The sequence below is a fragment of the Gobio gobio genome (genome assembly GCF_949357685.1).
Source record: "Gobio gobio genome assembly, chromosome: 5".
In the NCBI taxonomy this organism is placed as follows: domain Eukaryota; kingdom Metazoa; phylum Chordata; class Actinopteri; order Cypriniformes; family Gobionidae; genus Gobio; species Gobio gobio.
The window spans coordinates 61,333,418-61,405,506 of record NC_137101.1 but is presented as its reverse complement, the minus strand read 5'-3'; the positions used below and the strand labels follow the sequence as shown (position 1 = coordinate 61,405,506).

Genomic DNA, 72,089 nt, shown 5'->3' with positions numbered 1-72,089 from the left:
TATAATGTCCGGACCTGTCAATCACATATCGCGAGTGTATCCACACACTTGCCCAAACTGCCGTTATAATGAATGACTCTGTTATGCAGCACAAAGCTCTTACTGTATTCATATCGACATCGTTTTTGCTGTTAGTTGTGGTGAAAGCATTTTGTAAGAGAAAACGCGTTGCAATGACAAGATCACTGCATTCACTGATCAACAGACTGTGTCTACTCATTGCTCATCACTGTAGCTTTTCATGTGATAGGAATAGATCATAAAATAATGCTATAATCCACACTATGACGATTTGTTCATCTTGACAGCTGTAATGATACATTACATTTGTTACAAAGTTCGTAGAATAAGGTGGAAGAAGACTGAGTCGACGTGACTGTGACTGTTTATTCAGAACTCTCAGATACAAATAAGCTTTTTGCTAACAGCACAGCGCTCTCAACAACTCAGTACAATAAATGTAGCGGACCCCGTCCGAATGATGGCTAGACTTTACTGATGTTTCAAGAGTTTATTGAAACCGTATATCTCCAAAACTGAGATGATCCGCTGGGACCCGCCCTTCCCAAGATATAGACCGCTTTGTCCAAAAGTCACATATGTATAACCGGGTGTATCTAGGGAGTCAAGCCGACTTTGAGCTCCAAACTCTGGGTTTCAAGAGAGATAAACAGAGCTGAATAAAAAACAAAGAAGTGCGCATAAACACCTTGTGCACAAACTCTCTTTCCATAGCATTATCAATAACAATACAGCGAAATACACAAACATACTCATTACAAATGACAGTAAACAAGCACATACACACCTTTTGTGCTAAACAAACTGTAAACTTTAAATCTGTTTAAACCCACTGAATGATGAACCGCGAGCTCTCACGAGCGCTCCCTCTTTTCTCATATTGCTCCGTAGACTGCAACACCCGTCAAAATAAAAGTCCCTACTTATTTACACAGATAATACAGACCTAAAACCTATTTAAACCTCAGAAATCTCAAAAATGTACACAAAACTAATTATAAGATGCATTACAATGAAGTCTGTTACAATAAAACTTCCTCCAGCTCTCTGTGGTTCACCAGGGCCTTGTCAGTCTCTCTCTCAGGCATGCAGTGCGTGCATTGCATCGCTAAACCACTCTCCGCAACATAGCTTTCCTATAGCTCAAACAGTAGAGCATGGCGCTAGCAACGCCAAGGTCATGGGTTCGATTCCCAGGGAAAGCAAGAATTGAGAAAAATGTAAAATGTGTTTCTTGAATGCAATGTAAGTCGCTTTGGATAAAAGCGTCTGCCAAATGCATAAATGCAAATGTAAATGTAAAATATAGCTGCAAGCAGCAATACCGGGGCCAAGCGCAAAGAAGAAGACAAGACATGCCAAAATGGCTGGCAGTGTCAGATCAACTAGAGCAATGAGCAATTAATCACGTTTTAAGATGATTTTAAGCAAAAGGCTGAAAATGCATTGTAGTCTGAGAGTGTCAGACCAACTGCAACAATTAACAATTATACAGTTTAAGAAGATTAGGCAAAATGGCTGAAATATCATATATTGAGTCACTGATAATGTAAGTTAATGGTTTATCACTTTTGACCAATAGGTGGCACAGATACGAAATTGATGTGGTGTGGTCAGAATAAGGGAACAATGACACATGCAAAGTTTGATGCCAATATGTCAAAGCATTGCAGAGATACAGCCTCAAGAGTCATTTTGGCATAATGGCTCAACTTCGTCGTTGCGGTTTACAAAAACGGTTTCATCTATTGATGCAAAATCCCTAACTTTTTGTTGACACAGTCTGAAGATGATACGATTCGATTTTGGTGGAAATTGGACAAACGGTCTAGGATGAGTTTGAAAAAGTAGGTTTTGATCAAATAAGAACATTGAGGACAGGATGTTTGACCAAATATGGAAAAATTAGTATCTCTGTTCTCGGCATGAGCCATTGACTGTATTATGACCAGTTTCATTAAACTAGGCTAATTTAATCAAAAGTTATTAGCATGTTTGTAAATTTTGTTATAACCTCTGACCACAAGGTGGCACTGCCCCAAAACGTTTTGAGTACCTTCAAAGCATGGTGCGGAAGACATGATTTTTGGACAAACAGTTCAAAAGTTATAAGCAAAAATAGCCATTTTTTGTATCTCCGGACCAGTAGGTGGCGCTGCGCCGAAACGCTGCATGTTGCCTCAGGTCATGCTTGTGATGACATATACCAAGATTGGTTTGAATATGATAAAGTGTTGTGGAGATATAGGCTTATGAGTGTTTTTGCAACCGCTACGCAAAATTTGTGTGCGCGTTTATCAAAAACGATTTGACAAATCAACTTGATTTGCAAGATTTTTTGTCAGCATGGTCTGAAGATGATATGGTTCAATTTTCGTGCAAATCGGACAAACCGTCTAGGACGAGTTCGCAAAAGTAGGTTTTTTGGAAAATTAAAAATAGCGGGGAAATTATCATAACCGAAAATGACATCATAGGGTGCAATTGAATCGGCATGAGCCAATGACTCTATTATGACCAGTTTCATTATACTAGGCTAATTTAATCAAAAGTTATTAGCATTTTTGTCAAGTTTGTTATATCTTTTGACCACTAGGTGGCACTGCCCTAAAACTTTTTGAGTACCTTCAGGGCATGGCATGGAAGTCACATACCGAGTTTAGTAACAATATACTAATGCATTTGTAAAATATAGCATTTTTTGACAAAATTCAAAATGGCCGACAGCCAAAATGGCCGATATGGTAAAATTGAATATCAGACGACTCGGCATGCCGTCCTGAATGTAACGAGACCACTTTTATGATTTTTGGACAAACAGTTCAGAAGTTATAAGCAAAAATAGCCATTTTTTGTATCTCCGGACCAGTAGGTGGTGCTGCGCCGAAACGCTGTATGTTGCCTCAAGTCATGCTTGTGATGACATATACCAAGATTGGTTTGAATACGATAAAGCGTTGTGGAGATATAGGCTTATGAGTGTTTTTGCAACCGCTACGCAAAATTTGTGTGCGCGTTTATCAAAAACGATTTGACAAATCAACTTGATTTGCAAGATTTTTTGTCAGCATGGTCTGAAGATGATCTGGTTCAATTTTCGTGCAAATCGGATGAACCGTCTAGGACGAGTTCGTAAAAGTAGGTTTTTTGGAAAATTAAAAATGGCGGGGAAATTATCATGACCGAAAATGACATCATAGGTTGCAATTGAATCGGCATGAGCCAATGACTCTATTATGACCAGTTTCAATATACTAGGCTAATTTAATCAAAAGTTATTAGCATTTTTGTCAAGTTTGTTATATCTTTTGACCACAAGGTGGCACTGCCCTAAAACTTTTTGAGTACCTTCAGGGCATAGCAAGGAAGTCACATACCGAGTTTAGTAACAATATACTAATGCATTTGTAAAATATAGCATTTTTTGACAAAATTCAAAATGGCCGACGGCCAAAATGGCCGATATGGTAAAATTGAATATCAGACGACTCGGCATGCCGTCCTGAATGTAACGAGACCACTTTTATGATTTTTGGACAAACAGTTCAGAAGTTATAAGCAAAAATAGCAATTTTTCGTATCTCCGGACCAGTAGGTGGTGCTGCGCCGAAACGCTGTATGTTGCCTCAAGTCATGCTTGTGATGACATGTACCAAGTTTGGTTTGAATACGATAAAGCGTTGCGGAGATATTGCCTTAAGTGTGTTTTTGCAACCGCTACGTAAAATTTGTTTGCGCGTTTATCAAAAATGATTTGACGAATCAACTTGATTTGCAAGATTTTTTGTCAGCATGGTCTGAAGATGATCTGGTTCAATTTTCGTGCAAATCGGATGAACCGTCTAGGACGAGTTCGTAAAAGTAGGTTTTTCGGAAAATTCAAAATGGCGGGGAAATTATCATGACCGAAAATGACATCATAGGTTGCAATTGAATCGGCATGAGCGAATGACTCTATTATGACCAGTTTCAATATACTAGGCTAATTTAATCAAAAGTTATTAGCATTTTTGTCAAGTTTGTTATATCTTTTGACCACAAGGTGGCACTGCCCTAAAACTTTTTGAGTACCTTCAGGGCATAGCATGGAAGTCACATACCGAGTTTAGTAACAATATACTAATGCATTTGTAAAATATAGCATTTTTTGACAAAATTCAAAATGGCCGACAGCCAAAATGGCCGATATGGTAAAATTGAATATCAGACGACTCGGCATGCCGTCCTGAATGTAACGAGACCACTTTTATGATTTTTGGACAAACAGTTCAGAAGTTATAAGCAAAAATAGCATTTTTTCGTATCTCCGGACCAGTAGGTGGTGCTGCGCCGAAACGCTGTATGTTGCCTCAAGTCATGCTTGTGATGACATGTACCAAGTTTGGTTTGAATACGATAAAGCGTTGCGGAGATATTGCCTTAAGTGTGTTTTTGCAACCGCTACGTAAAATTTGTTTGCGCGTTTATCGCAAATGATTTGACGAATCAACTTGATTTGCAAGATTTTTTGTCAGCATGGTCTGAAGATGATCTGGTTCAATTTTCGTGCAAATCGGATGAACCGTCTAGGACGAGTTCGTAAAAGTAGGTTTTTCGGAAAATTCAAAATGGCGGGAAAATTTTTATGACGGAAAATGACGTCATAGGGTGCAATCGATTCGTCTTGAGCCAAGGAATCAGAGGAAAAAATAATTTTGTTTCTAGCCCTTATGGTTCAAAAGTTATAAGCATAAACATGAGTCAAATTTTGGACTGATGGTGGCGCTAGAGGGATTGAGTTTGAGACTCCAAATTTGCTACGGTGACATTTCAGACTGTCCTCTATTAGTGTGCCAAATTTCACAACTTTTTACCATACGGTTCTATGGGCTGCCATAGACTTCGCGGCGGAAGAAGAAGAAGAAGAAGAAGATGAATAATAAATATAGCTGCAAGCAGCAATACCGGGGCCAAGCGCAAAGAAGAAGACAAGACATAGCAAAATGGCTGGCAGTGTCAGATCAACTGGAGCAATGAGCAATTAATCACGTTTTAAGATGATTTTAAGCAAAAGGCTGAAAATGCATTGTAGTCTGAGAGTGTCAGACCAACTGCAACAATTAACAATTATACAGTTAGGCAGATTAGGCAAAATGGCTGAAATATCATATATTGAGTCACTGATAATGTAAGTTAATGGTTTATCACTTTTGACCAATAGGTGGCACAGATACGAAATTGATGTGGTGTGGTCAGAATAAGGGAACAATGACACATGCAAAGTTTGATGCCAATATGTCAAAGCATTGCAGAGATACAGCCTCAAGAGTAATTTTGGCATAATGGCTCAACTTCGTCGCTGCGGTTTACAAAAACGGTTTCATCTATTGATGCAAAATCCCTAACTTTTTGTTGACACAGTCTGAAGATGATACGATTAGATTTTGGTGGAAATTGGACAAACGGTCTAGGATGAGTTTGAAAAAGTAGGTTTTGATCAAATAAGAACATTGAGGACAGGATGTTTGACCAAATATGGAAAAATTAGTATCTCTGTTCTCGGCATGAGCCAATGACTGGATTATGACCAGTTTCATTAAACTAGGCTAATTTAATCAAAAGTTATTAGCATGTTTGTAAATTTTGTTATAACCTCTGACCACAAGGTGGCACTGCCCCAAAACGTTTTGAGTACCTTCAAAGCATGGTGCGGAAGACATGATTTTTGGACAAACAGTTCAAAAGTTATAAGCAAAAATAGCAATTTTTTGTATCTCCGGACCAGTAGGTGGCGCTTGCCCGAAACGCTGCATGTTGCTTCAGGTCATGCTTGTGATGACATATACCAAGATTGGTTTGAATACGATAAAGCGTTGTGGAGATATAGCCTTATGAGTGTTTTTGCAACCGCTACGCAAAATTTGTGTGCGCGTTTATCGAAAACGATTTGACAAATCAACTTGATTTGCAAGATTTTTTGTCAGCATGGTCTGAAGATGATATGGTTCAATTTCTGTGCAAATCGGACAAACCGTCTAGGACGAGTTCGCAAAAGTAGGTTTTTTGGAAAATTAAAAATGGCGGGGAAATTATCATGACCGAAAATGACATCATAGGTTGCAATTGAATCGGCATGAGCCAATGACTCTATTATGACCAGTTTCAATATACTAGGCTAATTTAATCAAAAGTTATTAGCATTTTTGTCAAGTTTGTTATATCTTTTGACCACAAGGTGGCACTGCCCTAAAACTTTTTGAGTACCTTCAGGGCATAGCATGGAAGTCACATACCGAGTTTAGTAACAATATACTAATGCATTTGTAAAATATAGCATTTTTTGACAAAATTCAAAATGGCCGACAGCCAAAATGGCCGATATGGTAAAATTGAATATCAGACGACTCGGCATGCCGTCCTGAATGTAACGAGACCACTTTTATGATTTTTGGACAAACAGTTCAGAAGTTATAAGCAAAAATAGCAATTTTTCGTATCTCCGGACCAGTAGGTGGCGCTGCGCCGAAACGCTGTATGTTGCCTCAAGTCATGCTTGTGATGACATGTACCAAGTTTGGTTTGAATACGATAAAGCGTTGCGGAGATATTGCCTTAAGTGTGTTTTTGCAACCGCTACGTAAAATTTGTTTGCGCGTTTATCGCAAATAATTTGACGAATCAACTTGATTTGCAAGATTTTTTGTCAGCATGGTCTGAAGATGATCTGGTTCAATTTTCGTGCAAATCGGATGAACCGTCTAGGACGAGTTCGCAAAAGTAGGTTTTTCGGAAAATTCAAAATGGCGGGAAAATTTTTATGACGGAAAATGACGTCATAGGGTGCAATCGAATTGTCTTGAGCCAACAAATCAGAGGAAAAAAGAATTTTGTTTCTAGCCCTTATGGTTCAAAAGTTATTAGCATAAACATGAGTCAAATTTTGGACTGATGGTGGCGCTAGAGGGATTGAGTTTGAGACTCCAAATTTGCTACGGTGACATTTCAGACTGTCCTCTATTAGTGTGCCAAATTTCACAACTTTTTACCATACGGTTCTATGGGCTGCCATAGACTTCGTGGCGGAAGAAGAAGAAGATGAATAAATATAGCTGCAAGCAGCAATACCGGGGCCAAGCGCAAAGAAGAAGACAAGACATGCCAAAATGGCTGGCAGTGTCAGATCAACTGGAGCAATGAGCAATTAATCACGTTTTAAGATGATTTTAAGCAAAAGGCTGAAAATGCATTGTAGTCTGAGAGTGTCAGACCAACTGCAACAATTAACAATTATACAGTTTAAGAAGATTAGGCAAAATGGCTGAAATATCATATATTGAGTCACTGATAATGTAAGTTAATGGTTTATCACTTTTGAGCAATAGGTGGCACAGATACGAAATTGATGTGGTGTGGTGAGAATAAGCGAACAATGACACATGCAAAGTTTGATGCCAATATGTCAAAGCATTGCAGAGATACAGCCTCAAGAGTAATTTTGGCATAATGGCTCAACTTCGTCGCTGCGGTTTACAAAAACGGTTTCATCTATTGATGCAAAATCCCTAACTTTTTGTTGACACAGTCTGAAGATGATACGATTCGATTTTGGTGGAAATTGGACAAACGGTCTAGGATGAGTTTGAAAAAGTAGGTTTTGATCAAATAAAAACATTGAGGACAGGATGTTTGACCAAATATGGAAAAATTAGTATCTCTGTTCTCGGCATGAGCCAATGACTGTATTATGACCAGTTTCATTAAACTAGGCTAATTTAATCAAAAGTTATTAGCATGTTTGTAAATTTTGTTATAACCTCTGACCACAAGGTGGCACTGCCCCAAAACGTTTTGAGTACCTTCAAAGCATGGTGCGGAAGACATGATTTTTGGACAAACAGTTCAAAAGTTATAAGCAAAAATAGCCATTTTTTGTATCTCCGGACCAGTAGGTGGCGCTGCGCCGAAACGCTGCATGTTGCTTCAGGTCATGCTTGTGATGACATATACCAAGATTGGTTTGAATACGATAAAGCGTTGTGGAGATATAGGCTTATGAGTGTTTTGCAACCGCTACGCAAAATTTGTGTGCGCGTTTATCAAAAACGATTTGACAAATCAACTTGATTTGCAAGATCTTTTGTCAGCATGGTCTGAAGATGATCTGGTTCAATTTTCGTGCAAATCGGACAAACCGTCTAGGACGAGTTCGTAAAAGTAGGTTTTTTGGAAAATTAAAAATGGCGGGGAAATTATCATGACCGAAAATGACATCATAGGTTGCAATTGAATCGGCATGAGCCAATGACTCTATTATGACCAGTTTCAATATACTAGGCTAATTTAATCAAAAGTTATTAGCATTTTTGTCAAGTTTGTTATATCTTTTGACCACAAGGTGGCACTGCCCTAAAACTTTTTGTGTACCTTCAGGGCATAGCAAGGAAGTCACATACCGAATTTAGTAACAATATACTAATGCATTTGTAAAATATAGCATTTTTTGACAAAATTCAAAATGGCCGACAGCCAAAATGGCCGATATGGTAAAATTGAATATCAGACGACTCGGAATGCCGTCCTGAATGTAACGAGACCACTTTTATGATTTTTGGACAAACAGTTCAGAAGTTATAAGCAAAAATAGCAATTTTTCGTATCTCCGGACCAGTAGGTGGCGCTGCGCCGAAACGCTGTATGTTGCCTCAAGTCATGCTTGTGATGACATGTACCAAGTTTGGTTTTAATACGATAAAGCGTTGCGGAGATATTGCCTTAAGAGTGTTTTTGCAACCGCTACATAAAATTTGTTTGCGCGTGTATCGCAAATGATTTGACGAATCAACTTGATTTGCAAGATTTTTTGTTAGCATGGTCTGAAGATGATCTGGTTCAATTTTCGTGCAAATCGGATGAACCGTCTAGGACGAGTTCGTAAAAGTAGGTTTTTCGGAAAATTCAAAATGGCGGGAAATTTTTTATGACGGAAAATGACGTCATAGGGTGCAATGGAATCGTCTTGAGCCAAGGAATCAGAGGAAAAAAGAATTTTGTTTCTAGCCCTTATGGTTCAAAAGTTATTAGCATAAACATGAGTCAAATTTTGGACTGATGGTGGCGCTAGAGGGATTGAGTTTGAGACTCCAAATTTGCTACGGTGACATTTCAGACTGTCCTCTATTAGTGTGCCAAATTTCACAACTTTTTACCATACGGTTCTATGGGCTGCCATAGACTTCGTGGCGGAAGAAGAAGAAGAAGATGAATAATAATAATAAGAACGGGAACGGTTTCAATAGGTGCCTTCGCACCTTCGGTGCTTGGCCCCTAATAATAATAATAGGAACGGGAACGGTTTCAATAGGTGCCTTCGCACCTTCGGTGCTTGGCCCCTAAATATAGCTGCAAGCAGCAATACCGGGGCCAAGCGCAAAGAAGAAGACAAGACATGCCAAAATGGCTGGCAGTGTCAGATCAACTGGAGCAATGAGCAATTGATCACATTTTAAGATGATTTTAGGCAAAAGGCTGAAAAACGCATTGTAGTCTGAGAGTGTCAGACCAACTGCAACAATTAACAATTATACAGTTTAAGAAGATTAGGCAAAATGGCTGAAATATCATATATTGAGTCACTGATAATGTAAGTTAATGGTTTATCACTTTTGACCAATAGGTGGCACAGATACGAAATTGATGTGGTGTGGTCAGAATAACGGAACAATGACACATGCAAAGTTTGATGCCAATATGTCAAAGCATTGCAGAGATACAGCCTCAAGAGTAATTTTGGCATAATGGCTCAACTTCGTCGCTGCGGTTTACAAAAACGGTTTCATCTATTGATGCAAAATCCCTAACTTTTTGTTGACACAGTCTGAAGATGATACGATTCGATTTTGGTGGAAATTGGACAAACGGTCTAGGATGAGTTTGAAAAAGTAGGTTTTGATCAAATAAGAACATTGAGGACAGGATGTTTGACCAAATATGGAAAAATTTGTATCTCTGTTCTCGGCATGAGCCAATGACTGTATTATGACCAGTTTCATTAAACTAGGCTAATTTAATCAAAAGTTATTAGCATGTTTGTAAATTTTGTTATAACCTCTGACCACAAGGTGGCACTGCCCCAAAACTTTTTGAGTACCTTCAAAGCATGGTGCGGAAGACATGATTTTTGGGCAAACAGTTCAAAAGTTATAAGCAAAAATAGCCATTTTTTGTATCTCCGGACCAGTAGGTGGCGCTGCGCCGAAACGCTGCATGTTGCTTCAGGTCATGCTTGTGATGACATATACCAAGATTGGTTTGAATACGATAAAGCGTTGTGGAGATATAGGCTTATGAGTGTTTTTGCAACCGCTACGCAAAATTTGTGTGCGCGTTTATCGAAAACGATTTGACAAATCAACTTGATTTGCAAGATTTTTTGTCAGCATGGTCTGAAGATGATCTGGTTCAATTTTCGTGCAAATCGGACAAACCGTCTAGGACGAGTTTGTAAAAGTAGGTTTTTTGGAAAATTAAAAATGGCGGGGAAATTATCATGACCGAAAATGACATCATAGGTTGCAATTGAATCGGCATGAGCCAATGACTCTATTATGACCAGTTTCAATATACTAGGCTAATTTAATCAAAAGTTATTAGCATTTTTGTCAAGTTTGTTATATCTTTTGACCACAAGGTGGCACTGCCCTAAAACTTTTTGAGTACCTTCAGGGCATAGCAAGGAAGTCACATACCGAGTTTAGTAACAATATACTAATGCATTTGTAAAATATAGCATTTTTTGACAAAATTCAAAATGGCCGACAGCCAAAATGGCCGATATGGTAAAATTGAATATCAGACGACTCGGCATGCCGTCCTGAATGTAACGAGACCACTTTTATGATTTTTGGACAAACAGTTCAGAAGTTATAAGCAAAAATAGCAATTTTTCGTATCTCCGGACCAGTAGGTGGCGCTGCGTCGAAACGCTGTATGTTGCCTCAAGTCATGCTTGTGATGACATGTACCAAGTTTGGTTTGAATACGATAAAGCGTTGCGGAGATATTGCCTTAAGAGTGTTTTTGTAACCGCTACGTAAAATTTGTTTGCGCGTTTATCGCAAATGATTTGACGAATCAACTTGATTTGCAAGATTTTTGGTCAGCATGGTCTGAAGATGATCTGGTTCAATTTTCGTGCAAATCGGATGAACAGTCTAGGACGAGTTCGTAAAAGTAGGTTTTTCGGAAAATTCAAAATGGCGGGAAAATTTTTATGACGGAAAATGACGTCATAGGGTGCAATGGAATCGTCTTGAGCCATGGAATCAGAGGAAAAAATAATTTTGTTTCTAGCCCTTATGGTTCAAAAGTTATTAGCATAAACATGAGTCAAATTTTTGACTGATGGTGGCGCTAGAGGGATTGAGTTTGAGACTCCAAATTTGCTACGGTGACATTTCAGACTGTCCTCTATTAGTGTGCCGAATTTCACAACTTTTTACCATACGGTTCTATGGGCTGCCATAGACTTCGTGGCGGAAGAAGAAGAAGAAGATGAATAAATATAGCTGCAAGCAGCAATACCGGGGCCAAGCGCAAAGAAGAAGACAAGACATGCCAAAATGGCTGGCAGTGTTCGATCAACTGGAGCAATGAGCAATTAATCACGTTTTAAGATGATTTTAGGCAAAAGGCTGAAAAATGCATTGTAGTCTGACAGTGTCAGACCAACTGCATCAATGAACAATTATACAGTTTAAGAAGATTAGGCAAAATGGCTGAAATATCATATATAGAGTCACTGATAATATAAGTTAATGGTTTATCACTTTTGACCAATAGGTGGCACAGTTACGAAATTTATGTGGTGTGGTCAGAATAAGGGAACAATGACACATGCAAAGTTTGATGCCAATATGTCAAAGCATTGCAGAGATACAGCCTCAAGAGTCATTTTGGCATCATGCCTCAAATTTGTCGCTGCGGTTTACAAAAACAGTTTCATCTATTGATGCAAAATCCCTAACTTTTTGTTGACACAGTCTGAAGATGATACGATTCAATTTTGGTGGAAATTGGACAAACGGTCTAGGATGAGTTTGAAAAAGTAGATTTTGATCAAATAAGAACATTGAGGACAGGATGTTTGACCAAATATGGCAAAATTAGTATCTATGTTCTCGGCATGAGCCAATAAATGTATTATGACCAGTTTCATTAAACTAGGCTAATTTAATCAAATGTTATTAGCATGTTTGTAAATTTTGTTATAACCTCTGACCACAAGGTGGCACTGCCCCAAAACTTTTTGAGTACCTTCAAAGCATGGTGCGGAAGACATGATTTTTGGACAAACAGTTCAAAAGTTATAAGCAAAAATAGCCATTTTTTGTATCTCCGGACCAGTAGGTGGCGCTGCGCCGAAACGCTGCATGTTGCCTCAGGTCATGCTTGTGATGACATATACCAAGATTGGTTTGAATATGATAAAGTGTTGTGGAGATATAGGCTTATGAGTGTTTTTGCAACCGCTACGCAAAATTTGTGTGCGCGTTTATCAAAAACGATTTGACAAATCAACTTGATTTGCAAGATTTTTTGTCAGCATGGTCTGAAGATGATATGGTTCAATTTTCGTGCAAATCGGACAAACCGTCTAGGACGAGTTCGCAAAAGTAGGTTTTTTGGAAAATTAAAAATAGCGGGGAAATTATCATAACCGAAAATGACATCATAGGGTGCAATTGAATCGGCATGAGCCAATGACTCTATTATGACCAGTTTCATTATACTAGGCTAATTTAATCAAAAGTTATTAGCATTTTTGTCAAGTTTGTTATATCTTTTGACCACTAGGTGGCACTGCCCTAAAACTTTTTGAGTACCTTCAGGGCATGGCATGGAAGTCACATACCGAGTTTAGTAACAATACACTAAAGCATTTGTAAAATATAGCATTTTTTGACAAAATTCAAAATGGCCGACAGCCAAAATGGCCGATATGGTAAAATTGAATATCAGACGACTCGGCATGCCGTCCTGAATGTAACGAGACCACTTTTATGATTTTTGGACAAACAGTTCAGAAGTTATAAGCAAAAATTGCAATTTTTCGTATCTCCGGACCAGTAGGTGGCGCTGCGCCGAAACGCTGCATGTAGCCTCGAGTCATGCTTGTGATGACATGTACCAAGTTTGGTTTGAATACGATAAAGCGCTGCGGAGATATTGCCTTAAGAGTGTTTTTGCAACCGCTACGTAAAATTTGTTTGCGCGTTTATCGCAAATGATTTGACGAATCAACTTGATTTGCAAGATTTTTTGTCAGCATGGTCTGAAGATGATCTGGTTCAATTTTCGTGCAAATCGGATGAACCGTCTAGGACGAGTTCGTAAAAGTAGGTTTTTCGGAAAATTCAAAATGGCGGGAAAATTTTTATGACGGAAAATGACGTCATAGGGTGCAATGGAATCGTCTTGAGCCAAGGAATCAGAGGAAAAAAGAATTTTGTTTCTAGTCCTTATGGTTCAAAAGTTATTAGCATAAACATGAGTCAAATTTTGGACTGATGGTGGCGCTAGAGGGATTGAGTTTGAGACTCCAAATTTGCTACGGTGACATTTCAGACTGTCCTCTATTAGTGTGCCAAATTTCACAACTTTTTACCATACGGTTCTATGGGCTGCCATAGACTTCGTGGCGGAAGAAGAAGAAGAAGAAGATGAATAATAAATATAGCTGCAAGCAGCAATACCGGGGCCAAGCGCAAAGAAGAAGACAAGACATGCCAAAATGGCTGGCAGTGTCAGATCAACTGGAGCAATGAGCAATTAATCACGTTTTAAGATGATTTTAGGCAAAAGGCTGAAAAATGCATTGTAGTCTGAGAGTGTCAGACCAACTGCAACAATTAACAATTATACAGTTTAAGAAGATTAGGCAAAATGGCTGAAATATCATATATAGAGTCACTGATAATATAAGTTAATGGTTTATCACTTTTGACCAATAGGTGGCACAGATACGAAATTGATGTGCTGTGGTCAGAATAAGGGAACAATGACACATGCAAAGTTTGATGCCAATATGTCAAAGCATTGCAGAGATACAGCCTCAAGAGTCATTTTGGCATCATGGCTCAACTTCGTCACTGCGGTTTACAAAAACGGTTTCATCTATTGATGCAAAATCCCTAACTTTTTGTTGACACAGTCTGAAGATGATACGATTCGATTTTGGTGGAAATTGGATAAACGGTCTAGGATGAGTTTGAAAAAGTAGGTTTTGATCAAATAAGAACATTGAGGACAGGATGTTTGACCAAATATGGCAAAATTAGTATCTATGTTCTCGGCATGAGCCAATAAATGTATTATGACCAGTTTCATTAAACTAGGCTAATTTAATCAAAAGTTATTAGCATGTTTGTAAATTTTGTTATAACCTCTGACCACAAGGTGGCACTGCCCCAAAACTTTTTGAGTACCTTCAAAGCATGGTGCGGAAGACCCATACCAAGTTTCGTAACGATAGACTAATGCGTTTGTAAAATATAGTATTTTAGCACATAATTCAAAATGGCCGAGAGCCAAAATGGCCGATATGGTAAAATTGAATATCAGACAACTCTGAATACCGTCCTGAATCTAACGAGACAACTTTTATGATTTTTGGACAAACAGTTCAAAAGTTATAAGCAAAAATAGCCATTTTTTGTATCTCCGGGCCAGTAGGTGGCGCTGCGCCGAAACGCTGCAAGTTGCCTCAAGTCATGCTTGTGATGACATGTACCAAGTTTGGTTTGAATACGATAAAGCATTGTGGAGATATAGCCTTATGAGTGTTTTTGCAACCGCTACGTAAAATTTGTGTGCACGTTTATCAAAAACGATTTGACAAATCAACTTGATTTGCAAGATTTTTTGTCAGCAAGGTCTGAAGATGATCTGGTTCAATTTCTGTGCAAATCGGACAAACCGTCTAGGACGAGTTCGCAAAAGTAGGTTTTTTGGAAAATTAAATATGGCGGGGAAATTATCATGACCGAAAATGACGTCATAGGATGCAATTGAATCGGCATGAGCCAATGACTGTATTATGACCAGTTTCAATATACTAGGCTAATTTAATCAAAAGTTATTAGCATTTTTGTCAAGTTTGTTATAACTTTTGACCACAAGGTGGCACTGCCCCAAAACTTTTTGAGTACCTTCAGGGCATGGAGTGGAAGTCACATACCGAGTTTAGTAACAATACACTAATGCATTTGTAAAATATAGCATTTTAGCACATAATTCAAAATGGCCGACAGCCAAAATGGCCGATATGGTAAAATTGAATATCAGACGACTCGGCATGCCGTCCTGAATCTAACGAGACCACTTTTATGATTTTTGGACAAACGGTTCAAAAGTTATAAGCAAAAACAGCCATTTTTTGTATCTCCGGACCAGTAGGTGGCGCTGCGCCGAAACACTGCATGTTGCCTCAAGTCATGCTTGTGATGACATGTACCAAGTTTGGTTTGAATACGATAAAGCGTTGCGGAGATATTGCCTTAAGTGTGTTTTTGCAACCGCTACGTAAAATTTGTTTGCGCGTTTATCGCAAATGATTTGACGAATCAACTTGATTTGCAAGATTTTTTGTCAGCATGGTCTGAAGATGATCTGGTTCAATTTTCGTGCAAATCGGATGAACCGTCTAGGACGAGTTCGTAAAAGTAGGTTTTTCGAAAAATTCAAAATGGCGGGAAAATTTTTATGACGGAAAATGACGTCATAGGGTGCAATCGAATCGTCTTGAGCAAAGGAATCAGAGGAAAAAAGAATTTTGTTTCTAGCCCTTATGGTTCAAAAGTTATTAGCATAAACATGAGTCACATTTTGGACTGATGGTGGCGCTAGAGGGATTGAGTTTGAGACTCCAAATTTGCTACGGTGACATTTCAGACTGTCCTCTATTAGTGTGCCAAGTTTCACAACTTTTTACCATACGGTTCTATGGGCTGCCATAGACTTCGTGGCGGAAGAAGAAGAAGAAGATGAATAATAAATATAGCTGCAAGCAGCAATACCGGGGCCAAGCGCAAAGAAGAAGACAAGACATGCCAAAATGGCTGGCAGTGTCAGATCAACTGGAGCAATGAGCAATTAATCACGTTTTAAGATGATTTTAGGCAAAAGGCTGAAAAATGCATTGTAGTCTGAGAGTGTCAGACCAACTGCAACAATGAACAATTATACAGTTTAAGAAGATTAGGCAAAATGGCTGAAATATCATATATAGAGTCACTGATAATATAAGTTAATGGTTTATCACTTTTGACCAATAGGTGGCACAGTTACGAAATTGATATGGTGTGGTCAGAATAAGGGATCAATGACACATGCAAAGTTTGATGCCAATATGTCAAAGCATTGCAGAGATACAGCCTCAAGAGTCATTTTGGTATCATGGCTCAACTTCGTCGCTGCGGTTTACAAAAACAGTTTCATCTATTGATACAAAATCCCTAACTTTTTGTTGACACAGTCTGAAGATGATACGATTCGATTTTGGTGGAAATTGGACAAACGGTCTAGGATGAGTTTGAAAAAGTAGGTTTTGATCAAATAAGAACATTGAGGACAGGATGTTTCACCAAATATGGCAAAATTATTATCTATGTTCTCGGCATGAGCCAATATATGTATTATGACCAGTTTCATTAAACTAGGCTAATTTAATCAAAAGTTATTAGCATTTTTGTAAATTTTGTTATAACCTTTGACCACAAGGTGGCACTGCCCAAAACTTTTTGAGTACCTTCAAAGCATGGTGCGGAAGACACATACCACGTTTCGTAACGATAGACTAATGCGTTTGTAAAAAATAGTATTTTAGCACATAATTCAAAATGGCCGAGAGCCAAAATGGCCGATATGGTAAAATTGAATATCAGACAACTCTGAATACCGTCCTGAATCTAACGAGACAACTTTTATGATTTTTGGACAAACAGTTCAAAAGTTATAAGCAAAAATAGCCATTTTTTGTATCTCCGGACCAGTAGGTGGCGCTGCGCCGAAACGCTGCAAGTTGCCTCAAGTCATGCTTGTGATGACACGTACCAAGTTTGGATTGAACACGATAAAACATTGTGGAGATATAGCCTTATGAGTGTTTTTGCAACCGCTACGTAAAATTTGTGTGCACGTTTATCAAAAACGATTTGACAAATCAACTTGATTTGCAAGATTTTTTGTCAGCATGGTCTGAAGATGATCTGGTTCAATTTTCGTGCAAATCGGACAAACCGTCTAGGACGAGTTCGCAAAAGTAGGTTTTTTGGAAAATTAAATATGGCGGGGAAATTATCATGACCGAAAATGACGTCATAGGATGCAATTGAATCGGCATGAGCCAATGAATGTATTATGACCAGTTTCATTATACTAAGCTAATTAAATCAAAAGTTATTAGCATTTGTGTCAAGTTTGTTATAAATTTTGACCAATAGGTGGCACTGCCCCAAAACTTTTTGAGTACCTTCAGGGCATGGAGTGGAAGTCACATACCGAGTTTAGTAACAATACACTAATGCATTTGTAAAATATAGCATTTTAGCACATAATTCAAAATGGCCGACAGCCAAAATGGCCGATATGGTAAAATTGAATATCAGACGACTCGGCATGCCGTCCTGAATCTAACGAGACCACTTTTATGATTTTTGGACAAATGGTTCAAAAGTTATAAGCAAAAACAGCCATTTTTTGTATCTCCGGACCAGTAGGTGGCGCTGCGCCGAAACACTGCATGTTGCCTCAAGTCATGCTTGTGATGACATGTACCAAGTTTGGTTTGAATACGATAAAGCGTTGCGGAGATATTGCCTTAAGAGTGCTTGTGCAACCGCTACGTAAAATTTGTTTGCGCGTTTATCGCAAATGATTTGACGAATCAACTTGATTTGCAAGATTTTTTGTCAGCATGGTCTGAAGATGATCTGGTTCAATTTTCGTGCAAATCAGATGAACCGTCTAGGACGAGTTCGCAAAAGTAGGTTTTTTGGTTAATTAAAAATGGCGGGAAAATTATTATGACGGAAAATGACGTCATAGGGTGCAATTGAAATGGCTTGAGCCAAGGAATCAGAGGAAAAAAGAATTTCGTTTCTAGCCCTTATGGTTCAAAAGTTATTAGCATAAACATGAGTCTAATTTTGGACTGATGGTGGCGCTAGAGGGATTGAGTTAGAGACTCAAAATTTGCTTTGGTGACATTTCAGACTGTCCTCTATGAGTGTGCCAAATTTCATAACTTTTTACCATACGGTTCTATGGGCTGCCATAGACTTCGTGGCGGAAGAAGAAGAAGAAGATGAAATATAGCTGCAAGCAGCAATACCGGGGCCAAGCGCAAAGAAGAAGACAAGACATGCCAAAATGGCTGGCAGTGTCAGATCAACTGGAGCAATGAGCAATTAATCACGTTTTAAGATGATTTTAGGCAAAAGGCTGAAAAATGCATTGTAGTCTGACAGTGTCAGACCAACTGCAACAATGAACAATTATACAGTTTAAGAAGATTAGGCAAAATGGCTGAAATATCATATATAGAGTCACTGATAATATAAGTTGATGGTTTATCACTTTTGACCAATAGGTGGCGCATTACGAAATTGATATGGTGTGGTCAGAATAAGGGAACAATGACACATGCAAAGTTTGATACCAATATGTCAAAGCATTGCAGAGATACAGCCTCAAGAGTCATTTTGGCATCATGCCTCAAATTCGTCGCTGCGGTTTACAAAAACGGTTTCATCTATTGATGCAAAATCCCTAACTTTTTGTTGACACAGTCTGAAGATGATACGATTCGATTTTGGTGGAAATCGGACAAACGGTCTAGGATGAGTTTGAAAAAGTAGATTTTGATCAAATAAGAACATTGAGGACAGGATGTTTGACCAAATATGGCAAAATTAGTATCTATGTTCTCGGCATGAGCCAATACATGTATTATGACCAGTTTCATCAAACTAGGCTAATTTAATCAAAAGTTATTAGCATTTTTGTAAATTTTGTTATAACATTTGACCACAAGGTGGCACTACCCCAAAACTTTTTGAGTACCTTCAAAGCATGGTGCGGAAGACACATACCAAGTTTCGTAACGATAGACTAATGCGTTTGTTAAATATAGTATTTTAGCACATCATTCAAAATGGCCGACAGCCAAAATGGCCGATATGGTAAAATTGAATATCAGACAACTCGGCATGCCGTCCTGAATCTAACGAAACACCTTTTATGATTTTTTTTGACAAACGGTTCAAAAGTCAAAAGCAAAAATAGCCATTTTTTGTATCTCCGAACCAGTAGGTGGTGCTGTGCTGAAATACTGCATGTTGCCTCAGGTCATGCTTGTGATGACATGTACCAAGATTGGTTTGAATACGATAAAGCGTTGCGGATATATAGCCTTATGAGTGTTTTTGCAACCGCTACGTAAAATTTGTGTGCACGTTTATCAAAAACGATTTGACGAATCAACTTGATTTGCAAGATTTTTTGTCAGCATGGTCTGAAGATGATCTGGTTCAATTTTCGTGCAAATCGGACAAACCGTCTAGGACGAGTTCGCAAAAGTAGGTTTTTTGGAAAATTAAATATGGCGGGGAAATTATCATGACCGAAAATGACGTCATAGGATGCAATTGAATCGGCATGAGCCAATGAATGTATTATGACCAGTTTCATTATACTAAGCTAATTAAATCAAAAGTTATTAGCATTTTTGTCAAGTTTGTTATAACTTTTGACCACAAGGTGGCACTGCCCCAAAACTTTTTGAGTACCTTCAGGGCATGGAGTGGAAGTCACATACCGAGTTTAGTAACAATACACTAATGCATTTGTAAAATATAGCATTTTAGCACATAATTCAAAATGGCCGACAGCCAAAATGGCCGATATGGTAAAATTGAATATCAGACGACTCGGCATGCCGTCCTGAATCTAACGAGACCACTTTTATGATTTTTGGACAAACGGTTCAAAAGTTATAAGCAAAAACAGCCATTTTTTGTATCTCCGGACCAGTAGGTGGCGCTGCGCCGAGACACTGCATGTTGCCTCAAGTCATGCTTGTGATGACATGTACCAAGTTTGGTTTGAATACGATAAAGCGTTGCGGAGATATTGCCTTAAGAGTGCTTTTGCAACCGCTACGTAAAATTTGTTTGCGCGTTTATCGCAAATGATTTGACGAATCAACTTGATTTGCAAGATTTTTTGTCAGCATGGTCTGAAGATGATCTGGTTCAATTTTAGTGCAAATCGGATGAACCGTCTAGGACGAGTTCGCAAAAGTAGGTTTTTCGGTTAATTAAAAATGGCGGGAAAATTATTATGACGGAAAATGACGTCATAGGGTGCAATCGAATTGTCTTGAGCCAAGGAATCAGAGGAAAAAAGAATTTCGTTTCTAGCCCTTATGGTTCAAAAGTTATTAGCATAAACATGAGTCTAATTTTGGACTGATGGTGGCGCTAGAGGGATTGAGATAGAGACTCAAAATTTGCTACGGTGACATTTCAGACTGTCCTCTATTAGTGTGCCAAATTTCATAACTTTTTACCATACGGTTCTATGGGCTGCCATAGACTTCGTGGCGGAAGAAGAAGAAGATGAATAATAATAATAATAGGAACGGGAACGGTTTCAATAGGTGCCTTCGCACCTTCGGTGCTTGGCCCCTAATAATAATAATAATAGGAACGGGAACGGTTTCAATAGGTGCCTTCGCACCTTCGGTGCTTGGCCCCTAATAATAAGAACGGGAACGGTTTCAATAGGTGCCTTCGCACCTTCGGTGCTTGGCCCCTAATAATAAGAACGGGAACGGTTTCAATAGGTGCCTTCGCACCTTCGGTGCTTGGCCCCTAATAATCTAACACTCTTTTCAAATGCAAAGATGTCAGCCAATCACAACAGTGGGCGTTTTCACTTAAGTCTCACAGCAGACACGCCCTTGAAACAGGGCATTCAGCCAGAGGGGTAATAACAGGATAGAAAAAATGCCTTTTATTTCTAAATGATGACATTTTTTGATGTATACTAACAATATAAGTACACCTCAGGAAACATTAAAAAATAATAGAAAAATGCAATGCCATGGGACCTTTAATGTGCTTGGACACATAGCTCTGTGAACAGCCAGCCTCTTTTGCAATGACCTTTTGTGTCTTGACCTCCTTGTGCAAGGTGTCAATGGTAACTACTGATAAAACCCACAGGAAGTTTAAATATCATGTGTTATTACTGGTGACCCCACCTACACCACTGGTGCACACTGCCATCTAGTGTTTGAAACAGATTGTTACATTTGGCTCCTACAGCATCTTGTACTCCTTTAATTAGAGGGTGTGCAGCTGAAGCTTGACTTTAAAAAAATGTAATTGCAAATCGAATCACAATCGTAATATCTGTCAGAAAAATCGCAATTAGATATTTTCCCCAAATCGCAAAGCCCTACATTCCAAACCACTTCAATAACAAATGTGGCAGTGTCCTGAACACATAGAATCAAAACATGATGAAAAAAACAGTTTGTAAATTTTCCTTAAGCCTGGAAAGAGTTTAATTGAAAAAACAACACCTTAAAGTCCACAGGAAAATTCCCACTGGAGAGAAACCGTTCACCCGCCAAAAGTGTGGAAAGAGTTTCGCTTTAAAAATTAGTCTTACAGTTTCACAGTCGCTTTGGTACATTTCTCAAATCAGAATTGAAATTCTCAAAACTACCTGTTCAATTCTCACATTGTGTCACTTGTGCACATCAAAAAAGCAGTTTCTCATTTCTTTGAACAAGTTGCAAATGCTTTGGTACATCCATGCAAATGATTATGTACAATTCTCTGTTGTTTCCTACATTATCAGTTGCTTATGTCATGTTGATCAAAATGTATTATATTGGGTCTCTGTTGAATAGTCTCACCCCCCACAGCACTTAGGCACAAGCTCATAGCATAAAGGCTGCAACATACTCCGCAAGAACAGAGAAAAAAGTTCTCGCTCCCAGGGCTGCAAGAACAAAATGACGTAATTTTGTTCTCGGAGCCCTGGTTTGGGAGTTCTCGCAGCTCGTTCTCGACACATCGTCTGAGCAGAACTTTTTTCTTGTGGGTGTCCGAAAACTATTGTGAGATTGGTCAGAATTTTAAAGTGAGCGGGGTTAATGCGGAGAAACGGAGATGTTCGGCACCTGCTTTTCTCGTGAAGTATGGAATGTCCTGGCCAGAACGAACTTTGTTCTTGTTCTTGCCACCTCGAGAAAACGAACAAATTTCTTTGTTCTTGCAGACTATGTTCCAAGCTTAAGTCTTTACATGCAAAATGGTTGAACAAGTTATCATAATATGTCAAGCATATTTCTATACTTTCTATATTTCCATTAGACTTTTTTCTAAATCTGTCCTGAAGTGGTAAATTGCTCCCAGGTGAATCTTGACTTTCTCTAACAAAGGTGCTTCTCATGAAGCATCAACTAGCAGGTGTATATATATAGCCGGAGCAACAGAATGTTACAATGTTTGACAATGGAAGGACAAGGAATTGGACGGGGTCAACAGCCAGAGAGAAGACGAAGAAGAGGAGTGAGGCTGCGTGGTGGAGGAGTTGGAAGGCAAAACCGAGGAAGAGGCAGAAGAGGCCGAGGACATATGCGCGTTCCTGATGAGATAAGAGCCACACTCGTAGACCACGTTCACAATCATGGGCTTACAATGGCCGAGGCTGGTCGAAGGGTGCAGCCAAATGTTGGAAGAACAACTGTGTCCTCGATTATTCAGACTTTTCGGCGACAGAATAGGTATGTAATCTAACAATAGGCATTGTACACTGTACTTTCATTACTAATTTTTTTTCCCACATAGGACTGCAAGACAAATTCACAGGGGTGGCAGAGGGCCCCTTTTCACACGTGAACAGGAGGAGGCCATTTGCACCATGGTAATAGAAAACAATGCAATAAGACTAAGGGAGATAAAAAGTGCCATTATAGAGGACAACAACATCTTTCAAAACATCCAAACAGTCAGCATCTCAACCATTGATAGGGTGCTGAAAAGACACCAAATGAATATGAAGCAGCTCTACACTGTTCCGTTTGAAAGAAATGGTGAAAGAGTGAAGGAGCTGCGTTACCAATATGTACAGGTAAAACATGTATGAGCATGCAGCAACTGTACCTCAGAGTAAACAGTACAACATTGTATAGTGATATACAGTACAGTAAGTGTGAACTTGACACATTGCATCTTCTTTTCTACAGCCATGATGTCACGGAGTGTAATGTAGCGGAACATAAAATGGCGGAAATAGTTCCGCCTGGACCGTTGTCCATGAAACACGCAGCCAGTTCCGGTAACTCCAGGCAACCAAAATTTGGGCTTATTAAGAACAGGTGTGCGAACGAACATGGCGATTGGTTATTGGGCAATTCAGAGAAGGAGGTGTATAAATAAGGCATCCGGAGAACAGCAAGGGAGAGTTTTATTCCGGCAAACGCTGTGGGTGAGACGGGGCGATCAGTGTGTTGGAGGGACGTATTGATGCGGATATTACAGACTGGGCGAAGTCAAAACAGAGTACTGGGCTGAAGAAAACACGGAGTTAAGTCGGTTGAAACATTCCTTTTGAAGTGATTGTGTTGATGTGCATTATTACCTTGAAGAGATTGTTTACATTGAGAAGTCACCGGAACGTGTTGAGAAGAGGAAAGAGTGTGCTGAAACGTGGTTTCGACGTTTCCATATGGTCATCCTCCGCACCAACCCTTTCCACTATCCAGGACCTATTTCCCAGCCCAACGTGGTGATCCTGACCCTAATTCACCGTGAGTGTGTGGCGTGCAGTGGGTGAGTCTTTTTTGATGTGTGTACACCTGAAGAATTGTAGTGTTGTGCTGTGCCAATATTGTCAGCGATCACACCCCCGACTGAAGAGGAGGCCCTGCATTAGAGGAAGTGAATTGGTGACGGTGGGCGACTGTTATATATACACACACCCGACTGTGACTCATTAACCCCTTCCCCCACCTGGTGGTGGCGTGGCAACTGTATGAAGTAAGAGCTTGCTGTGAATATTGTGTGGAGTATCGAAGGAGGGGAAGTTGGAATTGGCTGCTGCGTAGAAGGAGCTTATGTGCTGTCTCTGTGTATGCTTATACGTCTGTTGAGTGCTTTCAGGTGTCCGCCCTTGTCTAGATCTCTTGTCCCGCTGTTGGAAGAGGGGAGAAGGAAGCGATTGGCCCACTCGAGCTCATCACATGGTGTGGTACTCTACCTCGATCTACCCACCTTGGTAATACCATCTGTGGGCGTGCTAGGCCCAGCGTGCAGCAGCCTCGACCTGTACTTACATCTGCCCTGCTTGTCAGAAGCGAAGAGGTGTTGTATCTCTCCCTAAATGTTCATTGAAGTAATATACTGAAAAAGGAACTCTGTGTGTTTATCTGCCGCCAGTCCGCAGGATTGAGCCAAGGGCTCTGTGTCGTCGTGGGACTGTTCTACTACGTGTGGGAAGTCAACGTCAACGTGTTCCTTAGAAGTCTGTCCTAGTGAGGAAGGCTAGAAGTCCGCTGTGTGCAAATACGCCCTCCCCAGCCACCTAAGCTTTGACGCGCTAAGGCCTGACGTCCGCCTATCCACGGGTCTGTGAGTTGCCTCCATTCCAGCTACAAGCGTAGCATACTCACCTGTATACTCACTTGTACACCCAAAGCTAAGAGCCTAGTGTATCTTCCTGTATACTCACCTGTATGCCCAAAGCTAAGAGCCCAGTGTACCGCCCTGTATACTCACCTGTACACCCAAAGCTAAGAGCCCAGTGTACCGCCCTGTATACTCACTTGTACACCCAAAGCCAAGAGCCCAGTGTACCGCCCTGTATACTCACCTGTACGCCCAAAGCCAAGAGTCCAGTGTACCTTCCTGTATACTCACCGGTACGCCCAAAGTTAAGAGCCCAGTGTACCGCCCTATATACTCACCTGTACGCCCAAAGCCAAGAGTCCAGTGTACCTTCCTGTATACTCACCGGTACGCCTAAAGCTAAGAGCCCAGTGTACCGTCCTGTATACTCACTTGTACACCCAAAGCCAAGAGCCCAGTGCACCTTCCTGTATACTCACCGGTACGCCTAAAGCTAAGAGCCCAGCGTACCTTCCTGTATACTCACCTGTACGCCCAAAGCTAAGAGCCCAGTGTACTGCTCTGTATACTCTTCATGTGTGGAGAAGAGGAGGAAGTTGGGAAGACCTACCTGCACATTCCCGTGAGAGAGTCAGAAGCGGCTCAGAGTTAAAGTTCTCCAGTCCCAGAGAGCTAGGCCTTTCTTTTTAAAGTATCCCTTTCCCACACCCTTTTAAATAAATAAATATTGTTTTAACCTACCTGCTCTGGTCTGTTTGGTAATTGGGGTGTTTTTGGGACCTCCTCGGGGTGGAAACTGAGGGAGGAGCGAGACTCACGGTAGTGGTGGTCCGCTCCGACCTGTGACAATAGCAAATATGTGCTGTATACATTTGATGTAACTGTATCTTGGCCAAAATGAAAATGCATGTAATTCATAAAACTCATTTTGTGTCTTCTGGATATAGCGTATAATGGAACTGGAAGCAAGTGAACCACCGCACAGCTTCCTCTACATGGATGAAGCTGGCTTCAACCTAACAAAATGTAGCAGGCGTGGTCGAAATATCATCGGCCACAGACCTACAGTTGATGTGCCAGGCCAACGGGGCGGAAACATAACTATGGGTTGTGCAATCTCTGAGAATGGTGTGCTAACGCATATTCCCATTATTGGGCCATACAATACAGAGCATCTTGTCACCTTTTTAGGCACTCTCTACAGGGATCTCATACCTGAACAAGAGAGGGGTCAGATTGGAGATGACCTGCCAAAGTATGTGATCGTTTGGGACAATGTCAGTTTCCATCGTTCCAACATCATCAGGCAATGGTTTGCTGCCCATGACAGGATGCTGATGGAGTTCCTCCCACCCTACTCTCCATTCCTTAACCCCATTGAGGAATTTTTCTCAGCATGGAGATGGAAAGTATACGATCGTCAGCCACATACACAAATGACCCTTCTGGCTGCCATGGATGCAGCATGTGACGACATCACAGCAGATGCCTGCAGAGGCTGGATAAGACACTCAAAAAGAAAAAGATTCTTTCCACTCTGCATTGCAAGAGAAGATGTTCATTGTGATGTGGTTGAGAATTAGTGGCCCAACAGACAGGATCATCAAGAGGTGTAGGAAGATTGTAATTCCTTAATGTAATTTCTACAGCACCGCATGTACAGTTTTTCCTATGTTCACATTTCTTCTTTAGGGTTTTTGTGTGTGTGTGTGCTATTCAGTGCTGTTTTTTCATTTCTGTATCTCAATGACATGTTCTGTCAATAAAATACAGTACAAACAGTAAGAGTGTAAATTTGAATCTTTTCCATTCTCTTGCAATTACACTCACACATACACTAAGATGTAACTTACAATTGACAATAATTGTCATCAAAACTTTAGCCATAGTTTCCATCAGAACATCCCTCCAGAGTAAACTGTTATATTGACAACATGACTAAACAATTTGACTGTCTTATCCGTACACAATGACACAAGGACTTGTCATTCTGATGGCACTGACATGTTCATTGACACAGATATTTACTTCTGAGAGATGAACTAAGGATTTTGAGTAAGAGAGTGGCTTTTGCAGGTTATCCATGGTGTTTTGCTATTTGTACAAATTGTTTTGAGAAATGCACTTACTGTTTTGCAAATTGTGAGTTTGATTCGAGAAATGTACAAAAGCGACTGAGAAAAACTGTAAAGTCCACATGAGAGTTCACACTGGAGAGAAGGCTTACTCCTGCCAACAGTGTGGAAACAGTTTCACTCAAACAGAGAAACTTAAATGTCCACATGAGACTTCACACTGGAGAGAAGCCTTACACCTGCCAAGAGGTAATTACCTCTTCCTGTTCCAACATGACTGCGCACCAGTGCACAAAGCAAGGTCCATAAAGACATGGATGAGCGAGTTTGGTGTGGAGGAACTTGACTGAACTTGAACTTGCATTCTGTAGTTTAGCGTGACGCAGACCGGGACACGGATGAGTATCTCCCGATAATAGCAAACAAATCATGGTGATTAAAGGGTTAGTTCACCCAAAAATGAGTTACTTACCCTCATGTCGTTCAACAACCGTAAGACCTCCGTTCATCTTTGGAACACAAATGAAGATATTTTATTACTTATATAGTGATGACCGATTTCAAAACAATGTATCATGAAGCTTCGACGCGTTATAAATCAGCGAGTCGAATTATGATTCGGATCGCGTGTCAAACTGCTAAAATCACGTGACTTTGGCGATCCAAACTGCTGAATCGACTCAATGATTTATAACGCGTCGAAGCTTCATGATGCATTGTTTTGAAATCGGTCATCACTATATAAGTCGGTATTTAGGTTTTTTTTGCGTACAAAAACTATTCTCGTCGCTTTAAGGCTTCTCTTTGTTGAAGTTGAGTTGATGGTTTTGAATGTTTCTTTGCTCGATTGTACAGAGATAAGTTATCGATAAAACGTGCTTCAAGTGCTGGGCAGTATACCGGTTCATACCGAATACCGGTATTTATTTTTGTTATGATATGAGACCGCAATACCGGTATGTCGCTTAAATAACGTTCGAAACGCAAAGCAGCGCGTCATTGTTTGAGAGGGGACGTATTTCATTGTTGCACTGTACTAGTGAGAGCAGTCAGACCATAGCTGAGATCACATTACAGAATCCGAGATCGCCTCCTATACCCTCATTCACTATTCCCTACGTTATCACTTTATTTGAATGAGTGAATGAAAACGAGTGCCTGAAGTCGGACAACCGTTGTGTGTACATCGGCTGTACACTCAGTGCGGTGCGATGTGGGATAGAATGAGTGCACTCAATAACGTTCACTATGGTTTCGGACACCACTATAAAGCGCTGTCCCCTCCAAATAATGCCCTATTTGAGGTTATAAGGGGCGATTTTGGATTCAGCCCTTGATTACAGTGGACAATTCAAACTACACGCGGTGCGTGCGAGAGAGCAGTTTCTGCGCGGATCGCCGCGATGAGATTAACAACACTCACCACATGGATCATATATCAGATATAGACCGGAGCGAGCGTGTTTAAGTTTTTTATGGACATATTTCATATACTATAGTGCTCTAAACGTGAACACGAAGCGTATATGTAAAAAAATCTGCCTAATTAGGGATGGTGAAGGTCAATTTCCAAAAGTACTAACATAAGACATTTGAAAAGTTTTAACATTTAATGGCTGTATATAGCATGTTCACAGTTTGTTAAAAATTTTAATATTACATACAAATAGAAAATGTTAAAATATGGCAAATACAGTATTATTTGTCATTTGTTTAATATTTGTTATATTTTGTAAGTTTTTTTATGTTATTGTGTCATAATGTAATACTGTTTTGATCATTTTGCTATTTGCAATGGTTACTATTTTTCATAGTGTGAGTTTTGGTACATTTTATTAAAACCAGTTAGGGTCAGTTTGACCTGGAAACATAATTAATTACAATAGTATAATACTCAATAATAACAAGTACAATATTGTATAACTTATATTTATTGCCACCCTGTATTCTCTTACCCCCACCCTACCCCCAAGGGCCCTGATATATATCTGAAGTGAATGCTGAAGGAACTGTTACTTAATTTGTTTATTTATAATGTGTCAAGTTACGAAAGGAGAAATAAAGAAAAAGGGACATGTGAGGAGAAAAGATAAGAGGGGAAGCATGTTTAGAAGAGAGTAAGAAGATTGTTGCAGATATTTTGACGAAGAGTAGCTAGAGGAAGGACCATGGCCCTTTCCAAGAAACAGAAATGTCATTTTAATGACAACATGAGAGAATTTCCATTTCTTGGCCCAGGTCAGGATGATACAACAGTTCTTTTTGCACCATTTGCAATTCCTCATTTTCAGTTGCCAGTGGCGGGAGAACGGCAGTGGTAGAGCATCAGCAGACAAATAAGCATATAGTCTCTCTGACTCAACATTATCCGTCTGCAATACCGGAGGCTGCACTTTCAGGACCGCATTTCTAGGACCCTGTTTTTTTGTGACAGCGCCACCTACCGAATCGGAGAACCGCAATCCCAGGAACGCATTTCCAGGACCCTAGTTTTGCAGATCTGAAACAAGTGCCACCATGGCAGTATTTTAACCCTTTTTTTTTAGGTTTTTAAAGGTTTATTACACTCAAATATACTGCGTTCTTTATTGCAATTAAATCTGGTTTCTAGGAATGTTGAGTAATTATTTGGTCCAAGTTGCATAATTTAATAACTCATCAAGTAAAATAAACAAGGAATGGTATAGCCTTTTCAGTCAATCACATTTTCAAGTACAGAGGGAATACACAATGATGACTCTGGGGGTAGATTTAAGATTGTGTATATTTGATAAAATATATTGCAACAGTTGAATTTGAACACACACACAAAACAAATTTGTTCATGACGTGAACCACATACGAAGAACTTCATGTATAACGTCTTCACTGACTCCTGAGAGAGAGAAAGATGCAGAAGTTAATGAAATAAGGAACATTGAGTTGAACTTGTTCAACTCTCTAATTTTTTAATTCAAATTGTAAAGATCTTAGGCACCACAGAGCACACACATTACATACAATACAAAATTGTATCAATCTTCATACCAAATAATGTTCATATTAGTGTTATTGCATACTGTTCAAAGATTTGGGTGAACAGGTTCTTGAAACATTCATGTCAATAAAGCGCATCTGAAACGAGAAAAAAATAATAATAGAGAGAGATGCAAGAAATCTGAATAGAAATAATATGTTATTTCTACAATAATATGACTTTTCCTGTCCTTTAAATATTTAAAGCACACATTGTGATGTATGCAGCAGCACTACCTACCAACTGGATGCTCTCCCCTCTTTTCAACAAGTTCATTTTATATAAATAAATAAATAGACATAAATTAGGGCTAAGTCTAGGACTTGACCAATTAATTCATCTTTTGTTATACTTCTGCCTGCCCTGAGCTGTGTCCTTGAAAGCACTTCATATAGAGTACAGTAAACAATACATGACACAATCTAACACGTCGTATTTTAACAGTCAATTATTATGATGGCCTCTGTTATGCCTGACTATAAAAACGTCATATGTCTCAATCAACATTATAAAACCATGCCAAAATGAAGAGACGTACTCATAACATGTCATGTATTATGAGGCTGACTATGAGCATGTGACAGCTAAAACATTACGATTATTTTAACTTACTTAAAATTAAGAAAAAAACAACGAGTAACTAACAAGCTTTCACAACGAACGTAATACAGTTGTCTTAATATAATTGTGCTGTCACTAAGTCAACACAAGCTTTCATGCAAGTTTAGTTAAGCGAATGTGCTAAATTCATTTACTACATTTACTTATCTAATATAGCCTATGTATGATAGCTATGCATTCAAGACTATTTAGCAAATCGCAATCACTTCTGCTACGTTAACTTTCCAATGAAATGCATCACAATTGTTTTTAATGTTAAAATAAAAACTGATTCACATGTGATACTCACAATCTGATCGTCATCCATCTTTGCTGGTCCTCTAATTCGATAGGTGGCATTGTCAATAAAAGCCTAGGGTCCTAGAAATGCGGTCCTAGGACTGCGTTCCTGAAAATGCAGCCTCCGGTTGTGCAGGCAGATGCTACTCCTCTGACTGCCCGTGCTGTTGTACCCTCAGTCACCACATTCTTCAAAAAGGTAGAGCCCTCCCAACAAGAATATGATTTAGCTGTGAAGGAGGGTGTTCTTGCATACCACACTATGCATCACAATCACAGTTACAGATCAATGGACTGCACAGCACTGCTGACACGGAAGCTTTATGAGCCAAAGTTTACATGTGCTAGGACAAAATGTGAAGTCATTGTGAGTAACGTGTTTGCACCCTGGGCAACTTCTCTGGTAACACAGGACTTAGAACAGGTTGAATATGTGTCCCTGTCCATTGATGCGTCCAACCATGGACATGTAAAGGTGCTGCCAGTAGTCGTCAGATATTGCAAGATATATGATGGCAGCATGTCCGTGGAAACAAAACTGCTGGATTTTATAGAACTGAAAGGGGAAATTGCAGCTGGGGTCTTGGTGGTAGCATCTCTGCAGACAACACAAACACCAACTTTGGAGGACTGAATAGGCTTGGTAGGGTCAATGTCCATACAAAAATGAAAAATGCCCTGCAGAGGGATGTAATTGGCTTAGGTTGCCCTGCCCACATCATTTATAACACAGCCAGAACAACTTTGGATATGATTCCACTTGATGTTGAGTACCTGCTCACAAAGATTTTTGGATATTTTCATACTTTCATAGTCAGAGTTGAAAGACTAAAGAGCTTCTGTGAGTTTGTTGGTCAGGAATACCATAACATTCTTGGTCACAGTAATGTTCGCTGGCTGTCCATGCTCCCTGCAATTGAAAGAGTGCTGCAAATGTATGAGCCATTAAGATCTTTTTTTCTTTCAGAAGACAAATGCCCTGTGTACCTACGAACAATCTTTGAAGATCCACTGACCGAACTTTGGCTGGCCTTTGTACATGGGAACTTAACTGTATTCCATGACACAATTAAGATGCTTGAAGGACAGGACCGTTGTGCTGTTGAGTCTGCTGTAGTTCTAAGGAACTTTGAGGCAAAACTGACAGCAAGATGTGATAACTTAATTCCTGTTTTAGTAAGAGGACTACTCAGAGAGTGTGTGGAAAATGGAGCAATTTCTAAAGAGTCTTTTCTTGAAACATCTAAATCATTCTTCACAACTGCAGTAACCTACATAAAAGCATGGGTCAAGCACACAGACGATCTCAAAGACCTGCAATGTCTCCTTTTGAAAAAGCAAATTCAACGTGAAGGAATTCAGAAGGCAACAGCCACACTGCAGGAGAAATGCCCTAATGTGACCATCAATGAGAATGCACTATTTGATGACGTCACTAACCGGCAAGAGTTCTTAAAGGCGGAATCGCTTGAAAAAAATGAAACATCACTTTGTCAGAGATGGAGCACAGTGTTCACCTTCTTTCAAGACAATGACATTCAGCATACTTACCTGTCTAAATTGTCATCAGTTGCCATGTGTTTGCCAGGAAGTAATGCACCAGTTGAGAGAGTATTCTCTCAGATGAATGATGCATGGACAGCATCAAGAAACAGATTCACTGTTTCTACAATAAAAGCCATGCTTATTGTGAGGACAAATTTCCACCTCCCCTCTAAATTTAAGTTTTATGTATTTGAATTACAATCAAAATTTTCATCCATTTGGATTACATAGTTTTAACAAACTAATAAACTTAACGTGATTCATATTTTTCAGTCATACGAAATTTAAAGTTTTATGTAACAGTAGCCTACATAGCATAATGCCTATGATAAATGAACACTGCCTATTTCATGCGTGTGCACGCTACAGAGTTACCATTTAAGCAGTGTTGGAGTTAATGAGATTATTAAGGGATGATTGAGCATTAGTGATTGAAACCTGCTGTAAACCAGCTAATTGGTACTTTACCTCAGTAGTGTGCACACACATGAACACTAGACTGTGTTAATTTATTATGGGCATTTTGCTGCTATTACATAAAACTTCCCTATTTCATTTATGTATGACTAACAAATATGAATCACATTAAGTTTATTAGTTTATGTTAAAACTATGTAATCCAAATAGATGGAAAATGTTTATTTAATTAAAATACATAAAACTTAAATTTAGATAGAAATATTTTGAGTGCATGTTTAAGATGCCATGACATCAGCTGATGTACTTGTTCTGTTAACTTTGATGCCACTTAATGTCCCTAATGGGCATTGTTGGGGAACAATGAATTAGAATTACAGTAATTCAGTTCAATTGAATTAGAAACCCACAACAATAAAAAGACAAAAACATAGCCCATTAAATGTTTTGTCCCCGTTTTTTAAGTAGTAGATAATAACAAGTGAGATTTTAGTGATATTTTGACCACTCAAAAAGGAAATGTCCCCGGTTTCCATTTCAGAAATCTGGTCACCTTACAATATAATGTTTTATTTGGTGTTACATTCGAAATAAAATGTTGAAATTATACTTTTAGGTAATTATCAGTGTTCTCCTTTTAGAAAATACAGAGTTTAAAAGTGTTAAATTCTCACTGAAAAACTGCACAAGAAATGCCGCAAATATTGCCAGAAAATGTGAAAAAAGTCACCACAAAATCAGTCATTTTAGTTGCATATTTGTTTGTTGAGTCTGTGGCCCTATATTATAAAACTATATTGACAAAATCGTTTATTGTTTTGATTAAACTCTTAATAAAATAAGTATAAGCTGCCCCTTATTTCTGCACACAAACATTTGTGTTTAGCATGTACAGAATCTCACATATTAGATGTGGTTTAAACTCTTTCTTTGGTAGTTATTTTTAGCAAATCATTGACTAACACACATTTAAACATGTATTTCTTCAAGAAATGTAACTGATAAGTGTTTTATTATTTGTATGTGAATGTCTATAAACAATTGTCACTTGAGCATGGTAACAGGACTTTTATTTTGGAGTGGGGATGTGACATCATATGGCTGCGCCGCATTCCTGCATCTGCTGTGATTCTGCTGAAGAAAGGTTTGTGTTTTAAGCTTTTAAAGTGTTTAAATCAATGCAAACTGTTCAGGCAATCTTATAGTTTTAACAAGAAATATTAAATGGCTGTTTTATTATTGAACTTGTAATCTACAAATAAATGAATGTAGCAAAAAATGTCTAAATATGAACCTACTATATTAATGAACTTTATTTTGTGTGAGTAAAGCTCATCCACACATGAGTAACAGAAAAGATGTGTCTAATTTCTGTCTATATATCGTGAATCAGTTTATCAAAAACCAACTGCTAATGTTCTCACGGAAGTGTAATCTACAAATAAATAAATGTAGCATAAATTGCCTAGATATGAACCTACTATATAAATTGTGTTCTTTCATTATTTTGTAGTATTTAGAATTTTTTTAGAGAGTTTTTTGTTGTCTAATCAGGTCATTTAAGGCCATTAACTCTCACTCTGACTGACTCTCTTACCAGTGACTGAATTACTGATTTAGTTTGGATGTGTTTTTTATTCCTGTGATCATTCTTATCTTAAAGATGGTGTTTATTAAAGAGGAGAGTGAAGACGTGAAGGTTGAAGAAACATTGAAACATGAAGAAACTGAGGAACAAACAAAGATGGCGTTTATTAAAGAGGAGAGTGAAGACGTGAAGATTGAAGAAACATTGAGAGTGAAACATGAAGAAACTGAGGATCAAACAGGTTGGTTTCATTCTCAAAGCTGAACTCCCTCATTTGAAACTCATTCAAAGAGGAGCGTTCATGCTTGTGGTTGCCAGATGCTGAATAATTGTACTTACTTTGATTATTTTATTTATTTCTAAAGAACTCTTTAGTAGCCCATTTGGTGCACTTTAAAGGGATAGTTCACCCAAAAATGAAAATTCTGTCATCATTTACTCGCCCTCATGATGTCCAAACCTGTATGGGTTTCTTTGTTCTGCTGAACACAAAAGAAGATATTTTGAAGAAAGTTTGTACCCATGCTGCTTTGGGGGCACCATTGACTTCCACAGTAATCTTCCTATGTGTTCAACATAACAAAGAAATGTATACATGTTTGGAACAACTTAAGGGTGAATAAATGATGACAGAATTTTCATTTTTGGGTGAACTCTCCCTTTAAGCAGTCATTCTGAACCACTAATCACTTTTTTGAATTTCAAAAATGTTTTATTTTTATTTTATTAATTTGCTAAAAAATATGACTATATTATCATGTAATTATTTGTCCCATTTTTATCTATTTTTTTTTAGATGTCATAAACTTTATATGACAGGATTATTTATGTATGATTAATATAGCCTAGCTTAATTATAAATTAATAATAACATTTATTAGGCAATAATCTATTACTTAACCTGTCTAAAAAATAATAAATCTGTCTGCCAAGCTCTGATAATGTATGGAATATTATATTAATATATTATCCATTAAAAAAAACTATAGGCCTATACCTTTAGAAGCATGGATGTGTGAGTCAGCGCTGCTACTTTAGTCAGACAGTCTGAGACACTGAAATGCTTCTCTAAAGTGTGCAGTTGGCCTGAGGTTAATCATGAGTTACTGGACAGAACCATTGATACCTTTTTGATATTCAGCTCTATATCTGGAGATTCTCTTGTGTTCAAACGGTGGATGCGACGCAAGCTCAAAATGTTTTTAAAAAACCGCGCAAGTGTACAGGCACACTGGCACAGCGCATGTTCTCGAGACTCCGCCGTAATGGCAACAAAGCCGCTAAAACACAATCACACACAAATGAGCTCCTGTACTACTTATTGTGAAATTGATTTCTTTATATTTGCTATTAGTATTCTCCACACTGCAAAATCCCTATGTGTTTATTGAACTATGTGTGGACCTATGTAAAATACGGGACAAATTGCGTCCCTTATTGGTTTAATACGGGACGCGTCATTTTGCTTGTAAATACGGGACGATTCCGTATTTTACAGGACGGGTGGCAACCCTAAGGACAAATATAGTGACCCAGCCACACAAGAGCTTCTTGATGTAGCTTCATTCCTTGATCGACGATTCAAAATGGACTGTTTTAGACTACTATTATTTCTACTTGAATGTGTGCTTAATTCTAAATGCTCTTTATCATTCCTGACTTAAGAGTGCTGTTTTAGTTGATTTAGTTGCATATTTTGTGTAGCATTTGGGATCAGTATTTTGTGTTTTTGTCAATTTAAGCTTACCTTATATCAAAGTCAGAAGAGCTTGTTTACAAAAACGTACGGTCATTATTTGAATGAATGAATGAATGAATGAATGCCTTTTATTGTCACTATACACATATACAATGAGATTAAAAGCCACTCCTTTTTCCAGTGTCAACATGTACGTAAAGAATAAGATAAGATAAGTAGTGCCCAGGAGGGAGGGGGGGGGGGGGGGGAGGGGGGGGGGCTATAAAGTGCACAGTTCTGAGACACTATATACCTATACTATGAAATCAGTGCATATGTAAATTTAGAATGGTTATGACTTTTGGGAAAAAACTGTTCTTGAATCTATTTGTCCTTGTTCTGATGCACCTGTAACGTCTCCCTGAGGGCAACAGGTTAAACAGATCAGAACCAGGGTGGGAGCTGTCCTTAATGATGGATTTTCCTCTGCTGATGCAGCGTGACGTGTAAATATCCATCAGGGAGGGGAGAGGGCAGCCAATGATCTTCTGTGCTGCTCTTATTACTCTCTGAAGCCTCTCCCTGTCTGCCACGGTGCAACTGCCGTACCATACTGTGATACAATATGTCAACAGGCTCTCAACGGACGAGCGATAGAAGGTCAGCAACAGATTGGAATCCAGGTTATACTTCCTAAGAACCCTCAGGAAGTGTAGCCGATGTTGAGCTTTCTTAATGATCGCTGTGATGTTATCTGTCCAGGAGATGTCAGCGGAGATAAGGACGCCAAGAAACCGAAAGGTGTGGACCCTCTCCACACACTCACCATTGATGAAAAGGGGAGCCAGATCAATGTTATGCTTCCTGAAGTCTACAATGATCTCCTTGGTTTTCTTAGTGTTTAGAGCCAAGTTGTTCTCTGAACACCAGGCTGCCAGCTTCAGGACCTCCTCTCTATAGGCTACTTCATCTCCCTTTGAGATGAGTCCGACCACTGTGGTGTCATCAGCAAACTTGACAATGAGGTTGTTATTGTGGGCCGGACTACAGTCGTGGGTGTAGAGACAGTACAGTAGGGGGCTCAGCACACAGCCCTGTGGGGAGCCGGTGCTCAGCGTGCAAGTGGAGGAGAGGTAGGGTTCAAGTCTCACCGTCTGGGGCCGGTTAGTGAGAAAGTCCTTTATCCAGGCACATGTGAGGGGGGGGAGGCCAAGAGTGACCAATTTGGTGATAAGAATATCAGGAATGATTGTGTTAAAGGCCGAACTGTAATCCACAAAGAGCATTCGGACGTAGCTCTGTTTCTGCTCTAGGTGGCTCAGCGCAGAGTGGAGAGCTACGGCGATGGCATCCTCTGTTGATCTATTTGCGCGATATGCAAACTGATAAGGGTCGAAGTCTGAGGGGAGATAATCCTTAATGTGCCGAAGGACCAGTCTCTCAAAGCACTTCATGATAACCGGAGTGAGGGCCACAGGACGATAATCATTTAGGCTGGTGATGGGAGACTTCTTCAGCACTGGGATGATTGTGGCTGATTTTAGGCAGGACGGGATGACTGCTTGGGCCAGGGAGAGGTTGAAGATTCTGGTAAAGATGTGGGCGAGCTGGTGAGCACATGCTCTGAGCACCTTACCAGGTACTCCATCTGGGCCAACAGCCTTCTTGGGGTTCACTGCCAGGAGCATCCGTCGGACATCATGCTCCCTCACAGAGAGTGGAGTGGTGCAGGGACCAGGAAGGGATGGGGGCAGGGCTGGAGCAGATGAGTGCTGCTGTTTTGATGTTTCAAAGCGAGCAAAGAAGCAATTTAGCTCCTCTGCCAGCGGCGCACTCAGGTCTCCTGTTGTCGCATCACGGCCTCTATAGTTTGTGATGTCTTGTATACCCTGCCACACCTCCCGTGTATTGTTGCTAGACAGGTGGGACTCTATGCTCCTCTTATGGTCCACCTTGGCTTCCTTAATACCCCTTTTCAGGTTGGCACGAGCGGCTCTGTACAGAGCTCTGTCACCAGACCTGAAGGCAGCATCGCGGGCTCTGAGGAGTTTGCGGACCTGGTTGGTCATCCAGGGTTTCTGGTTTGGGAAAACACGAATGTTTTTGTCCACAGTCACATTTCCGATACAGAATTTAACATAGTCCAGTACCGTTCCTGTGAATGTTTCTAGCTCCTGGTGTTCAAATAAATCCCAATCTGTCTGTCTGAAACAGTCCTGTAGTTTGGAGAGTGCATCGTCAGGCCAGATGGTAACAGTCTTTATGGTGGGCGTGGCACTGCGTCTGAGCGGGGTGTAGGCTGGGGAGAGCAAGAGGGAGAGATGGTCTGATTGACCGAGGTGGGGGAGCGGTGTAGCTCTGTACGCATGCTTAATGTTGGAGTAAACATGATCCAAAGTGTTCTCCCCTCTAGTAGAACACTTGACATGTTGATAAAATTTCGGGAGTACAGTCTTCAAGTTCGCCTTATTAAAATCTCCTGCAATTATATGAACACCGTCGGGGTGGGCCCGCTGCTGTTCATTTATGATGTTCAACAGGAGAGAGAGAGCCGTGTTCACATTGGCATCGGGTGGAATATACACAGCCGTGATGATCACTACGGTTAGCTCTCTCGGTAGAAAAAAGGGCCGACATCTTACAGACATGTACTCGAGGTCAGGGGAGCAGTGTTTATCTATCATTGTTCCGTTATTACACCAGTTCTCATGCACATACATACAGAGCCCCCCTCCTCTGCTCTTACCGGAGTCCTCAGTCCTGTCCCAGCGGAGCAGAGTGCGACCTGCTAGCTGTATGCTAGCATCGGGTATCCTTGGATGAAGCCAGGTTTCAGTGATAATCAAAACACTACAATCACGAACGTAACGATTACCAGCTAGTTGTAGTTCCAAGTCATCCGTTTTATGCACTAAGGATCTGGCATTAGAGAGATACAGACTCGGTAGAGATGGCTTGTGCGGTTGTTTTCTTAGCCTTAACATAACACCGGACCTGCGTCCCCGCTTCTGCTTTCTCTCCCTCCTCCGTCTGCGCCGCCTCCTAGACCCGACAACAATCCATGGAGAGCCCGGCAGTCTTGCTATGTCGTCTGGGATGTTGTGCGTATGATGAAAGACTCTCGAAATAGGTATCTGGTGCTGGTCACCAATGTCCATAAGGTTCTGGCTTGTGTAGCGAATGTTCGCAGAACCGTTAGTGCACAAACAAATAATAAAGAAATAGTACGAGAACAACAAAAACAACAAAAAACAGCACTGAAAAGGAGAGCCGTAAGCCGCTGCGACTATGCGCGCCGCCATCTTGGATAGATCCTAGATTGTTCTTACTGGAAATGGTTCTGAGATTAAATGTAACCCCTTTTTCTGTAGCTTAGTGGGTATAGGATCTAGCATAATTTTTTTTGATGCATTAAATATTTTAATGTCTTGATGTCTGTTGTTTTGTGCCATTAAACTTGGATTAACTTGTTTTTGTCTCTTTTAGATCTGATGGCACTGAAAGTGGAGAGTCAAGAACTAAATGACATGGAAGAGAAAGATCCGAATGGGCAACATCATGATTTCATAACTGGAGAAAAATCTTTTAGTTGCTCACTGACTGAAAAGATTTCCTCACAAAAAATCACTCAAAGGCCTGTAAAGCGTTTAAATGAAAAACAACACCTTAAAGTCCACATGAGAGTTCACACTGGAGACAATGCGTTCAACCACGAAAAGTGTGGAAAGAGCTTTGTTAAAAAAGAAAACCATAAAAAACACACAAGTATTCACATTAGGGAGAAGTCTTACACCTGCCAACAGTGTGGAAACAGTTTCACTCAAACAGGGAGTCTTAAAGCCCACATGAGAATTCACACTGGAGGGAAGCCTTTCACCTGCCAACAGTGTGGAAAGAGTTTCACTCATAAAGTAAACATTGAGCAACACATGAGAATTCACACTGGAGAGAAGCCTTAAACTTGCCAGCAGTGTGGAAAGAGTTTTACTCGAAAACAACATCTTGAAGGCCATACAAGAGTTCACACTGGAGAGAAGCCTTACACCTGCCCACAGTGTGGAAAGAGTTTCACTCATAAAGTAAACATTGAGCAACACATGAGAATTCACACTGGAGAGAAGCCTTAAACTTGCCAGCAGTGTGGAAAGAGTTTTACTCGAAAACAACATCTTGAAGGCCATACAAGAGTTCACACTGGAGAGAAGCCTTACACCTGCCCACAGTGTGGAAAGAGTTTCACTCAAACAGGGAGTCTTAAAGCCCACATGAGAATTCACACTGGAGAGAAGCCTTACACCTGCCAAGAGTGTGGAAAGAGTTTCACTCGAAAAGGAAGCTTTGAACAACACTTGAGAGTTCACACTGGAGATAAGCTTTAAGCCTGCCAACAGTGTGGAAAGAGTGAAGCTCTTAGGGAAGGCCGATCAAGATCAGCTCACTCTGGCTACTCGCGGTTATCTGTATGTATATTTTAGACATCAATAAAACAAAATATTTTTTTAAAACACCACTCTGCCTCTTAGTTTTCGTTTTAAGAATCTTAAACATTAACCCTCTGAACCCGAGAAACACGCCTGCGCAGGATTTTTCCTCATGACTGTGTGAAACAACTTAAAATACTCACAGTCATGAAAAGCTTAAAGTGTCTACTTTTATTTATGTACACTCAAAATAAAAACTAAATGTTGTGCTTTTCACTAAATAAAGAAAACAAAAAGGATGCACATTCTACCGCCTGTCTCTCGATTCAGTTATAAAGGGAAATACAACAAAGAGGGACAGTTCTTTTGCAGTTTGTGTGATCTGTTATATGTGTTTGTTATAGTAATTCTCTTCAACTTACAGCTATTGCTATTAATCAGGTGCGTATTGACGAGACCAGATGTGGAGCAGAGTGTGAGTATATATAGTGTCTGTGATGAGGTGCAGGTGCATGTGATCAGTACTCCTGGGAGAGTGAACGAGTGGGCGGAGCGTGGAGATCTGGTGATGATGCATGTGTGATGGTGGGCGTGGGCTGTGACTCTGTGACAGTACCCCCTCCTCCACGGGCTTCTCCTGAAGACCGGATGGGGCGATGACGACGGGGTCTACCTCGACCCCTAGGAGCAGGATGATCTGCATGGAACTGAGTGAGAAGTGAGGGGTCAAGGATGTTGTTACGGTTGACTCAGGATTGTTCCTCTGGGCCGTAGTCCTCCCAGTCCATGAGGTACTCAATGCGGGGACCCCGAGAAGTGAGTCGAGAATCGCCCCAACCCGGTAGATGGCTTCATCCTCCATGACGTCCAGAGTAGGAGGTACCACATCGTCACAGGGATCTGTGGAAGGACAGGACAAGGGTTCAGTGTGGGGTTTAAGTAAAGAAACGTTAAAGGAAGGTGATATACGGTACTGTGGAGGTTGAGGCGATAGGTGACTTCGTTGAGTTGCCTCTGTATGGTGAATGGACCAATGTACTGGGGACTCAGTTTACGGCAGGTCAGTCAGAGATGGATCTCTCGCTCTGTGGGAACCGGTGGTTGACAGCTGGAACTTCTGAGAACTCACCCGAACAGCGGAAGAGAGGAGGTTGATATCCCAGGATGCATTGGAACGGGGTGAGCCCTGTGGTGGTCTGCCGGAGGGAATTCTGCGCATACTCGTCCCAGGGTAGGAACTGGTTCCAGCTGTCCTGGTTCTGGTGGCAATATGACCTCAGGTATCTCCCGATCAGTTCGCCATTAGTCTGCGGGTGGGATCTAGAGGACAGCCTGACTGGCACTTCTAGGAGCTTGAAGAAAGCATTCCAGACTCTGGAGATGAACTATGGTCCACGATTGGACACATTGTCCTCCGGGATACCGAAGTGATGGAACCACATTTTTGATGAGTGCTTCGATGGCTTCAAACGCCGTAGGTAGGCCTTTGAGAGGAACAAGTTTACAGGTCTTTAAGAAACGAACCACGATAACCAGGACACAGCTGTAACCATTAGAAGGTGGTAAGTTCATCATGAAGTCTATTCCTAGGTGTGTCCATGGTCGTTGTGGAATGGGTAACGGGACCAGTTTACCTTCAGGGAGTCTCCTAGGAGTGTTAGCCATGGCACAAACTGAGCAACCTCTGACGTAGCGAGAGACATCCTGAGGCATGGAGGGCCACCAATAGCGTTTGTTGTAAGAGCGAGAGGGTACGATTACTGCCTGGGTGTCCAGAGCCCGGAGATGTGTTTGCTAAGTCCATGAGGGGCTGACGGTGGGCCGGTGGAACATAAAGACGCCCCTCAGGACCTCCCAGCGGAGCAGGTTCGGCGTGGTTATCTTGAGCAATGCTTTGGTTAATAGACCATTGTATAGGGCTCACGATCATGGCTGGAGGGAGAACAGGTCCTGGATCAGGGTTCTCAGGATCAGGTCACCCTAACCCTAACCCTGAATCTGAAACTCTTGGATCCAGGATGGTAAGAGACTGTGAAATTAAATTGTGTGAAGAAGAGGGCCCAGCGGGCTTGACGAGGGTTCAGTCTTTTTGCATCATGGAGGTATTCCAGATTTCGATGATCAGTTATCACCTCAAACGGATGATGAGCTCCCTCCAGCCAGTGTCTCCAGTACTTCAGGGCAAGCTTAATGGCCAGCAATTCTCTGTTCCAGATGTCATAATTTTGCTCTGCCGGGGATAACTTTTTGGAGAAGGCACATGGATGGAGTCATGAAGGGTCACCCTGCCGCTGGGACCGCCCCGACTCCCGTGGACGAGGTGTCGACCTCCATGTGAAGGGAAGGTCTGGGTTAGGGTGAACAAGGATGGGGGGCGGTTTGGAATGCTTCTTGGTGATGTTGGAAAGCTTCTCGGGTAGATGGAGTCCAGGACAGAGACTTGGGCAGACCTTTGAGGAGAGAGATGAGGGGAGCAGACTATAGTTGTGGATGAAAAGTCGATAGAAGTTTGAAAACCCCAGGAATAGTTGGAGCTCCTTCACAGTAGCAGACAGGGGCCAGCTGCAGATGATTTCCACCTTCCTATGGTCCATCTGGATGCCATGTTGGTCGATGATGTAACCCAGAAACTGCACAGAGGGGATGTGGAACTCGCACTTCTCCAGCTTGAGGTACAGATGGTGTTGGCGTAGCTTTTCTTGAACCTGGGAGATGTGGTGGCGATGTTCTGGGAGAATATGAGAATGTCATTGATGTAGACGATAACAAAGCGATGGAGGAACTTCCGGAACACCTCATTCATATAATTCTGTATGATTGAAGGATAGTTGGACAAGCCAAATGGCATCACCCCGTTATTCATAGTGCCCAGACTGTGTGATGAAGGCGGGCTTCCATTCATCTCCTTGACGTATACGAATGAGGTTGTACGCACTCCGCAGGTCCATCTTGGAGAAGATACGAGCTTCTCGCAGCTGTTCCAAAGCGGCCGGGACCAGAGGAAGGGGATAGCTAAACATAACCGTTTGGAAGTTTGGATGACGGTAGTCAATACACAGCAAGAGTGGCCCCAGGCAGCAGTCCCATGGCCGATGGAGTGGGAGTTGAGTTGTCAACTGCTTGCTGAACACATCAAGCAGGGGAATTTCCACATGACGATCTGATTCAGGACTTTCAATGGATGTTGACAGGAGAGGAAGTCTTATAGGAAAAGAACGTTGAAGAGTAATAGAAGATTTCGTGATTGGAGTTATACATTTAAGGATACATTTGTCGCTCCATGTAAGGATCTCACCAGTGTTCCATTGGATGGATGGATGTTTGGTGTTGTACAAGCAAGGGGCATCCCAGGATGATGTCCGCGGCGGAGCCTTCCAGCACTATGAATGTGATCTGCTCTGAGTGAAGACAACCAATGCGGAGAGTCAGTGTGGGGGAGTAATGTCGGATGTGACCACGACCCAGCGGTTTTCCTTGGATGGTATGAACTCTGAGATCCTGATTGCAGCGTTTGTGACGAACATTCATCTCTTGGAGAACTTGGGGGCTGATGAAGTTCGATGAGGGTTTGGGCTGCAACACAAACATGAGAATTAGAGAGGTACACGGTAGTTCTAGTGAGGGGTGCTACTCAAGCGGGTAGTTGGATAGTGCTTACTGCTCACAGTATTCTTCCCAGGACTGTGTTTTCTCATCAAATGTTGCTACTGTCCCAATAGTTGCAATGTTTCACCTCGGTAGTCAGCCACTGTCCTCTTCCATTACAGCATCATACAACTCTCACACATTTACCAGCGGTATCCTCACCGCCAAAATATGTGGTAACTTTGCATCAAAAGACCACACAAGAGAGGAGAACGGAGGTGACTGGGTTTACTAACAACTGCTCTTATTACAGAGTCGACAAAAACACAACCTGGCTATGCAACAGGCCAGAACACTCGTCTTCAGAACACTGGGTAGTTCCCACTCAACGTAAACATCGAAACCTGTATAGGTAAAATAGTTTTTTCTGGAAAAAGGGGTAGAAATCCCTCAGGTTCCTTTTTCTTTTAGATTCTTTTTTCTCTGTACCTCCTGCAATCTCTTATTGGAATAATTTATTTTTAAATTTAAATTGGAAAAAGATTTGGTCCTTGCAACAAAAATACTTTCTCACTAATAAAGTAAAAGAAGTGTCTTTCAAAATATTAAATACATTTTACCCTGTTAAACATTATAGAAACTTTTTATAATTTATTTTGGTCATTTTATTATACTAAGCAACTTTGGAAAAATAATGAGGCTTTTATTAATGATAATATCCAACAAGGCATAACTTTTAAATAAATTTTTTTTGGTCACTATGGTGTGACTCTATTAAAAACAATGCTTACTTTGCTATAAATGTAATGTATTTTCTTTGTAAATTTTATATCCACAAATGTAAATTCACCAACAAACTTTTGTGTCTTTTTGAAAGAATTTAACATATATCTTAACACTATTTCATCCTCTGTAAATAAGAAAGCAAATAAAACGACTTAAATTTGTCATGACTTAATTTTTTTTTAACTTAATTGATGTATAAAAATCTTACCCTCATGTTCTTATGTTCTTTTTCTCGATATTCACTTATTTTTCATTTTTTAACCTTTATCTTTAAAGGGGCTATATGCAACTTTTTCCCCAAAATAAACGTAACAATAGCCTTTTTATTTTACCATTTATGACTCAAACATCTCCTGATGAGCATACTGACACCTTGTCTGCTCACAGTGGGTGCACCTATAAGCCTGTATCCTATTTTTCCTATTTTCTGGCGGGTCGTTTTTTCCCGCGCTGTCTGCGGATGTGACGTCACCACCGCTGTGAGAGCGAGCAGAAAATAAGAGCAGTTCTGTTTTTTGGCCACAGGTGTCAGTCACAAGTTTAAATTTCAGAAAAACGCATATAGCCCCTTTAACCATATATTGGTAATTATTTTCTCGCTTTTATATTCTGATTACATTGAACATTAATTGCATTACAAACTTGTCATCTTTGTATCTTGTTAGTACGCTCCTTATTCAGTTTTCCACCCCATTAATCTACTACTATAAGGAAAATAAATCAGAGAGGACACAATCACAGTTAATTCTGCTCTATTTGTCACATATTGCAAAATGTTAATTATTGATTGTTGCCTATTTTTTGTTAGTTGAGTATGTGGCCCTAAAAAGTTTTAATTATATTGACAAACGTTTATTATTTTTGCTCTTTAGAAAAATTGCAACAAACAAAAATGAGTGTCATTGAAAAAAGTTCCCAACGCTGTAAATGGTTTCAACACACAGAACAGAATCTCACATATTATGTGGCTCAAACTCTTTCTTTGGTAGTTATTTTTTAGCACATCATTGACCAACACTCATTTAAATATGTATTTCTTCAAGAATTCAACTGATATGTGTTTTATTATTTGTATGTGAATGTCTACACACATCTGTGACTTGAGCATGTGATCAGGACTTTTATTTTGTAGTGGAGATGTGACGTCATAAACCTGCGCCACACTCCTGCATCTGTTGTGATTCTGCTGAAGAAAGGTTTGTGTTTTAAGCTTTTAAAGTGTTTAAAACAATACAAACTTTTAAAGTTTTAACAAGAACTGTTAAATGACTGTTTGATTATTGAACTTAACATTATAATGCGTTATCTAACATTAATGAACTGTATTGTGTGTGAGTAAAGCTCATCCACACATGAGTAACAGAGAAGATGCGTCTCATTTCTCTCTATATATCATATCTTTATACCGTGAATCAGTTTATCATCAACATGAACTCGGTCACTGGCGAGTAGAGATGAGAGAAACTGAGCTTTATGAAACTCAACACAGGGGTTTTCCTGGCTCAACATGAGGAGGTGGAGGTGGTAAAATCCTCCTTAGCTCCGACCTGTGGCCATTTTCTGTGAGCTTTGTTCATTATATTATTGTGATGAATTTAATCCTTTGTAAGTGATCATTTTGCAGTGTAAGATTACAGCTAACACCTTTAAATATTTAAGTATTCAAGTGGCCAAAGAAAAGGGTATAAATGTATCATTCATATATTTCTACATCAGTATAGAATATCTACGTCTGTGTTTGTGGAACTAATGGTCACTCTTTATTTTGTTAAACACAATCCAGAATCCACTAAGTACACTACTTCATTATAGAGAAAACAATCAATGAATAAAAATATATAAGTATAAGCTTGGCCATTCCTGTTACAGTGACTTTTCTGTCTCTATGATTTACTCATATTTTCTATAAAATTAGTCACATATTTATAAGAAATGGCTTAAATTGTAAATTCTATATTAAGGTCTTCTTTATCACTTAGGGCGTTTTCACATCTGAAAGTCCGCACCAAGGTCCGAACCGAAGTTCATTTTTTGATACTTTTTATATATTCGGTTAGTTTTGGTTTGGTTTCACATTGCAATTATGTGAGCGCACTAAAGAACTTTACATGACGCACTTGCGTCCACTCGTCATCATCTCTGTGGGCGGCATCTGGACTGTGATTGGTTTGTAAACGGACGTGCGTCTGACGTCAGCGTCTTTGACAAGTTGAATGAACGGACGCATAATCGTTGCCACTAGTGAACAAGCATTGATTGACTATTTTTGTATTCGTTACGTTTAAAAGTGGACATTTCAAGCTTTATATACACATATTTATCATGTTTGTGAGGCAAGTAGCCTACTGAGTTTCGGTTTATTTGAGACGCGCTCCATTTCATGTGCAAAGCATGTGATCGCTCCCGCGATTATTGTCTGCTATTTGATTAAGACTATTTGCTTCTTATTTATTAAATCCAGGCAATTATCTGATTAAACGTTGATTAAAATTAAGATACAATTTATACAAAACGAAATTCCCATTAAAGAAATGCTTTCTAAGCAAAATCATACAAAATTTCGTTCAAAATTATTTCTGACTTTCTGTCTACTGACATATTGCGCATATTTTCACTTTTCATAATCAATGTAGCCTAGATTGAATTTAAAAATAACGTTATAATATTTAAACATAAACAGGAACTTCCTCTAAATGGTCTGAAAGTCCGAACCATACAGAAAATGCTTTCACACTAGAAACGAACCGAACCTTTGTTCAGTTTGATCCGGACCGAGACTACCTCTTTTCGTCGGACCAAATTTCGTCTGTTTGGTGTGGACCGTGGTACGGGGGAGGTTTCACACCTGCAATTTTGATTCGGACCAAACTGAAAAGTCCGAAAATCCGGACCAAACAAGGTAGGTGTGAAAACGCCCTTAAACAGATATAACAGACATTAAATATTAATTATTGATACATGTTAAAAACGCTACACAGAATGCTTCACTGAGTAGACTCAAACATTGAAGACTCCTGCTGGTCAAACACTGTAAATGCAACGAGAACAATCAAACGTTTATGACAACTTCTGCAAACCAACTGCTAATATTTTCATAGAAATGTAGTTTATTTAATCTTACCTACAAATCATAAATGTAAAGCATAAGTGTCTAAATACGAAACATACTATATAATGTGCTCTTTTTTATAATTGTAGTATTTAGAGTGTTTGTATGGGCAGTTTTATGACAGTTTTTGTCCTTTATCAGTGACTGAACTACTGAACTAGAGCTGATTGAGACACACCCAGAGATTTAGTTTTGAGTGTTTATATTTCTGTTAATTCTTCTTATCTTAAACAGGACAAACACAGAAAAACTGCTGGTGAAGCGACTGAGATTCACGGGACACACTATCATAAAGATGCCATTTATTAAAGAGGAGAGTGAAGACGTGAAGATTGAAGAAACATTGAGAGTGAAACATGAAGAATTTGAGGAAAAAACAAAGATGGCGTTTATTAAAGAGGAGAGTGAAGACATGAAGGTTGAAGAAACATCGAGAGAGAAACATGAAGAAACTGAGGAAAAAACAGGTTGGTTTCATTCTCAAAGCATTTGATCCAGAAATTAGGGATATTTTTGAAATCTTACATTAAGTGGGTTGCCTCATGTGGACAGACATGTAGATATCACATGACCTGACAAATACTCATTATTAAGACGTCACACATTAAATTAGGAAAAATAATACGGAAGAGGCCTGAAAAAAATATAATATCTACTTTTTTTTGTAAAGATATATACAGTGGCATGAAAAAGTATCTGAAGCCTTTTGGAATTTCTCACATTTCTGGATAAAATCACCACCAAATGTGATCTGATCTTTGTCAAAATGACACAAATGAAAAAAACCAGTGTCTGCTTTAACTAAAACCACCCAAACATTTATAGGTTTTCATATTTTTAATGAGGATAACATGCAAACAATGACAGAAGGGGGAGGAATAATTAACTGAACCATCACATTTAATATCTGGTTGCCCCCCCTTTGGCAGCAATAACTTCAACCAGATGCTTCCTGTAGTTGCAGATCAGTCTGGCACATCGATCAGGATCAATCTTGGACCATTCCTCTTTACAAAACTGCTGCAGTTCAGTCAGATTCCTGGGATGTCTGGCATGAATCGCTGTCTTGAGGTCATGCCACAGCATCTCAATGGGGTTCAAGTCAGGACTTTGACTTGGCCACTCCAGAACGTGTATTTTGTTCTTCTGAAACCATTCTGTAGTTGATTTACTTCTGTGTTTTGGGTCATTGTCCTGTTGCAGCATCCATCCTCTTTTTAGCTTCAACTGTCTGACAGACGGCCTCAGCTTTTCCTGCAAAACATCCTGATAAACTTTTGAATTTATATTTTCCATTAATGATTGCAAGTTGTCCAGGCCCAGAGGCAGCAAAACAGCCCCAAACCATGATGCTCCCTCCACCATGCTTCACGGTGGGGATGTGTTGATGTTGGTGAGCTGTTCCATTTTTCCTCCACACATGACGTTGTGTGTTCCTCCCAAACAGTTAAACTTTCGTTTTATCAGTCCAAAAAATATTTTGCCAGAAGTTCTGTGGACTGTCCAAGTGCCTTTTTGCGAACATTAAGCGTGCAGCAATGATTTTTTTAGACAGCACATATACAGTGAGGAAAATAAGTATTTGAACACCCTGCTATTTTGCAAGTTCTCCCACTTAGAAATCATGGAGGGGTCTGAAATTGTCATCGTAGGTGCATGTCCACTGTGAGAGACATAATCTAAAAAAAATAATCCAGAAATCACAATGTATGATTTTTTAACTATTTATTTGTATGATACAGCTGCAAATAAGTATTTGAACACCTGTCTATCAGCTAGAATTCTGACCCTCAAAGACCTGTTAGTCTGCCTTTAAAATGTCCACCTCCACTCCATTTATTTTCCTAAATTAGATGCACCTGTTTGAGGTCGTTAGCTGCATAAAGACACCTGTCCACCCAATACAATCTGTAAGAATCCAACTACTAACATGACCAAGACCAAAGAGCTGTTCAAAGACACGAGACAAAAGTTCACCTCCACAAGGCTGGAAAGGGCTACGGGGAAATTGTCAAGCAGCTTGGTGAAAAAAGGTCCACTGTTGGAGCAATCATTAGAAAATGGAAGAAGCTAAACATGACTGTCAATCTCCCTCGGACTGAGGCTCCATGCAAGATCTCACCTCGTGGGGTCTCAATGATCCTAAGAAAGGTGAGAAATCAGCCCAGAACTACACGGGAGGAGCTGGTCAATGACCTGAAAAGAGCTGGGACCACCGTTTCCAAGGTTACTGTTGGTAATACACTAAGACGTCATGGTTTGAAATCATGCATGGCACGGAAGGTCCCCCTGCTTAAACCAGCACATGTTCAGGCCCGTCTTAAGTTTGCCAATGACCATTTGGATGATCCAGAGGAGTCATGGGAGAAAGTCATGTGGTCAGATGAGACCAAAATATAACTTTTTGGTCATAATTCCACTAAAGGTGTTTGGAGGAGGAAGAATGATGAGTACCATCCCAAGAACACCATCCCTACTGTGAAGCATGGGGGTGGCAGCATCATGCTTTGGGGGTGTTTTTCTGCACATGGGACAGGGCGACTGCACTGTATTAAGGAGAGGATGACCGGGGCCATGTATTGCGAGATTTTGGGGAACAACCTTCTTCCCTCAGTTAGAGCATTGAAGATGGGTCGAGGCTGGGTCTTCCAACATGACAATGACCCGAAGCACACAGCCAGGATAACCAAGGAGTGGCTCTGTAAGAAGCAGATCAAGGTTCTGGCGTGGCCTAGCCAGTCTCCAGACCTAAACCAAATAGAGAATCTTTGGAGGGAGCTCAAACTCTGTGTTTCTCAGCGACAGGCCAGAAACCTGACTGATCTAGAGAAGATCTGTGTGGAGGAGTGGGCCAAAATCCCTCCTGCAGTGTGTGCAAACCTGCTGAAAAACTACAGGAAACGTTTGACCTCTGTAATTGCAAACAAAGGCTACTGAACCAAATATTAACATTGATTTTCTCAGGTGTTCAAATACTTATTTGCAGCTGTATCATACAAATAAATACAGGGAGTGCAGAATTATTAGGTACGTTGATTTTCTGATCATATTTTTTTTCCAGGCACATTTGACCAATTCCAAACCACAGTAATCCTAATAACTACTATTGATTTAGGATTTAATAATGTATAAGTGATATATAATTGTTCATGAAGGCTGGAAATGAAAATCACCTTATATTCAGGTGTGCAGAATTATTAGGCATGTGTTCTTTTACAGATAAATTGAGCCAAAAAAGAGATTTAACTCAGACTGAAAAGTCGAAAAGTATTAAATGCCCATGAGAAGGATGCAATACTAATGCAATACTAGACATTGCAGTTAAGGCATGACCATTGGACAGTGAAATGCTCGTTGGGTCAGCAGGGTCAGACAAAAACAGGTGGTGAAGAAAAAACACCTGTTAACTGCAAAATAATTAAGAATTAAGGTGAATAATTATGATCAGAAAATCAACGTGCCTAATAATTATGCACTCCCTGTAGTAAAAAAAAAGCATACATTGTGAATTTTTTTTTTTAGATTATGTCTCTCACAGTGGACATGCACCTACGATGACAATTTCAGACCCCTCCATGATTTCTAAGTGGGAGAACTTGCAAAATAGCAGGGTGTTCAAATACTTATTTTCCTCACTGTATGTTTTACATATAGTCAAAGTATGCACAGAGATATTGGACTGTGCCAGTGATTTCTGTAAGCAGGGTACCCGCGGGATCTTAAAAAGTCTTAAATGTCTTTAAATTTCAAAATCAAAATTTTAGACCTTAAAAAGTCTTAAATTCGCTGAAGTATTGAGTTCTAGGTCTTAAATAATTTTAAACGGGTCTTAATTTTCCTGCGTCCATGTAACGCTACCTCTATTGCTCATTGAAATGCTCCGGCAGCGCTTTAGTGTGTGTTGTAGTTCGTTCTTTCGCTAGTCCAACTATAGTTCGCTGTTTTACAACTACAAATGAGACCAGCATGCATCTTATATTGCAGCCAATCAGCTTTCATGTTATTGGCGCGAGGCTCTTTTGGATTGTACCACAGACAAACCAAACAGATTTTATTCTTCAGCTTCCGTTCTCCAGTTCTTCCAGTTCTTCCAGTTCACGCGATCGTGAAAGCGAAGGCAAATCTTTCTTACCTGCCATCTTGCATAATGACCAAATAAAATTATGATATTCCCGATAGCACTAAAAAAGCGCTGTAAACCCCGAACTGATTCGCTACTGCCACACGGACAGATGTCAGACTGGCTGTGCATTCTGTGCCCGCGTTTGCCGCCTGTCAGCGCTCGCGCACCGAATGTGTTCTATTTCTTAAAGTGAAAGCAAACCAATATAGCCTAGCCTATACCCGCTCCTGTCTGTGTAGTTCATATTAATCAAATAACAACAACGGGGAAAAACAAACAGTAGCCTACCTAAACTAAAGCTATTATATACTAAACTATTATATTTCGTTCTGTGTGATTTTTAGCTTTTTATTACTGGCATAGCAAATTGCAAAATTGCATTTGAATAAGATTTGACTTTATTACCGAGAGAGCTTTTGCACTTAAGTTGCCTATATCCAGGCATAAATTGGTATTTATTTAAAGCCATTCACGGCCTATCATCTGCGCATTGAAGTGTAATTATCAGAGCCAGCTGTGCGAACGAAATAGTGTATGTATACAGTTGTCAGGTGTCTTGTCATTCGGGCAAGCGAACGGCTTTTGAAGCAGGTCGGCAGGTCGGTTGAGCGCGCATGTAAGTTTTTAACATATTCTTTAGTCCTGTTGCACGACTCAAAGTAGTAGCTTGATTCTCCTACTAATATTATATTTCATTCTGTGTGATTTTTAGCTTTTTATTACTGGCATAGCAAATTGCAAAATTGCATTTGAATAAGATTTGACTTAGTTATTACCGAGAGAGCTTTGCACTTATGTTGCCTATATCCAGGCATAAATTGGTATTGATTTAAAGCCATTCACGGCCTATCATCTGCGCGTTGAAGTGTAATAATCAGAGCCAGCTGATCTCACTCAGCAACGAATAGGTTCTATTTAACGAGCGTTCCATAGCTGGCGCGGAAGTATCAGCGGAAGCATTCATCCCGCGTTTCAGCCTCTGCGTGTGAAGACCGTTGTGGGTAAAGACATCTGTATTCGACTCTTCCTCTGCGCGATTCCTCCGAGGCAACGACTCCGATAAGGCACCTAGTTATCTCCATTCTTCTCCTTTCATCTTCCTTTCCTCTCTCTAACCATGTGCGTCCACTCCATTCCCGTTATCTCTCAACCACGCCCCACTATTATACGTAGACGTAGACGGCACCGTAACACTGCTAATCTACGTCCTGTTCCCTCCTCCTCTAATGCCCCTCCGTCTCTTTCTTTTTCTGTGGGGCTATGGAATTGTCAGTCAGCTGTCAATAAAGCTGACTTCATTCCTGCCTTTGCCACTCAATCCACTCTCAAAATCCTGGCCTTGACTGAGACCTGGATCCGTCCAGAAGACTCAGCAACACCTGCTGCTCTCTCTAATAACTTCTCTTTCTCCCACACCCCTCGCCAGACTGGGAGGGGTGGAGGCACGGGTCTTCTCATTTCTAACAATTGGAAATACTCATCTCACACAGCTCTTTGCAATAACAACACATTTGAATATCATGCTATAACGCTTACAACTCCCACTAAAATACATATTGTAGTCATTTACCGCCCCCCAGGTCCACTGACCACCTTTGTCCATGAACTAGATGTTCTGCTGTCCTCATTTCCAGAGGATGGCTGCCCACTCAGTACTCGGGGACTTCAACATTCACCTGGACAAATCCTATGCTTCAGATTTCCACACCCTCCTTGCTTCATTCGACCTCAAACGCCTCATCACTTCACATACCCACAAATCTGGTAACCAGCTGGACCTCATTTACACACGCAACTGCTCTACAGACAACATTTTGGTCAAACCTCTACACATCTCAGATCACTTTATCACATTTAATCTTCAACTTACTACTCACGCACCACCAGTTCCTCCACCAGTTACTTTCAGGCGAAACCTGCGCTCACTCTCTCCTTCTCATCTCTCCTCTGCTCTGTCATCCTCCCTTCCCTCATCCACACAATTCTCTTCTATGGATGTTAACACTGCAACTGAAACTCTATGCTCCACCTTAACTTCATGTCTAGACAATATCTGCCCTCTTTCTTTTAGGCCAGCACGAGCTACTCCCTCTAACCCTTGGTTATCTGATGTTATTCGCGAACACCGGACGATACTCAGGGCAGCAGAGAGGAAATGGCATAAATCAAATCACCCATCTGATCTAGCTAAGTATCAGTCTTTGCTCTCATCCTTCTCAGATGAAGTACATGCAGCTAAGTCTTCTTATTTCCAAAACATAATCAGCAGCACCTCAAACTCACGCATACTATTCAGAACATTCAACTCTCTGCTCTGTCCTCCTCCACCACCTCCCTATCTCCAGACGACTTTGCACAATTCTTCACCAACAAAACAACATCCATCAGCAATCAGTTCTCACCCCCGTGCACTGTGGATTTTAGATCAGCCACTTCCACGACCGAACATACTCTCTCCTCATTTTCTACACTCACTGAGGCCGAAGTATCTAAACTTCTCCTCTCCAGCCATCCTACCACCTGTCCTCTCGATCCCATTCCCTCACACCTCCTTCAAGCCATCTCTCCTACTCTCCTTCCTGCACTCACACACATCATCAACACATCGCTCTGCACTGGCACTTTCCCTACCACTTTCAAGCAGGCTTGGGTAACTCCACTGCTTAAGAAACCCACTTTAAACGCATCACTCATAGATAACTACAGACCTGTCTCTCTCCTGCCATTCATAGCAAAAACTCTTGAACGAGTTGTTTTCAACCAGGTTTCATCCTTCCTCTCACAGAATAATCAGCTGGACACTAACCAATCCGGTTTCAAAAGGGGCCACTCCACAGAGACTGCATTACTGTCGGTCACCGAAGCCCTGCGGATAGCTAAAGCTGAGTCCAAATCAGCAGTCCTCGTCCTCCTTGATCTATCTGCTGCCTTTGACACGGTCAATCATCAAATTCTTCTGTCCACCCTCTCATCACTGGGCATCACAGGGACTCCGCTCCATTGGTTTGAATCTTATCTCACAGGTACGTCCTTCAAGGTTGCGTGGAGAGGAGAGGAGAGGAATCCCAAGTGCATCAACTGAGCTCAGTGCTCAGTGCTTGGACCTCTCCTTTTCTCCATTTACACTACTTCATTAGGTCCCATCATACAGGCACATGGCTTCTCATATCACTGCTATGCTGATGACACTCAGCTCTACCTTTCATTCCAACCAGACGACCCCACAGTAGCTGCACGAATCTCCGGCTGTCTGGCTGACATCTCTGCATGGATGAGTAAAAATCACATACAGCTCAACCGGGCAAAGACTGAGTTCCTCATCTTTCCCGCCAGTCCCACTATACAACATGACTTCACCATCCAGTTAGGTACATCCCTGATCTCCCCTTCAAAATCAGTCAGAAATCTTGGAGTTACATTTGATGACCAGTTGTCCTTCAGAGAACACATTGCTAAGACAGCTCGCTCGTGCAGGTTTGCGCTCTACAACATCAGGAAGATCAGACCGTTCCTAACAGAACACGCAACACAGCTTCTTGTCCAGGCCCTGGTTATTTCTAGGCTTGACTACTGCAATGCGCTTCTGGCTGGACTCCCCTCTTATGCGATCCAAACACTTCGAATGATCCAGAATGCAGCGGCACGTCTGGTCTTCAACAAGCCCAAAAGGACCCACGTCACACCACTCTTCATCTCTCTGCACTGGCTACCACTCGCTGCTCGCATCAAGTTTAAGGCGCTGACGCTTGCCTACAGAGCCACCATGCGCTCAGCTCCTGCATACTTTGACTCGATTCTACAAATCCACACCCCCACTAGAAGCCTTCGTTCAGCCAATGAGCGAAGGCTTGTAGTACCATCACAGAGAGGCAAAAAATCCCTTTCCAGAACATTTTCATTTAACGTTCCCAGCTGGTGGAACGATCTGCCCACCGCCATCCGAAATGCTGATTCATTCAATACCTTTTCGACAATATCCTTTGTTGTATTTTCCTGTAAAATAATGGCGTTTATTTGGAATTATTCAGCCTTTCATGAACAGGAAGAAACAAATGCACAAACGGGAATCTCATTGGCTGGCGTGCACCTATTACTGTGTTTTGATTTCAGCAAATCAGTTTGAATGAGCGCTGACAACGTGATTAATATTCATGGACCCAGAAGCTCATTAATCCTTAGTGCAGTTTATTTTTATTAGTAGAAGAATTTGTGGAATTATCTTATCAACTCAAATTACTGAAGTTCTATCATTAAATTATTATTTTCAACTTTTTTGTAATCTGAAGACATTTTTGGGATAATTACTTTAGCTGTTTCTGCTATTTTTACCACTGTTTGCACCATGAGTGTACGAATAAATACAGAATCGGTTTACATTTAAAACTTGTCATTGATTTTAATTGCGTAACGTGTTTCATCAGGAAGTGCGTAGATGACGTTGTTCCGACCAAAACCGTTCGGCTGTACCCAAACCAGAAGCCGTGGATAAATGGGGATGTTCGCGCGGCACTCAACGCGCGGTCCCTCACCTTTAACTCCGGTAATGCGGAGGAGCATAAACAAGCAAGTTATGCCCTCCGGAAAACAATCAAAGCAGCAAAACGCCAGTACAGGGACAAGATTGAAGGACAGTTCAACTCCACTGACTCCAGAAGCATGTGGAGGGGAATTAACATCATCACAGACTATAAAAGGGAACACAAACTCCACCGTGAACACCGCTGCCTCTCTCCCGGACGAGCTCAACACCTTTTATGCTCGCTTTGAGGGAACTAACACCGCCCTCGCGGAGAGAGAGCTCGCGGCTGAAGATACAGAGGTTAGTGCACTCTCCGTATCTGAAGCGGATGTAACCCGATCCTTCCGGCGGGTGAACGTCCGTAAAGCTGCGGGTCCAGACGGGATTCCCGGCCGCGTCATCAGAGCGTGCGCGCGCCAACTGGCTGGAGTTTTCACGGACATCTTTAACCTGTCCCTCTCCCTGTCTGTGGTCCCCACATGCTTCAAAACGTCCACCATTGTTCCTGTACCTAAGCAGTCAAAAACACTCTGCTTAAACGACTGGCGTCCTGTTGCTCTGACCCCCATCATCAGCAAATGCTTTGAGAAACTAGTCAGAAACCACATCTGCTCTGTTCTCCCCCCCTCACTGGACCCACTGCAGTTTGCATACCGCAAAAACCGCTCCACTGATGATGCCATTTCATCAACAATTCACACTGCTCTCTCCCACCTGGAAAAGAGGAACACATATGTGAGAATGCTGTTTGTGGACTACAGCTCAGCATTCAACACCATTGTGCCCTCCATACTTGACATTAAACTCCGGGCTCTCGGCTTAAACAGCTTGTTATGCAGCTGGATCCTGGACTTCCTGTCAAACAGACGCCAGGTGGTCAGAATGGGCAGTAACATCTCCTCACCACTGACTCTCAACACTGGAGCCCCTCAGGGCTGTGTTCTCAGCCCACTCCTGTACTCTTTGTACACACATGACTGTGTGGCAACCCACAGCTCCAACACCATCATCAAGTTTGCTGACGATACGACGGTGGTAGGTCTCATCACTGACAATGATGAAACGGCCTACAGAGAGGAGGTGCACACTCTGACACGATGGTGTCAGGAGCACAACCTCTCCCTCAACGTCAGCAAGACCAAGGAGCTGGTGGTCGACTTCAGGAGGAATGAGAGAGAACACCGCCCCATCACCATCGATGGAGCACCGGTGGAGAGAGTCAGCAGCTTCAAGTTCCTCGGTGTCCACATCACAGAGGAACTCTCATGGTCCGTCCACACCGAGGCCGTTGTGAAGAAGGCTCATCAGCGCCTTTTCTTCCTGCGACGGCTGAGGAGGTTTGGATTGAGCAGCCACATCCTCACACGGTTCTACAGCAGCACCATAGAGAGCCTGCTGACTGGCTGCATCACCACCTGGTACGGCAACAGTACCGCCCGCAGCCGCAAAGCCCTGCAAAGGGTAGTGCGCACGGCCAGCTGCATCATCGGAGGTGAGCTTCCCTCCCTCCAGGACATTTACGCCAGGCGATGTGTGAAGAGAGCTCAGAGGATCATCAGAGACTCTAGCCACCCGAACCATGGGCTGCTCTCACTGCTGCCATCAGGCAGACGGTACCGTAGCATCAGATCACGCACCAGCCGACTCCAGAACAGCTTCTTCCCACAAACAATCAGACTCCTTAACTCTTGACCCATCGGGATCATAACACACACTGGACAGAATATCACTCAGCACAACCCACTGTAGATACACACACATTATATACACATTTATTTATCATTTATTATTTATCATTTATCATATAGCACCTATTGTACATTGGATCTCTACTGTGAATAATAATGGATACTGTACATTGTATATTATTATTATTATTATAGCTTAATGTATACTGTTTAATGTATGTTTAGTGTATATTGTTTAAAGTATATGTATATTGTAAGTATGTGTATATTGGTTAAAGCTGTGAGAACTACACTCACATTGTGTAAATTATTTATTGTTTATTGTAGTGTTTACTGGGCTGTGAGTAATTGTGGGCGCATCAGATGTGTAATCTGATGCTGCTTTAAATGTTGTACATGTCATGACTGCTATGTTGCTCGGAACTGCACCAAGAATTTCACCTGCTGTTGCACTTGTGTACATGGCTGTGTGACAATAAAGTGATTTGAGATTTGAGAATTAATATTGTTTGTATTGTGTGATGTTTTTCAGCACAGTTGCACTATTTAAACCTTACCTGCACTATTACAAAAGAAAATTATATCTGCAACTTTTCCATTTCTGAAAAGGCTGGTGTGGAATTTTACATTGAAAAAATAAATAAATAAATACACACACATATATATATATATATATATATATATATATATATATATATATAATTATGTATTATAGGAGCCTATTTGATCTCTCAGGAATGCATGCAACTCTCACTTGTATCCAAAAACATGGGGAATGATACTACATTTATCGTCATTGATATTGTTATCGCAATAAATACTAGAAATACTTTTTAAAACCATATCGCCCATCCCTAACCCTCAGGCCTAGTTTAGATCATTTTTGTGGTCAGCTTGGTTTTCCTCCTAAGTGGGATATATGCTGGGAAAAGCAGCAGTGATGAGTGATCTGATTTCCCCAAGTGGGGCAGAGGAACAGCCTTGTATGCATTCTTAATTTTGGAGTACACATGATCCGGTATATTTTTCCCTCTAGTAGCACACTTGACATATTGGGTGAATTTAGGTAGAACTGTTTTCAGACACGTCTGATTAAAGTCCCCTGCTATCACCCACACAGGCCTATCCAGGTCTTAATTACTCTTCCCTTCAACCAGGAACCACAAGGAGCTACAGGATCCATGATAGCAACAAGGTCTCCCATGGTAAAGCTTTGTCGTCGTTTTATCCATTTCTGTCTCTCTTGAAGTAATGGTAAGTATTCCCTTACCCATCTTTTCCAGAAGAGATCTGACAAGAATTGTATCTGTCTCCATCGCTTTTTGATGTACAAATCTCCCTCATCAAAAACTCCAGGAGTCATTACTGGTTTACTTGTATTACTTTAGAAGGAGAATATGAATAAGTGCTTCAAGATCATTCACATTGTCAGAGGCTTTTGTAATGTGACGGAAGAGACTGCTTCGATCTCACAGAGAAGAGTTTGAAAGCTTTCATCAACCATAGATTGTTGTCTAAAGGTTGAATACAACACCTTTTTCACAAGCCTCTCCCAAACTCCACCCATGTGAGACCCGGCAGGAGGGTTGAATATCCACTTAAGTCCTCTTGATGACAATGCACGTTGGATCTTGTTATGGTCTAACCCAGTTACTGCTTCCCTCAGCTCCCGCTCAGCTCCCAAAAAATGTGTACCATTTATCTGATCTCAACTGGGCAACATGACCGCAACAATACATAAACAGACGAATGGTATTAATACAGGAGCCTGTATTTACAGCATAAGCCATCTCAAGATGTACAGCCCTGGACATGGTAACATCATCATCTGACAGTTTCTCATTCAAATCATGATTATATCAACATATCAACAGATCCTCCAGCCTGGCAACTGAGATCGAATGGGCAGTGACTACAGGACAGCCAGTCATTCCTTTTCAACTATTACCACCTCTTAGTGGCCCATTCACAACCCAACCCAATAGGGTCTTGTCAGCATAGGGTCCTGGCACTTGACTGTTAATGACTTCCCACGGTTCCATAAGATACACTCACCTAAAGGATTATTAGGAACACTATACTAATACTGTGTTTGACCCCCTTTCGCCTTCAGAACTGCCTTAATTCTACGTGGCAGTGATTCAACAAGGTGCTGAAAGCATTCTTTAGAAATGTTGGCCCATATTGATAGGATAGCATCTTGCAGTTGATGGAGATTTGTGGGATGCACATCCAGGGCACGAAGCTCCCGTTCCACCACATCCCAAAGATGCGCTATTGGGTTGAGATCTGGTGACTGTGGGGGCCATTTTAGTACAGTGAACTCATTGTCATGTTCAGGAAATCAATTTGAAATTATTCGAGCTTTGTGACATGGTGCATTATCCTGCTGGAAGTAGCCAATCAGAGGATGGGTACATGGTGGTCATAAAGGGATGGACATGGTCAGAAACAATGCTCAGGTAGGCCGTGGCATTTAAACAATGCCCAATTGGCACTAAGGGGCCTAAAGTGTGCCAAGAGAACATCCCCCACACCATTACACCACCACCACCAGCCTGCACAGTGGTAACAAGGCATGATGGATCCATGTTCTCATTCTGTTTACACCAAATTCTGACTCTACCATCTGAATGTCTCAACAGAAATCGAGACTCATCAGACCAGGCAACATTTTTCCAGTCTTCAACTGTCCAATTTTGGTGAGCTTGTGCAAATTGTAGCCTCTTTTTCCTATTTGTAGTGGAGATGAGTGGTACCTGGTGGGGTCTTCTGCTGTTGTAGCCCATCCGCCTCAAGGTTGTGCGTGTTGTGGCTTCACAAGTGCTTTGCTGCATACCTCAGTTGTAATGAGTGGTTATTTCAGTCAAAGTTGCTCTTCTATCAGCTTGAATCAGTCGGTCCATTCTCCTCTGACCTCTAGCATCAACAAGGCATTTTCGCCCACAGGACTGCCGCATACTGGATGTTTTTCCCTTTTCACACCATTCTTTGTAAACCCTAGAAATGGTTGTGCGTGAAAATCCCAGTAACTGAGCAGATTGTGAAATACTCAGACCGGCCCGTCTGGCACCAACAACCATGTCACGCTCAAAATTGCTTAAACCACCTTTCTTTCCCATTCTGACATTCAGTTTGGAGTTCAGGAGATTGTCTTGACCAGGAAATTTGAAGACCAGAGAGCATGAATGTGTCTACAGACCTTTCTTGGCCTAAGGTACGGAGCAGTATACTTGTTCCTGTAAGATTCAGATATCTCATAATTTGTTCTATACAGAAACTGACTCAACCTCCAGAATCCAAAAACGCATAGGTGTTGACAATCATGGTACCTGACTTCGCCTTGACTTGTACTGGAACGATAGGCAGAAAACACTCTTCATTCCCGGCCCCAGTTTGACAACAAGCAGGTAAAGTAACAAGAGCTTTTTTACTGTCAATGGTGATGGTTTGCTTTTGGTTTCTATGTGAAGCAAGGAGGGATGCCTTTGATTGCAGACTTCACAGTTTAATGAGTTTCTGCAGTCTTTACTTACATGCCCAGTCTTCAAGCAGCCAAAACAGAATCTATTTTCTTCCTCTGTGTCATGTTCTTCAGACGAGAACACCTGTCCAATGAATGGCAGCCATTACAGACAATACAGATTTTAGAAGTTCACTCACCAGCGTTTTGTAGTGCTTCGAAGATTTCTCCGCATTTATCATTGTTCAGTGCAAGACTCTGCAATACATCAGGTAAGCAATCCACACTCCAGTAGTAGTCATTCACTCTGCCATATGCGTGAGCCGAAACCCTTTCCATTTACAGAATTCCTCCATGCATTCCAATGCACAAGAAAACTATTCCAAACGATATCCTCTTTGTCCAAGAAGGTTCTTACTTTTGTAATGGCTTTCCTATAATCCACGGACAGGTGGTAAGATGTTCTTGACGCATGATTTGGAATAAAAAATGTCCACACAGCAAAAGTTCTTTGCTTTTCTGTTTCTTTTCACTTGTTGTCAATTTACCCAAATGTATAGGCAGAGTTTAAAGCTGTGATTCTATGGTAAGAACCATATGTTCCCAACACCTGTCCCTACTGATACAACCCGCAAGAAGTTTAAATATCATGTGATATTACTGGTGACCCCGCCTACATCACTGGTGCACACTGCCATCTAGTGCTTGAAACAGATTGTTACATTTGGCTGCTACAGCATCATGTACTCCTTTAATTTAGAGGGTGTGTAGCTGCAGCTTGACTTCACAAAATTAAATTGCAAATCGAATCGCAATCGTAATATCTGTCAGAAAAATCACAATGAGGTATTTTCCCCAAAACGCAAAGCCCTACATTCCAAACCACTTCAATAACAACTGTGGCAGTGTCCTGAACACATAGAATCCAAACGTGATGAAAAAAGAGTTTGGAGGTTTTCCTAAAGAAACGTAACCCCTCTTTCTGTAGCTTACTGGGTATAGGATGTAGCATACATGTTTTTTGTTTTGATGCCTCAAATATTTTGATGTCTTGATGTCTGTGGTTTTGTGCCATTATATTGGGGCTAACTTGTTTTTGTCTCTTTTAGATCTGATGGCACTGAAAGTGGAGAGTCAAAAACTAAATGACTTGGAAGAGAAAGATCCGTATGGGCAACATCATGATTTCATAACTGGAGAAAAATCTTTTAGTTGCTCAAAGACTGAAAACTTTTACTCACAAACAATCACTCTAAAGCCTGGAAAGAGTTTAATTGAAAAACAACACCTTAAAGTCCACAGGAAAATTCACACTGGAGAGAAGCCTCACACCTGCCCACAGTGTGGAAAGAGTTTTACTCGAAAAGGGGGTCTTAAAGGCCACTTGAGAGTTCACACTGGAGAGAAGCCTTACACCTGCCAACAATGTGGAAAGAGTTTCAATCAAAAAGTGAGTCTTAAAGGCCACATGAGAGTTCACACTGGAGAGAAGCCTTACACCTGCCCACAGTGTGGAAAGAGTTTCACTCAAAAAGGAAACTTTGAGGAACACATGAGAGTTCACACTGGAGAGAAGCCTTACACCTGCCAAGAGTGTGGAAAGAGTTTCAGTCAAAAAGGGCATCTTAAAGCCCACATGAGAATTCACACTGGAGAGAAGCCTTACACCTGCCAACAGTGTGGAACGAGTTTCGCTTATAAAGGAAGCATTGAGGAACACATGAGAATTCACACTGGAGAGAAACCTTACACCTGCCAACAGTGTGGAAAGAGTTTCACTCATAAAAGAAGCTTTAAGCAACACATGATAATTCATACGGGAGAGAAGCCTTTCACCTGCCAACAGTGTGGAAAGAGTTTCACTCATAAAAGAAGCTTTAAGCAACACATTCGAGTTCACACTGGAGAGAAGCCTTACACCTGCCAACAGTGTGGAAAGAGTTTCGCTTATAAAGGAAGAATTGAGGAACACATGAATGTTCACACTGGAGAGAAGGCTTACACCTGCCAAAAGGTAATGACCCCTTCCTGTTCCAACATGACTGCGCACCAGTGCACAAAGCAAGGTCCATAAAGACATGGATGAGCGAGTTTGGTGTAGAGGAACTTGACTGGCCTGCAGAGTCCTGACCTCAACCCGATAGAACACCCTTGGGTCCACCCTACAGTCCAGTAATTCTGCAAATGAAACAGCATTCTTGATAGCGTCACTCTGGCAACAATAAAACAAAATGTTTTAAAACACCACTCTGCCCCTTCATTTTCATTTTAAGAATCTTACACATTAATAGCCACACAAATGTGGTCCAGGCAAAGCATGCATTGATTATCTTCACTGCATGTATATTTAAAACAAAATTAAATATAAAACTCAACTGATTAATATGTTGTTCAGGCAATATGTGAATATGTACTATAAACAATAAACCAGAGATTTGAGCTTTAAAAAACTCTTTAAACTAAATTTGGTTAGTGTGAGATGCATTCTGGGATACCTGGCTGGGATACAATGTTTGTATTTCTGAGGCTCTGAAGAAGGCCTGCAGCTGTCACCTGTGGCCAAGAACAGTGGTGAATGATACTATATTTATATTGTCATTGATATCGTTATCACAATCAGAAAATATAGTTTTTAGTCCATATCGCCCATCCCTACCTCAAAACAGAAATAAAACTTAGATATCACATGAACATGTGGTCAGTGTGGAAAGTGTTTCAAACAGAAAGGAACCCTTAATTACCACTTGAGAATTCACTCAAGAGATGTGGAAAGTTTGTAAATGGACACCTAAAAGCTCACATGAGAAGTCACACTGGAGAGAAGCCAACCAGCTCAATCTTAGGTTTGAGTGTGTTACGCCTGCCTGTTGCCCCCTGCTGGCTCTGCTAGACAGTGCAGATGTTAGCTGGGCGATAGGTGCATTCTATTAGTAATCAACCCTCTATTATGGCGTTTGGTATATTAGATCTGTGCGCTCTAGAGTAACTCTCTCTCTATGTTTCTCCTGTTTATATAATTTTCTTAATATAATTTTCCTTTATTGATTGTTTGTGTCAGAGAATATTTAGTTACCCCACGCATATTTTTTTTCCCCCTAGACGTTGGTTTCCTTTTGATTGTTTAATAACTGTTTTCTTGTTTTGTAAATAAATTGGTTTATTGTTTAAACCATTTGTTGTTTGCCTCTTTTATGTTGCGGTATATGAGCCAGCCATAACAGAGTGCACTGGGGAGGTCTCTAATATTAATATCTATACCGCAACAAGACTTGGTTTTGAAGTTTTATCAAATCACCAAAGAATGGTTTTGGTTTACTCAAAAACGTTTCAAAATAATACAAAGACAATCATTCAAAAGGTTAAAAAAAAATACTGAAATTAGAGTAAAATGTGCAAGTCTTCACCTGAAACTCTTATCATCTGTTTTCCCTGGCTGGATCAGTCCTCCACTGGAAGGGTAGGCCCTGGCATGGTTTCTCCTTTTTCTCCCTCTTCTTGGCCTTTTGGGTTTTGCTGACATGGTCTTTCTGTAGTTGTTGAGCTAAAAGATTGTTCATAAACAATAAAATTTTATCTGGCAATCTATTAATTGGACACTCCACACTACTTTTATATTTTTTCCTCAATATATTAGTCGAATAAATCTCTTTGCTGTCTGATTAAAGATATTTCATGAAATCGGTTAATTGGCCAATCAACTTTAGGATCAGGATATCTAGGAGCTTTATGGATATAGTTATCGATAATCCAGTCATAATCCACATATAGTCTCTGTACCACTCCAGAGAACCAGCATCCTCACCTGTTCTGACTCAAGTAGTGATAAGCATGTGTTCAGCCTCCTTGTGTGAAGACCAACTGGGGTAAAGACATCGACTCTACCTGTGTGTGACTCCACCGAGCAAGGACACTGGTAAGGCACTTATTTATTCCTTCTTCATTCACCTTGCCTCTCTCCTACCATGTGCTTTCAGTACATTCCCGTTGTCTCTCGACCACGCTCTGCTATTACACGCACAAGGTAGCACAACACTGCTAATTTGCATCCTATTCCCTTTTCTGCTATTGCTCCTTCCTCTTTTTCTGTGGGTTTATGGAATTGTCAGTCAGCTGTCAACAAAGCTGACTTCATTCCAGCCTTTGCCACTCTATCAACTCTCAATATCTTGGCTTTAACTGAGACCTGGATCCGTCCAGAAAACTCAGCAACCCCTGCTGCTATCTAACAACTTCTCTTTCTCTCACATCCCTCGCCAGACTGGGAGGGGTGGAGGCACAGGTCTTCTCATTACTAACAATTGGAAATACTCAACCCACACCTCTATGCAATAACAACTCATTCGAATACCATGCCCTCATTGGTGACTTCAACATTCACATCAACAAACCTTATGCAGCAGACTTCCACTAACTCCTAGCCTCATTTGATCTCACCCACCTCAGCACCACACATTCCCACAAATCTGGCAACCAACTTGACCTCATCTACACACGCAACTGCACTACAGATACCATTTTGGTGAAACCTCTACACATCTCAGATCCTTATTTCATCACATTTAATCTACAACTTACTACTCAGGCACCACCAGCCCCTCTACCAGTTACTTTCAGACAAAACCCGCACTCACTTTCTCCTTCTCATCTCTCCTCTGTTGTGTCATCCTCTCTTCACTCATCCACACGATTCTCATCCATGCATGTAAATACTGCAACAGATACTCTATGTTCCACTTTAACTTCTTGTCTAGATAGTATCTGTCCTCCATCTTCTAAACCAGCACGCGCTACTCCCTCTAACCCTTGGTTATCTGATGTTCTTTGTGAACACCGGACCAAACTCAGGGCAACAGAGAGAAAATGGCACAAATCAACCGACCCATCCTACCTGAGTAAGTATCAATTTCTGCTCTCATCCTTCTCAGATAAAGCCCATGCGGCTAAATCTTCATATTTCCACAACAAAATCAACAGCCCCTCACACACACGCACACTTTTCAGAACTGCTGTCCGCCACCGCCATCAGCCAAATCCACAGACAAACATCATCTCTCCTCATTCTCTACACTCAGAGGCAGAAGTATCTAAACTGCTCCTGTCCAACCAGCCGACCCCATCCTTTAGATTCCATCCCCTCACACCTCCTACAAGCCATCTCTCTTACACTCCTACCAGGATTAACACACATCATCAACACATCTCTCTGCACCAGCATTTTCCCTACCACATTCAAGCAGGCTTGGGTAACTCCACTGCTTAAAAAACCCACATTAAACTCTTCACTCATAGATACTACAGACCTGTCTCTCTCGTTCCATTCATAGAAAAAACACTTGAACAAGCTGTTTTCAACCAGGTTTCATCTTTCCTCTCACAGATTAATCAGCTGGACATCAACCAATCAGGTTTCAAAAGGGGCCACTCAACTGAGACTGCACTTCTGTCAGTCACTGAAGCCCTGGGGATTGAGAAAGCTGATTCCAAACCATCAGTCCTCGCCCTTCTCGATCTATATGCTGCCTTTGACACTATGAATCATAAGATTGGATGGCAATCGCCGACAGTTTAAATGGTCTTTAAAAATAGTTGCAATTCCAGAATTAAAGTACAATTTACATTTACATTTATGCATTTAGCAGACGCTTTTATCCAAAGCGACTTACAACTTGGGGGTACACGAAGCGATTGGTCATGAAGAGTCGAGTAAGCGCAAAAAGTGCCTGAAATACTGAGACCGTGTACATTGCTCAGTGTAGCACAGGCTAGAGTAGGGAGGGAAAAAAGGGGGAGAAAGAGGAAAGGAAAGTTTTTTTTAATTTTTTTTTTATGAGGTTAAGTGGTCACGGAAAAGAGCTGAGTTTTTAGTTGACTTTTGAATGTTGTCAATGATTCTGCGTTTCGGATGGCGGTGGGAAGATCATTCCACCAGCTGGGAACGTTGAATGAGAATGTTCTGGAAAGGGATTTTTTGCCTCTCTGTGATGGTACCACAAGCCGTCACTCCTTCGCTGAGCGAAGGCTTCTGGTGGGGGTGTGGATTTGTAGAATGGAGTCAAGGTAAGCAGGAGCTGAGCACGTGGTGGCTCTGTAGGCGAGCATCAGCGCCTTAAACTTGATGCGAGCAGCGAGTGGTAGCCAGTGCAGAGAGATGAAGAGTGGTGTGACGTGGGTCATTTTGGGCTCGTTGAAGACAAGACGTACTGCTGCATTCTGGATCATTCGAAGTGTTTGGATCGCACAAGAGGGGAGTCCCGCCAGAAGCGCATTGCAGTAGTCAAGTCTAGAAATAACCAGGGCCTGTACAAGAAGCTGTGTTGCGAGCTATGTTAGGAATGGTCTAATCTTCCTGATGTTGTGGAGCGCAAACCTGCATGAACGAGCTGTCTTAGAAATGTGTTCTCTGATGGACAACTGGTCATCAAATGTTACTCCAAGATTTCTGACTGACTTTGATGGGGAAATCAAGGATGTACCTAACTGGATGGTGAAGTCATATTGTATAGTGGGACTGGCGGGGAAGATGAGAAACTCAGTCTTTGCCAGGTTGAGCTGTAGGTGATGTTTTCTCATCCGTGCAGAGATGTCAGCCAGGAGTTCTCAAACCAAAGGAGTGGAGTCCCTGTGAGGCCCAGAGATGAGAGGGTGGACAGAAGAATCTGATGATTGACTGTGTCAAAGGCCGCGGATAGATTGAGGACGAGGACTGATGATAGTTCAGTGGTAAAACTTCTGAGAAAACACTCAACTCACCAACACCAATCCAGGTCTCAGTCACACACAACATACCCAGGTCCTTGGAGGTAAAAAAATTAATTCCAAATAAAAGACTTGTTAGCTAGTTATCTAGCATTCACCAAGGCTATTCTCACTGGAGTTGGGACTTTTCAACGACGGTGATTCGCGATCAAAAGACCGAAGGAGAGTAGAGTCCACACCTTCTAAAATGAAGCGGCCGATGAATGACGACTGGATGCGCTTCCTCCACGCCAACCACCCATTCACGGGACCCCAAGAGCGTCGAAGCAAATACCGACGGCAATCCATGTCGAGATCTTCCAGAATCCAGTGAGGATCGGCATCCGGGAACAAGGCCATTGTGGTCTTCACTTTTACCAACAGACCTCCTCGTTTACCACGCCGTCTGAACCGCTTCTTTCTCCCAAGAGAGCCTGGGGTTCAGCAGAGATAGGCAGGTAATCCACGCAGGAACGGGGGAGGGGGCAAATTGCTTTTTCCACCCTGATTAATATTATCGATCAAAATATTATCCATAGTTGATCTAATGCCGAGAAGTGTTTGGGGGTCGTACACTAGAAGAGAGTCTGCAGTCTTTGAAACGGTCAATTCGCCTTATTCACCTACGTCACTTCCTTAATCCAAAACGAGGCTGTGGGGTACGGAAGTAATGTTGGTGCTCAGCAGGCTACTGTCATCATGTTACTACAATGCCGCCGCATTGTTGTGTTCCCAGATGTACATCGTCAAAAAGAAAGAAATCCTATACAGGTCAAACCTTTCATCGTTTCCCCAAAGATCCTGTTCTTTGCCGTGAATGGATTCACAAAATAAGAAGAGATCCCGGTCGCCATTTCAAGGTTAGATATTAACATTAGTTTATGATGTGAACTACGCTAACGTTAGCCATATTTACATTAACTAGCACAGAGATAGCTAGCTAAGCCTTCTGGCTAAATAAACATGACTTGATTAGTCATGAACCGGTCCTTTTTAAGTTAACTTATAGCGAGCGAGGGGCTGATTCGGGGGTAACGTTGAGCAAGTTGTTACTCTTTAGACTAGCCTGGTCAGCTAACGTCCTGTCGTGGCTAGCCGTGCCTTACAGCAGAATATAAACAAGACGTGACCTGTGCCTGTTTAAGATAACCATTGCTAATCTAGACCATGTTAACCACAAAACTATAAACAGTAACATCCATTTAACATCTACTGTTACAGATCAACGTGGACACAAAAGTATGTTCAGATCACTTCACCGAGGAGTCTTTTTTGAAGACCCTGGTTGGCATGCGAAAGTTGAAGAAGGGTGCTGTTCCAACATTGTTTGCCTGGACTGATAGTCACGTGAGGCCTGCAAGGAGGTCTATCGTCAGAGGAACTACAAGGTATTTTTCTGTGCAGTTAAATTCTTAATCCATAATGTTTTTAAGACCTTTTTTCATGTGACTAAGTTTCAGTAATACTGCTTTCCAGTCATGCAACCACTGCAGTTGTTGAAGAGGATGTCCAGCAGGTTGATGAAAATTCTAATGAGTTAAGGTAAGTGATGTTCATCTAGGAACATACTGTTTTTCCCCCTACTATTATCTGATTGCTAGGATCAGAGGAATACTGGTAGAAAATACAGTAACCATCAACTCGGTACACTCAGTGCCTCCCGTTTATTTAACATAACAACTGAGCATCTTACTGTCGTGCCGGAAATTGACTGCGCCTAGTCTCTTTATGTCTACAGCTGGAGATAACCATCAGTTTATGTCCGTGGAGATAGCAAAGCTATGTCTCGATACTTTAACGTTTCTTTTAACATAATAATAACAATTGTGGTCAAAGAAGTGTTTGCAGTTTATAGCTTAATCAGATATGACATTTACATGATTATAATAGAAGCCTGATGTAGCCGATGTAATACGTGTTTGTATTTGGAGATGTACTGTAGCCTATAATAACATGACTTACTGCTGAGCTATATATCAAATAAAGACATTATCTCTTTTGCAATTATCCTTATGACTGTGCATTATTTTACCTGCTGTGTACCAACCAGTCCAGCCCTTTTTACCTGTTAAAACACATTTAAATGACAGAAACAAGCCATAAAATGCAGTATTCAACTTACAAGTAAATGATTGTAGCCTCTACTTATTGCAATAAATAATGCAATCAATTTTCAGCAGACCATCACTTTTTGGCATGACACCTGCATTAAGATCTATCGGATTTAAACATTTTACTCAAGAATTGCATTTAGGTCTGACACTTTCCCATAGTAATGGATACATGAAAATCATTTTAGTTTTTGGCCAAATCAATGTGAAATTAATTGTATTGATCTGCGATAAAATACAATAGACTAATACTTTTTTTTAAATCAGTTTTCTATTAGCTACAAAGTGTAAAATAGACATGGCAGTAAATCAGGACCAAGCATAAAATATCATCCATAGTGATCTGTAGTTGCTGAGCCTTCTGTTTTCTTTAGTTTTAATTTTTTTAGTTTGTGGATGATATCTTGTGTAAAATTTAAAGTGTTAATAGAAGAAAATGGGGGAAATAATCTGCATCATGGACTGCATGCATGTAATTTAATGCATGTTAAAATGTTAAAATTATGTCCCTCAATTTTTTCTTTCCCTTGCAGTGCAGAGACAGCCCCTCCACACCCTGATCATGATTATGCTGAACTGCCCCCACCACTGGAAGAGCAACTTAAGGAAGCCCACAAAATCATCAACGATCAAGCACAATTAATTGCACGTCTTCAAACCAAGCAGTTTCTCCTTTCAAGATTCCAAGGCAATGATATGGACATCATGTTTTTCACAGGCTTTCCTGATTATAACACACTGAAAGCAGTGTTTATGGCCCTACAGCCTACTGCAGAAAACATGGTAGGGTGGAGTCAGGCACAGCGAATAAGGCAAGCAGATGGGGAAATTGTAAGGCAGGGGTTTAGCATTCCTAAACTGTCCATCATTGACCAGTTTTTTCTATTTCTTTGTCGTCTTAGGCAAGGTTTTCCTGAACAGGACCTTGCCGTGCTCTTTGATGTGTCACAGTCAACTGTAAGCAGGGTCTGTGTAACCTGGGCAAACTATCTACATTTCATGTTAGGAACACTTCCAAATTGGCCTTCGAGAGAAACTGTAAATGAGCTCATGCCTCCTTGTTTCCAAAGCACTTTCCCACTTACAAGAGTTATATTAGATTGTACAGAAATACACGTGCAGAGACCTAGTTCAAAAGTTCTCAACTCTGAAATCTACTCTCACTACAAAGGTAACACCACCTTTAAGGGCCTAGTTGGCATCTCTCCCTCCGGTTTAGTTACATTTGTCAGTGAGCTGTATACAGGTTCGATATCTGACAAGGAGATCACAAGAGAATCAGGGATCCTGTCACTACTTGAGGAAGGTGATGAGGTCATGGCTGATAAAGGATTTCTTATCAAGGACCTTCTCGGTGAAATCAATGTCTCACTTGTGATCCCACCCTTTTTAGGCCCAAGTGGACAAGAAGAGGTGAGACAGACACAATCCATAGCCAGACTTCGCATTCATGTTGAGCGTGCCATTAGGAGGATCAAAGAGTATCACATATTTGATAGGGTCTTACCAATGACACTAGTGGGCTCTGTCAATCAACTGTGGACTGTTTGTGCCCTCTCGACTAACTTTCAAGGGCCTCTGTTCTAAAGGGTGCCAGTGTCTTTATGGAGTGGTTATAAATTATACTGT

At 40.9% G+C, this 72,089-nt stretch overlaps 3 protein-coding genes across 5 annotated transcripts in view; all 3 read left to right on the top strand.

The window, feature by feature from the left end:
- The first annotated feature begins 33,730 nt into the window (after positions 1 to 33,730).
- Positions 33,731 to 40,649, top strand: LOC307126730 (uncharacterized protein). Its single transcript, XM_079817394.1, has 3 exons — positions 33,731 to 33,798; positions 34,318 to 34,483; positions 39,407 to 40,649. The coding sequence occupies exons 2-3, from the start codon at positions 34,318 to 34,320 to the stop codon at positions 39,877 to 39,879; spliced, it is 639 nt and encodes a 212-aa protein (XP_079673520.1). The 5' UTR covers positions 33,731 to 33,798; the 3' UTR covers positions 39,880 to 40,649.
- A 5,191-nt stretch (positions 40,650 to 45,840) lies between these two features.
- LOC307126471 (uncharacterized protein) lies at positions 45,841 to 64,781 on the top strand. Of its 3 annotated transcripts, XM_079816988.1 has the most exons (4): positions 45,841 to 45,908; positions 48,056 to 48,288; positions 54,016 to 54,967; positions 62,724 to 63,860. In XM_079816988.1, the coding sequence occupies exon 4, from the start codon at positions 62,729 to 62,731 to the stop codon at positions 63,686 to 63,688; it is 960 nt and encodes a 319-aa protein (XP_079673114.1). In that variant the 5' UTR covers positions 45,841 to 45,908; positions 48,056 to 48,288; positions 54,016 to 54,967; positions 62,724 to 62,728; the 3' UTR covers positions 63,689 to 63,860. The 3 variants fall into 3 exon arrangements, 2 of the variants coding, with proteins under 2 accessions (XP_079673114.1, XP_079673113.1); XM_079816987.1 differs by lacking the exon at positions 54,016 to 54,967 and having other exon boundaries at positions 62,724 to 64,781; XR_013816496.1 differs by lacking the exons at positions 45,841 to 45,908; positions 48,056 to 48,288; positions 62,724 to 63,860 and adding exons at positions 52,937 to 53,708; positions 55,160 to 56,323.
- A 3,376-nt stretch (positions 64,782 to 68,157) lies between these two features.
- LOC307126170 (uncharacterized protein) overlaps positions 68,158 to 72,089 on the top strand; it is a 4,135-nt gene continuing 203 nt past the window's right edge. The window contains exons 1-3 of the mRNA XM_079816576.1: positions 68,158 to 69,737; positions 69,826 to 69,891; positions 70,994 to 72,089. The exon at positions 70,994 to 72,089 is cut by the window's right edge and continues 203 nt beyond it. Coding sequence (XP_079672702.1) covers positions 69,640 to 69,737; positions 69,826 to 69,891; positions 70,994 to 72,047 — 1,218 coding nt within the window. The 5' untranslated portion in view covers positions 68,158 to 69,639 and the 3' untranslated portion in view covers positions 72,048 to 72,089. The remainder of the gene's footprint in view (positions 69,738 to 69,825; positions 69,892 to 70,993) is intronic.

Excerpts from the sequence above, each read along its gene's own strand:
- LOC307126730 (XM_079817394.1), top strand. The coding sequence starts at position 34,318 with ATGGTGTTTATTAAAGAGGAGAGTGAAGACGTGAAGGTTGAAGAAACA. Across the intron at positions 34,484-39,406 it reads AGAAACTGAGGATCAAACAG|ATCTGATGGCACTGAAAGTG; the intron begins GTTGGTTTCATT and ends TGTCTCTTTTAG.
- LOC307126471 (XM_079816987.1), top strand. The coding sequence starts at position 48,117 with ATGCCATTTATTAAAGAGGAGAGTGAAGACGTGAAGATTGAAGAAACA. Across the intron at positions 48,289-62,723 it reads AGAAACTGAGGAAAAAACAG|ATCTGATGGCACTGAAAGTG; the intron begins GTTGGTTTCATT and ends TGTCTCTTTTAG.